Raw genomic sequence first — 71,547 nt, forward strand, 5'->3', positions numbered from 1 at the left:
TGGTGCACACTTCTCAGAGTCCTGCCAGTCCCTGACACTAAGTATGTCAATGCCTTGGTCCATCAACCTCAGTTTTGTCTATCCTGATTGGCAGTAGATCTCCAGTGATTCAAAGAGCATCTCCTTGATCTACTTGGAGGTGCCAGAAGGCGCCAGGGAGTGAACAATCGACCTTCTTCATGTAATACAGGTGCTCTAGCACTGAACTACATTTCTTCTCCTTGGTTGAAATTCAACAGGCTTGTCACCATATCGTGTTCTTGTGACTACTGGATGTGTCTTATGGCTGGAAGCCACACCTGAAGCTTACATTGCATAACCAATGGTCGCTCAAGTTGGGTGCTTCACCAAGGGTTCTGCTGATGAATTGACACCTAAACCATCAGGACTTTTATAAGTAATGTTTGAAGTTGATAGCATCCTGCAGAGGAGTGTGTGGGCATGATAATTGCTTAGGATGTGACTACTCTGTTCGTAATTGGCAGGAGGTGGTGGATTTGAGATAGGAAAATAATCTGGGTGGAATATACAGGTCAACCATGGGATAGCTTCATTCATACGCTGCATTCAGTAGGTCTTCCTCCCTTCCTTAGTGAATCAAACCCATCCAGTGCTTTGATTTGTTTCAGCTCATTTTCCATGGTAATCTACAGGAAAGTGGTGGAAATCATCTCAGAAGCTGGGCTAGGAGAAATCAGGGCATTCCCCTAACCAATTCTCAAATTCCCCATCATATGGAATCAGAACAATCAAAGAGCCGAGCTGGATCAGACCAGTGCCCTGCCTAGTACAGTATCACATTCTGACCCCCATCTGCAATGGAGAGACGATTCCCCCTTTCCAGAATTCGCTCAAGGAAGGCCACCAGGTGGGGATGGGTTAAGCAGCCAAATCCCTTCTATTTCGGTCTTGCTGGTATTCAATAATTTGTCCATCCCATCCCGTTTTGTCCAAAATGTTATGGTGGTCCTCCAGAGGTTCTTCAACCAGCTTTCCCATCAGCCCCCATCCAGTATGGGAAACAGTCAGAAATGATCAGATTTGTAGTCCATCAATATTTTGAAGGTTCCAAGTTTTCTGCCTGTGTCCTAGAAACATGTCTCAACCAATTGGGGATCACATATTAAATGCACACACATGGGTGTGAAGGAATTGGGAGCCCATGGCCATCCAGATGTTGTTAAACTCCAACTGCAATGAGTCCCAGCATAGATTCTCAATGGTCAAGTATGATGGGTACTGTAGTCCAGTAACATCTGGAGGCCATTTGTGCCCTACATCTGCTTAAAAGGTGCATATGTTGGCTGTGACCTGGTGGTTTTGCCTACCTCATAGCAATAATGACAACTGGTTGGATATTGGGGCAATCCTCTGTTTTGTTCTGGTCCTGCACCTGATCTCCTTCGCTGATTTTACTTGACTCTGTTATTATGGCCATCGCATAATCTGCCCCAGGGCAGGTGGTGAAATATAAATACAAGCAAGTCAACAACGAATAAGGAAACATCAGTCAAAGGGTGAGTCATCTGCCTGCTACAACAGATTGTATTGCTGGAACCTCCAGGTAGGGCTTGAAATGACTCCCTGTGTGAAATCTTGGAGAGCCTCTGCCAGAGCTAGATTAGCCAATAGTCACATGTTCCCATAAGGCTTCACATGTTCCCATAAGGACAGAAGAAGATCCCATCTAGTCCAGCACCCTGTCCTCACTGTTGCCATTCAAATGCCTGTGTGAAACCTGCAAGCAGGACCCAAGCACAGCAGCAACCCTCCCACCTGTTTGTTGTTATTTAGTCGTTTAGTTGTGTCCGACTCTTTGTGACCCCCTGGACCAGAGCACACCAGGCACTCTTGTCTTCCACTGCCTCCCGCAGTTTGGTCAAACTCATGCTGGTAGCTTCGAGAACACTGTCCCACCTTCTCGTCTTCTGTTGTCCCCTTCTCCTTGTGCCCTCCATCTTTCCCAACATCAGGGTCTTTTCCAGGGAGTCTTCTCTTCTCATGAGGTGGCCAAAGTATTGGAGCCTCAGCTTCAGGATCTGTCCTTCCAGTGAGCACTCAGGGCTGATTTCCTTCAGAATGGAGAGGTTTGATCTTCATGGACAAAGACCCTTCCACTTAGGATTTCCATTAACTATCCACTTATCCAGTCTTATCTTCCATGAATTTCTTTGATCCTCTTCATCCTAAATCTTTTAAAAAATAATCTCAGCAGGTGCCTTTACATATACCTGAAATACAGAGCTGAAAAGGAGGAATCAGAACATTCGTGAAAGAGTGGAGGTGAAACACGAGTCCCAAGGAAAAGGTGAAGCAGCTCCTCCAAAATGTCCCCATGGAATTGAACATTAAACCTGATATAAGTCCAGCTACCTCACCCTCCAATAAGATCATGCTCACCCTCTTCCAAACTCAGGATGAGATGAGCGACAAAATCTCGAGCAGAATAATCAGGAAACTCAAACATAAAGAGGCTAAGTTTTATAGGATTTGTAGGGAAACTCCCACTAGGGATGGTCTGGGCTAAATTTGCAACCACGTGGAACCAGATTTTTAAAATAATCTCTTCCACTATTTTAAATTTAGTCTACATGCCTCTTTCTTTCTTTTTTTTTAAAGTATGTTCTTCCCATTCACTGAAAGACTGAAAAAAGGGCCCCACCTAGACTGGAGTTGTGCCCTTTTTAAAATAGGTCCATTTTCTGTCGTCCCCCCCCCCCCATTTTTTCATCTTTACGGACACCCAATCTGTTCTCCCTTGGGTATTAATGACAATCATTAAGGACAATTACATGCCCCCTCCCCATTGCTGGGATCCATCTGGCCTGAGAGACAATTTAGTGCACCTCTGACGGTGAAGTTGAACCACTGGAAAATCACGGCACGTGTTGTGGCTGCAGAGACCACTGATTCACAACTGCTGCCTCCCATGTGGTTTTTGCTACTTTAGCAGCACCAAAGAGTCATCTCTGGGGCACAAGCCTGGGCCATATGCATAGAGTTCCTGGGCTGCCAGATTATAAGAATCCACTCTCTGCTTTGCTGGTGTGATACAAAGGGGGGGGGAGGGAAAGAGCATTTCATGTGGCCCCTGTTTGGCTGCAGGAGTTGCTGGAAGGAGGCAAGGAAGACACTGTCTAATCTTCTTAAGGACTCCACTCTGTATTTGTGTAGGGTTTCTTCTCCTGATGGTAACCCACAAGGCAGCAGGAATGGCTTTTTCCTCAGGGTTCACTTCTGAAGCCTTTCTCACGAATGAGTATAACTGCAAGGCAGCAGAGTAATATAAAAATATCTGAGCAGCTAATGGTAAATGATTACAATTGGACAACAGCCCCAAAGACTCAATGCCCATTCAGTGCGTTGAACACTGTGATAGATGTACCATGGTCTGACTCTGTAGCAAACATCCTCCTGTGTAAACCAGATTTTTATTCAAGAACACCAGGACTGAAATCTCACTTGATTTTTAGGCAAAGGACCATAGCATTGTGGCAGAGCAGTAATATAAAGGTGGCTCACTGGCAGAGCATCAAATCTGCATGCACAGGTAAAATCTGCAGCATCTGTCTAAAAAACTGCAGACTGATTGGCATAAGAGAATTCCTTATGTTCTATAATGGGACCAAGGCCCAATTGCAGAGCACCTTCCTTTCCTGCTAAATGTTCTAGGTTCAAACAACAACTCATCCTGACAGAAGGAACCCACAGTCACAGGTGAATAACATACTCAAGAGTAACGGAAGATAGGAATCTGATGTAGGAATGAGTCAAAACTCATTAATGCAAGATGGTGGGGAGTTAAGGAAATCTGAGGTCAAGGGTGCGTCAAAAGCTCTTTCAGAATGCCACTGGTTTCTGAGATGGAATGCCTGGAGATGGTATAAAAAGCTCTTTTGTTCCAAGGGATCCTCATTCGCTCGACAACACTTGACTTGACAACAACGTCTTCTCAGTGATTGATCGGGTAAGTGTGAGGACCTCATTTTTTTCCCGTACTGTCAATGGATCTGCCATTCTTCAAGGGAGCCTTCTGCCAAATCTAATTGAGTAGGACCAATCGCTTTGCAGATTTGCAATCAGAGAGGTCAATGGCTGCTAGTCACGATGGCTATGTTCTACCTCCACTGGTGGAGGCTGTGTGCCTCCAAATACCAGTTACTGGGAAGCAAAAGTGGGGAGACCCACCATTGCACTTGGGCCCTGCTTCCAGCCTTTCCATTAAGGCATCCGGTTGGCCACGATGAGAACAGGATGCTGGACAATATGGGCCACCTTTGGCATGATGCAGCAGGCTCTCCTGACATTTTTATAGGATGAGGCAAATTTACGGAGATTGAGGGTATCAATGGCTGTGGTGGCTATGTCTGGAGCATTGCACCTCTGATCATCAGTTACTGGAAATTACAAGTGAACAGACTGCTGCTGTGCTCAGGAGAAGCTTATGGGCTTCCTACTGAGGCATCTGGCTGGCCACTAGGAGACGAGGATGTTGGCCCAGAGGGGTCTTTGTCAGAATCCAGTAGGCTCTTTTGTCTTGTCTTGTCTTCATGAAAATATTTTACCAAACCAAATTCAAGATGCTTGTGATAACTTAGAAACTCATTAACAACTTGGGACTTAGATACTTGGGCTCCCAACTTTCATAATCCACAGCCAGCCAGACCAAAGGTAAAGGGAGATGGGCATTGTATTCCACCCTGATGGAATGGCTGCTGTAAAGAATAGTGGTGGGACGAGCCTGATGAAACTCGTCCTTTAGCAAGGAAGGGGAAGAGGCCCTGCAGACCCATCTCTCCCCTTTCTAGAACCTGATGGAATTCTTAGTGATGTGCTGAACCTTTGAATGGCCTTTATCTTGATTAGATTGTTAAGTTCAACCCTTCCCAGAGGATCCAGGGATTGAACCTGGGACCTTCTGCATGCAAAGCCAATGCTCTACTTCTGAGCCACAGTCCTCCTCCATAGGAACAAACAAAGTTGCCTTGTATGGAGCCAGACCATTGGCTACAGATTGCTCAATGTTGTCTACCTTGACTGACAGTGGCTCTGCAGACCCAGCCCTATCTGATTGAACCTGTGGCCTTCTTCTGCATGCAAAGCAATTGTGCTACCCACAGAGCTATGGGGCCATTCCCCCTCTTAGTCAAACTGTTGATCCTTCTCACCTACAGTAGCTGTTCCTCCTTTGACCAGTCATGGTTGTCTAGGAGTCCGTGTCAGTGGCAAATCTATGATGGAGATGCTAATTACTGAACTGAACAGGGCTTTGATATACAAAGCCTGTGTTTTACTGCTGCCTATTGGGATTTTTTGTTTGACATAGCATTTTGTGAGAGCTTGAATACTGTCTATAAATGCTGTAAAATCAGGATTTAGGTGGAAATTTCTTTTTGTGCCTGGTTAGATTGGCTGGACTTGAGCAGGGACAAGGAACCAATCTTGAATTCTGAAAACAAAATTTAAAACTGTCAAATGTCCTAAAAGCAATGTTGACTTGGGAACAAAGCATCTCAATTTAGAGGCATCTATATTGTAGAGAAAGATCTCTCTGGGGCTCCCTCTAATCCCGCAGGTGCAAGGATAAATATTGTATGAGCATGGATTGCAAAGGTTGCTGATGTTGCATGTCCACCACTGGTGGGAAATAACTTCCTTGGCAAATATTCTAGTATATTTAAAGAACATGTCTCAACCAATCAGGGATCATATATGAAACATACATACAGAGGTGTAAAATAAAGAAGGGGGACCGTGTAGCCCTCCAGATGTTGTTGGTCCCTGATTCCCATCACTCCTAGCAAGCATGACTGATAGGGAAAGAATGATGGGGGCTGGAGTCCAAAAATAACTGGAGGACCTCAGGTTTCCACTGATGATCAATAGGGTTGCCAGACCCCCAGGTCTAACCTAACACCTACAGGTTTAATTTGGCTCCCTTCAAAACCTGGCGGGGGCTTGAATCTCCAGGTGTGTAAGAATACCAATAATTCATAATAATTCATTAAGAAGACTGTGCATGCAACTTGCAAGCTTCATCCCAACAGAGCGGGCTGGAAATGATAGCCTAGATACTTGGGGATGGTATGCCCTGCTTGCTTCTCTCTTTCAACTAACCTCAGTCTCCAGGACCCATAACATCACAAGGAACCACCCCAGGGTCTCAGGTTTGGGCTCTAAAATATCATGATTTGCGATGTTCCCCATGTGGCAACCCTACTAGTCTAGGAAATGATGTTTATCAAAGGTAGGGAACCTCTGGACCCCCAGATGTTATTGGACTCTTATGTCTATCATCACCAACCAGCATGGCTAATGGAAGAAGAAAAATGAGAGTTCTAGTCCAACAACATCTGGAGGGATCACCTACCTGCTTTACAGAATACCCCAAAAGCTGCTCCCTTGGAGAAACCAGATCAAAAAATGACTTTGCGCTCTCTCTCTCTCTCTCTCTCTCTCTCTCTCTCTCTCTCCAGAAGTCATCAAAGCCATAGAAAAGATGAGCCAACAACGACTACAACAGGGAGGAGGTGGCTGTTGCTGTGGTGGCAACCGTGGAGGCGGTTGCTGTTGTGGTGGCCGTGGAAGAGGAGGAGGAGGAGGAGGAGGCGGCGGCGGCTGTGGCTGCTGTGGTGGCCGTGGAGGTGGTTGCTGTTGTTGTGGGGGCAGAGGTGGTGGTGGATCATCTCAACAAAGCCAGAGGAGTGGAGGATGCTGCCGTAGTGGTGGCAGTGGTGGTGGTGGTGGAGGAGGTGGTGGAGGATGTTGTGGTGGCCGAGGAGGTGGATCTTCTCAAGGTGGAAGCAGCAGTGGCGGAGGATGCTGTGGTGGTGGAAGCAGCGGTGGAAGCAGCAGCGGAAGCAGCGGCGGATGTTGCGGTAGTAGCGGTGGTGGTGGAAGTTCTCAGCAGAAGATGAAGTAGATGCCTCCCAAAAGACCTGAAATCCCACACTGCAATGGCCACCACCTCTTGAAGATATCTTCTTGCAAAGCAAATGGTTGCTGTCTTTTCCAGATGGATGAGCCAGACTTTCCTCTGGCATGGGAGACACCAGTCTTTCATATTCCTTCTATGACTACCTCTTTCAAGGCATTAAAAACTTCTTTCCTGCAAGCCTTTCAGTGTCATGGTGTTCTTTTCCTATCTTCACTTCTCCATACACACATAATGTTCCTACTCTTCACCCACATTGTCCTCTCTGCTCCCAAGCTCTGCAGGTAGTCCTTACACAAAACATATGGGAGATGCTGGGGAATGAACCTGAGACCTTCTTCATAAAGAAGGTTCTCTGCCACTGATTTAGGAGTCCTCCCAAAATAGGAAGCCGCCTAGATAATCTTGCCCACTATGGCCTACTGTGACTGGCTGCATCTCTCTAGGGCCTCAAAATGGGGAAGATATTTCCCATCCTTTCCCATGTGTTCTTTTTTCAATTGGAGATGCTTTTGGCTAAACTTGGGATCCTTCTTCCATTATTGAGCTAGAATGATGGACCTATGGTCTCAGTATAAAGGAGCTTCCAATATTCTTCTTCCACAGTGGAATATGCAGGTGGCTTTTAAGAAAAGCTGATCTAAATTTAATCTCTTCAGTGAAAGGTTCACTGTGTACCTATTATATTACATCTGTTCTTATTTCAGGCAAAGGCAGAGGTGTTCTTTTGAATCTCCTCCCAGCTCCCACCTTTTCCAAAAACACCCAGATGAGTCATATTGTCTAATTCCTTGCCAATCAGACTCAACCTGATTACCACCTGAGAAGAGAAGTTAGTTTGAAAGGCTGATTAGGAAAATATATAGATGAATGTCTAATGCTCTCCTTTGGGTTGTAGATCATAGGAGTCCATGGTGCCCTAGTGGATTTTCCCTCCAATAAAATATATGAGGGGGTTGGGCTTCCAAAAAATGATGGACATTGCCATTCAAATGGTGTGCGCGCACCATGTCTATTTCAGGATAATTACATTAAGACTTGGAAGGAGATAAAAAAAGAATTTGGAGATTCGGAACACATTAAACATCTCCTTTTGGGGAAGAATTTCCACGATAAAGATGAACGTGCTTCCGAGAATGATCTTTTTGTTCCAAGCAATTCCAGTGATCAGGTGTGCAAGCTGTTTCGGAGATTGGCAAAGGGATATCTCAAGATTTATTTGGCTGGGGGGAAAACCCAGGATCAAGCACCAACTATTAAGTGACGTTAAAGATAAGGTGGTCCCCCCCCCCATTGCCAGACCTGAAATTGTATCATGAGGCTGCTTGTTTCTCCTGGATCTGGGAATGGTTGACACTACAAAACACTTGCTGGATCTGGAAGGATTCGATAATCAGTATGGCTGGCATGCTTACCTAGGTTATGAAAAGCTTAAAGTCCACAAAGGCTTTTTGAATCACCTGGTTCGAAAATTGCTATACGTAGTATAAGGACCTGTTAGAGCCAAAAATGCCATGGTGTTTATCCCTGATAGAAGCATTATTGGTAAAGGGGGGGGGGGGACATGAGAGGTAATTGAGCAACTTACAAAGGTTTATTGGGAGACAAGGAAAATAGGCTAATTTAAAAAAAAAAAATTGAAGAAATTTGAACCCACTTAATGGACTGGTTGCAATATTTCCAATTAAATGAGACATTCCAAAAAGATAAACAGAAGGGCTTTTCCACAGAAATATCAAGACTTGAGAAAGATCTAATTCAAACCATAAAAAAATCACTCTCTAAAATGTACAGATTCCTCCTAGACTGGGAGGTCAAGGAGGAGGAAGTTAAATCAGTAAAGGTCTAATGGGCCAAAGATTTTGGTCACAATATTCAAATGGAAGCATGGAAAAGTTATGGAGGGAGGAACTGAAAATCACTGCGTGCTATGACCCGAAAGAGAATTTCATGAAAATGCTTTACCAATGGTACTTAACACTTGTAAAAGTAGCCAAAATGTACAAAACCAGGCCAAGCATTTGTTGGAGATGCAGAGAGGTGGAAGGCACAATGAACCACATGTGGTGGAATTGTAAGAAAAATAAGGGAATTCTGGGATATGATTTATAACGAAATTAAGAAAATGTTTAAATTCTCCTTCACCAAAAAGCCTGAAGCTTTTCTGCTATGTATGATGAGTAACAAAATTCAAAAAAATTAAATAAAAAAAATTAAAGAGAATTTTTATGTATGCAATAGCCACAGCAAGAAGTTTAACTGAAAAAGTCTGGAAAGGAGATTCCATCCCTAACAAACTGGAGTGGCAAATGAAAATGTTAGAATATGCAAAGATGACACAGAACAAACATCCAAAGAGAGTGGGATATTTACAGAGTATATTTAAAAGAACATTGCAAAAATCTAAATTCTCTGGGAGGCCTGAATGGACTTCTGCATGAAATTAGAGAATTGTACAAAATCAATATAACTGAAACAACTTTGGGGAGACAATAGAAAGTGTGTAGCCAAAAATGTAATTTAGAAACCACATTGCAGTGATCGGAAGTCATGATGGAATTTGTTATGTATGAATCTAAATAATTTTTTTCTTTGTAATATGTATGGATTCGGATTTGTTTTGTTTTTGTTGATTCGGATTTGTTTTGTTTTTATTTTTTTAAACCAATAAAGATAGATATCTGAAGAAGTGTGCATGCACACGAAAGCTCATACCAAGAACTAACTTAGTTGGTCTTTAAGGTGCTACTGGAAGGAATTTTTTTATTTTGTATTACAGGGGATTGGATTAGATGACCCTGCTAGTGCCTTCCAGTCCTAGAATTCTATGAAAGTGGTGAGTAATCAAATACACATTTGATGGTTCATTGTAGCAATAACCAAATTTCCATGGAATATGGATTACCTCTGCACACACCAAGTGATCTCATAAGAGAGAGAAACACCCCTGGTTTCCCCACCTTGGGACTCATATGGGGTGTGTCCAGCAATCATTGCCAGGTGACACAAGGACAACACGACTGAGACCCAAATGGATGGAGGCATCGTCCCTTGCTTGGAAATTCTGTGTGCAATGCCATGAGTCAAAGCCAAGGTTGCACAGCTCCAACTAATTAAGAAAGAGATTGGTACAAAATTCAAAGGAAAAGAAAACAAATAGGCATGGCTGGGCCATGGCTCACTTGACAGGAGGGGTTGGCTAAGGAATAGTATAAAAAGGTGTCCTGGATGGGAGGCTGACATTCACAACAGCTGCACTTCCAGAGATCTCTTTGGTGAACTAGGTAAGTCAGTCTCTCTGTCTCTGTCTCTGTCTCTGTCTCTGTCTCTGTCTCTGTCTCTGTCTCTGTCTCTGTCTCTGTCCCTCCCTCCCTCCCTTGTCCTCCTTTCAGGCAGTGGTGACTGGTGCCCATTGGGACTGGCATGGTGGAAGGCCTTAGAAGCAATCTGGTTCCCTCCAATGCTGCTGGACTCCAGCTCTCATCATTCACCTAACAACTCTCAGCACTCTTAACAAACTACAGCTCCAATAATTATTTGGGGGAAGCCAGGACTGTTTAAAGTTGTTTCTTCGGGCCTTATATGTATGGTCTGAATGTGGTCTTGGGAGCAATCTGTTGCCCACCAATGTTCCCATCAGCCCCAAGCATGGCCAGTGTTCAGGGATGCTGGGAGTTGCCATCCAACAACATCTAGGAGACACCACATTGGCTGCTAGTGGCAAGGAGCCCAACATCAGGATTGTTGTGAGAGTGGAAGGGGGCAGGGGAGAATGATTTATAAATGATTTGTGGGGATCCTAGGAGGGAAGGTAGGATGCAAATGCAGTCAGAAATTACCCAATTATACAAGAGTAAGCCCAGATCTGCCTTCTGTTTCCTTCAGGTTTGCTTTGACAGCCAAGAAAGATGTGCTCCCGTCAGGACAAAGACCAATGCTACAAGCAGGAGAAAGAAGAAGGGTCCTGCTGTGGTGGCCGGAGGTCTTCCACCAGTGAGGACCGAGGTTCCTGCTGTCTGGGACGGAGAAACAGCGGAGGGTGTCATGGCAATCGGGGTTCATCCGGCTGTCACGGGAAGCAACAAGAGCAGCAGCAGCAGCAGCAGCAGCAGCAGCAGCAGCAGCAGGTCTTCCAAGTGCCATCTCAGCAGCTGAAGTAACACCAAGGAGAATTCCTAGAAGGGCCTAATTCTGCAGGAATTAGGTGGAGTCATTTCAACTACAGTTCCTGAGCATTTGAGGCACTCTCAGCTTTATCCCTGCAACAAATTCCACCACCCCAATGCTCCAAATTCTCAGCTACCTCTTCTCCCCTTCTAAGGGGGTCATCCCATGTGATATTTGGAGCATGAGAAGAGCAAAGAGAATCATCCAGCTATTTCTATTTGCTGTTAATTTGCACACATGGGTGAATAAATAATAAACAATTAGTAATAATGAACTCCTGAGCTTTGATTTCTTTTAAACTTTTTTATTTTAAGCATCTCTGCATTTCATCCAAAGAATCATCCATTTCAATCCCGTGAATGACCAATGTCAATGTCATGTTGATGTAGGTTCATAGGAAGTTGCATTCTCCTGAAACAGAGCCTTAGTCATCTAGCTCAGTATTGCATACATTGATTATTGTATACATTATTGTGTACATTGGCTCTCCAGGGTTTCAGGTAAGGGAGGCAGTGATGCTTCTGAATTCCAGTTGCTGGGAATCCCAGGAAGGAAGAGTGCTCTTGCATAGCCTCCAACATTTCTCTGATGAAAATAGGGAGGTCCTATGCCATTATTATTATTATTATTATTATTATTATTATTATTATCATCATCATCATCATCAGCATCAGCATCATCAGCATCATCTTCATCATCAATATTCCACCTATCTGACTCACCTGTGAGTCACTCTGGACAGCTTCCAACATAAAAAACCCACAATATACTTCAGTATATGTAGTTTCCTTCAGATGTCTTTTACAGGTTGTATAGTGACTTATCTCTTTGGCTCAGGGGTTGGATAACTCCATACCCTCCAACATTTCTCCAGTGAAAAGAGGGATGTCCTAAGGAAAAGCAGGGCATTGTGGGATCAAATAAAAAACCGGGACAGCTTCTATAAATCCAGAATTGTCCCTGGAAAATAGGGGCACCTGGAGGGTTTACTCTTGGGGTTTTGCACTGTGAAAATAGGATATTGAATGAGATGCATCATTGGCCTGATCTATCATGATTCTTCTTTTGTTCTTATGGGAATGCCCGGTATTGAACCTGGGAGATTGGTTTGTTTGTTTTTATTGAAAGCCGGTTTGGAGGACTTATCCTCAAAGCTCGCTTTTAAACACATTCAATGAACAGACACAAACACGTAAAATACCTTACTCTTAAGCAATGTCTCCTTGTTAAAGTTTGTTGAGTCGTATATCTTTTGACCCACTGAGTCTGCTGCAACGGCCCTGCAATAAATTTGATTTATTGCCACTCCGACAAACTTCCAATGGCACCCACATGCTTCCACTCCATGCACTGCCACTCTCCTCAGTTGCCAGTGTTAACAGAAAAATCTGAGGGCTCCCTTGGACAAAAAACAAAGACACCAACCGGGATTACTTGGAGCAAAACAGCAGCCTGTAGGCTTGGCCTTTATTGATCTGTTGCAACAGGGTGCTCCCCTCACCTGCAGGAGAGAGGAGAGATCTCGGAAAATGGCGTGCAAGGCCTTATAAAGACTTTTGAAATTGCCACCCTGTAGATCAAGACAACCCCCAGAAACATCATACATACATCACAGAAGGGGTGTAACCTAAGACCACCCCTCAGATACATCACACCTGCATCACAGAAAAGGCGGTCTAAAACAGAAATTTGAATGTTGTTTTTCTCCTGTCCTTGTTTATCTCCTGTCTGGCAGGTTACTTGATTGGATTTCCTGGGTAGCCTGGCTAGTCTTTTGTATGAGCTTTCGTGTGCATGCACACTTCTTCAGATAAGAAGAAGAAGGTATCTGAAGAAGTGTGCATGCACACAAAAGCTCATACCAAGAACTAACTTAGTTGGTCTTTAAGGTGCTACTGGAAGGAATTTTTTTATTTTGACTATGGCAGACCAACACGGCTACCTATCTACTACTAGTCTTTTGTAGTGATAAATACTTAGTTCCTGGGCCAGGTCACAGGCTCACACCCTATTCAAACACAGACATACCCTTAAGACAGGATTTGTGAAGGAAAAGACAATGGGGAGGCTTTTCCATTTTGACCCTGCAGAGAAAAGATTTGGTCAGTTTAGGAATCAAAATGGTTCCAGGTTGGCCTTCCTGTGCTGATCTATGTATGTGCTTGGTTGGTACACTTATGAACATTACCATATATTTAAGACCATAAAATTCCTATCACACCAGATAATAGCAGAGTTCACAAGCAGCATAAAATGGCTTGTCTGTGTCTATGTGGTGTCCTCAGTAACTCAGGTTGACACCAGTGCTTCTAATCTAAAACTCTTTATTTAGAAACATTCAAAACAGAAAAGAAAAACCTACAGAATCTAGCTGCATGTTTGCAGCTTTCTGCCTCTTAACAACCTTGCTAACGTTCTCAGACAGACTGCTCTCCAGAGAGAGCTCAGCCCCCACAGAGCACAGATCAAAGGAAAAAAGCACAGATCATGTGGGCAGTGCACCCAGTTGATAAGAACCATGCTCCTGGAGTGTTAACTCCTGACAGTCCAGAACCACAACACACCTGAAGCCCATCTGATGACAACCAGTTGAGTCCATAGGGATACCACAGATCCAGCCCAAAGGAAGGACTGTAACTCACTGGTGAAACTGCTGTTTTGCATGAAAGAGGGGCTAGGTCCAATCGCTAGAAAGCTGCAGCTGCCAATCAGTGTAACTGACCTTGAGCTAGATGGACCAATCATCTGCAACAGGGGTGCCAATTTGAATGAAGTATTGTGGGGGGCCAGTTAAGCCACACCCCACACCATTTGAATGGCAATGCCCATTAACTTCTTGGGGGCCCAGTCCCCTCAAATATTTTATTGGAGGGAGAAGCCACTACGGCCCTTAGGAATTGGCTTCTATGATCTACAACCCTAAGGAGAGCATTAGACATTCTTCTATATATTTTCCTAATCAGACTTTCTGGCTAACTTCTCGTTTCATGTGATAATCAGGTTCTGTTTGTTTGGCAAGGAATTAGACAAGATGACTCACTTGGGTGTTTTTGGAAAAGGTGGAAGCTGGGAGGAGATTCAAAAGAACACCTCTGTCTTTGCCTGAAATAAGAACGGATGTAAAATAATAGGTACAAAGTGAACCGTTCACTAAAGAGGTCAAATTTAAATCAAGTTTTCTTAAAAGCCACCTGCATATTCCACCGTGGAAGAAGAATATAGGAAGCTCTTTTATACTGAGACCGTAGGTCCATCATTCTAGCTCAATAATGGAAGAAGGAGCCCAAGTTTAGCCAACAGCATCTCCCATTGAAAAGAGATCATGTGGGAAAGGATGGGAAATATCTTCCTCATTTTGAGGCCCTAGAGATGCAGCCAGTCACAGTAGACTATACTGGGCAAGATTATCTAGGCAGCTTCCTATTTTGGGAGGACTTCTAAATCAGTGGTAGGGAACCTTCTTTATGAAGAAGGTCTCAGGTTCAATCCCCAGCATCTCCCATACATTTTGTGTAAGGACTACTTGCAGAGCTTGGGAGCAGAGAGGACAATGTGGGTGAAGAGTAGGAACATTATGTGTGTATGGAGAAGTGAAGATAGGAAAAGAACACCATGACACTGAAAGGCTTGCAGGAAAGAAGTTTTTAATGCCTTGAAAGAGGTAGTCATAGCAGGAAAATGAAAGACTGACGTTTCCCATGCCAGAGGAAGGTCTGGCTCATCATCTGGAAAAGACAGCAACCATTTGCTTTTCAAGAAGATATCTTCAAGAGGTCGTGGTCATTGCAGTGTGGGATTTCAGGTCTTTTTGGAGGCATCTACTTCATCTTCTGCTGAGAACTTCCACCACCACCACCACCACCGCAACATCCGCCGCTGCTTCCACCGCTGCTTCCACTGCTACTTTGACCGCTGCTCCTGCCACCGCAGCATCCTCCTCCGCTGCTGCTTCTGCTTTGAGAAGATCCACCTCCACGGCCACCACAACATCCTCCACCACCTCCACCACCACCACCGCCGCCACCACTGCCACCACTACGGCAGCATCCTCCACTCCTCTGGCTTTGTTGAGATGATCCGCCGCCACCTCCACGGCCACCACAACAGCCTCCTCCTCCTCCTTGGCCACCACCACCATGACAGCCTCCTCCTCCTCCTCCTCCACCGCTTCTGCCGCCACAACAGCCACCTCCTCCTTGTTGTTGTTGTTGTTGGCTCATGTTTGATATGGCTTTGATAACTTCTGGAGGGAGAGAAAGAGAGAAAGACCAACATCATTTTTGATCCAGTTTCTCCAAGGGAGCAGCTTTTGGGGTATTCTGTAAAGCAGGTATGTGATCCTCCAGATGTTGTTGGACTAGAACAGGCATAGGCCAACTCTGGCCCTCCAGATGTTTGGTGCTACAATTCCCATCATCCCTGACCACTGGTTCTGTTAGCTAGGGATGATGGGAATTGTAGTCCCAAACTTCTGGAGGGCCAGAGTTGGCCTATGTCTGGACTAGAACTCTCATTTTCCTTCTTCCATTAGCCATGATGGTTGGTGATGATAGACATAAGAGTCCAATAACATCTGGGGGTCCAGAGGTTCCCTACCTTTGATAGACATCTTTTCCTAGTCCAGCAGGGTTGCCACATGAGGAACCTCCCAGACCCTGATATTTTACAGCCCAAACCTGAGACCCTGGGATGGTTCCTTTTGATGTTATGGTGTGGGTACTGGAGATTGAGGTCAATTGAGAGAGAAAAGCAAGCAGGGCAGACCCTCCCCAAGTATCTGGGCTGTCATTTGCAGCCAGCTCCTGTTGAGATGAAGCTTGCAAATCTTCTGAATGAATTATTACTTCTACTTCTACTTCCACTATTATTCTTATTCTTATTGGCATTCTTCCACACCTGGAGATTCAGGCCTCTGCCAGGTATTTGAAAGGAGCAAAATTAAACCAGGAGATGTTAGGTTAGACCTGGAGGTTTGGCAACCCTATTGATCATCAATGGAAACCTGAGGCCCTCCAGTTATTTTTGGACTCCAGCCCCCATCATTCTTTGCCTATCAGTCATGCTGGCTAGGAGTGATGGGAATCAGGAACCAACAACATCTGGAGGGATATAGGTTCCCCTTCCCCTATTTTATACCTCTATATGTATGTTTCATATATGATCCCTGATTGCTTGAGACATGTTCTTTAAATATACTAGAATATTTCCCGAGGAAATTTATTTCCCACGAGTGGTGGACATGCAACATCAGCAACATTCGTAATACATGCTGCTGCTCATACGATATTTATCCTTGCACCTCAGGGTTTAGAGGGTGCCCCAGAGAGACACAGATGCCTCTGAATTGAGATAATAATAATAATAATAATAATAATAATAATTTATTTGTACCCCGCCCATCTGGCTGGGTTTCCCCAGTCACTCTGCTTTGTTCCCAAATCAGCATTGCTTTTAGGACACTTGACAGTATTCAATTGTGTTTTCAGAAATCAATATTTGTTCCTTGTCCCCACTCCTGTCCAGACAATCTAACCAGGCCCAAAAAGAAATGCCATAAAAACCCTCTAAATTTTCAGCTTAATCCTGATTTTACAGCCATTTATAGACAGTAGTCAAGCTCTCACAAAATGCTATGTCAACCGAGAAATCCCATTACTCAGCACTAAAACACATGCTTCGTATATCAAATCCCTGCTCAGTTGGTTTTTTTTTTTAAAAAAGGCATCTCCATCATAGATTTGCCACCGTCAAATACTCATGGACAACCATAGCTGGTCAGAGGAGGAACAGCTAGGTGAGATGGACCAACAGTTTGACTAAGAGAGGGAATGGCCCCATAGCTCTGTGGGTAGCACAATTGCTTTGCATGCAGAAGAAGGCCACAGGTTCACTCAGACAGGGCTGAGTCTGCAGAGCTGCTACCAGTCAAGGTAAACAACACTGAGCAATCTGTAGCCAATGGTCTGACTCCATACAAGGCAACTTCGTTTCTTCCTTTCTATGGAGGAGGACTGTGGCTCAGAAGTAGAGCATTGGCTCTGCATGCAGAAGGTCCCAGGTCCAATCCCTGGATCCTCCAGGATGGATTGGGAGAAGATCCAGTCTGGAACCCTGGAGAGCTGCTGCCCATTAGAATAGGCAGCACTGAGCTATATGAACCCAACAATCTAATCAAGATAAAGGCCATTCAAAGGTTCAGCACATCACTAGGAATTCCATCAGGCTGTAGCAGGGAGAGAGATGGGTCTGCAGGGTCTCTTCCTCTTCCTTGCTAAAGGACGAATTTCATCCCACCACTATCGTTTACAGCAGCCATTCCATCAGGATGGAATACAAATCCCATCATCCTTTACCTTTGGTTCGGCTTCCAGTGGATGATGAAACTTGGGAGCCCAAGTATCTAAGTCCCAAGTTGTTAATGAGTTTATAACATATCACAAGCATCTTGAATTTGGTTTGGTAAAATATTTCTATGAAAACAAAATAAGACAAAAGAGTCTACTGGATTCTGTCTACTGGATGCTTGTCCAGCATTCTGTTCTCATAGTGGCCAACCCGATGCCTCAATGGGAAGCCCACAAACTTTTCCCGAGAATAGCAGTATCCCAGTAACTGGTATTCAGAGCCAAACAGCCTCTGCCAGTGGAGGCAGAACACAGCCATCGTGACTAGCAGCCATTGACCTCTCCGGTTGCAAATCTGGAAAGCTATTGGTCCTACTCAATTAGATGTAGCAGAAGGCTCCCTTGAAGAATGACAGATCCATTGACAATCCAGAGAAGAGCGAGGTCCTCACACTTACCCGGTCAATCACTGAGAAGACGTTGTTGTCAAGTCAAGTGTTGTCGAGCGAATGAGGATCCCTCGGAACAAAAGAGCTTTTTATACCATCTCCAGACATTCCATTTCAGGCACCAGAGACATTCCAGTAGAATTTTTGACGCACCCATGGCCTCACATTTCATTAACTCCCCACCATCTTGCATTAATGAGTTTTGACTCATTCCTACATGAGATTCCTATCTTCCGTTACACTTGAGTATGTTATGCACCTGTGTCTGTGGGTGCCTTCTGTCAGGATGCAACACCTGACTTCACCATCTAGCCCCATCCACATGGACTGGCAACTGCTCTTGAGGGGCTCAGGGAGGGAGGCTTTCCTAGAATTACCTGGAAGTGTTGTTGTTTGAACCTAGGACCTTTTGTACGAAAGGAAGATGCTCTGCTACTGGGCCTTGCTCCCAATATAGAACATAAGGAATTGTCTTACACCAAGTCAATCTGCAGTGTTGCCGAACTAACAGGGAGGATAAGAGGAGATATGGTACAAAAAGTGAATAAGGAGTCGGTTATCTTTAAGGAATGGGGGTGCTGTGGGTTAAACCACAGAGCCTAGGACCTGCTGATCAGAAGATCGGCGGTTCAAATCACTGCGATGGGGTGAGCGCCTGTTGCTCGGTCCCTGCTCCTGCCAACCTAGCAGTTCGAAAGCGCAAAGTGCAAGTAGATAAATAGGTACCGCTCTGGTGTGAAGGTAAACAGCGTTTCCGTGCGCTGCTCTGGTTCTCCAGAAGCAGCTTAGTCATGCTGGCCACATGACCCGGAAGCTGTACGCCGGCTCCCTCAGCTAATAAAGTGAGATGACCGCCGCAACCCCAGAGTTGGCCACGACTGGACCTAATGGTCAGGGGTCCCTTTACCTTTTATCTTTAAGGAATACATCATAATTTATGTGGAAAAAGTAGAATTTCTGGCAGATATTGAGTGAATCCAGAAAATGATTAGAGTGAAAGGAGAGTAAAGTCAAGATAGAAGAAGAGATTAAAGAAATAATGAAATGCATTTAAGCTAGTTGGAAAAATAAAGTAGCGTAACAAGAACGGCTGGAAGTCACTTGGTGGGTGTCTGTGTGGGGTAGGTATGTAGGTATGTTGATATGTACAGTATAGGTAGGTATTATATAGAGTAATGTAGGTATGGTTTATGTTATGAAAATAAGGTAGTGTGTTGTGTATGTGTATTGTGTAAATGTATATGTATGCGTTTTACATGTTAATAAATTTTAAAAAGTCAGTCTGCAGTGTTTCAGACAGGGTGCCTTTCTAAGCTCTAGTTAGGGAGGCTGCTCTGCCACTAAGCTACCTTTATACATAGCTGTCAACTTACAGATTTAAAAATAAGGGACCAGCAGCCTTGAAAATAAGGGATCAGCAGCCAAAATAAGGGATTTTGCTTAGCTTATGCACGTTGGGGATGCCGTCGTCCTGCACAAGGAGTTCCATCAGCCCTTCCCCGCCTGAGAGAGAGGGAGAGAGACTCTCTCCTGTGAGCCCAGCATGAGGCAGTTGCGGCGGCGCTGCGGCCGTTGAAGTGCCGCCCTTCTGCGTCCCTCCGCATCCCCTCCTCTTCCTCCTCCCTCAGGCCGCCTCCTCAGCCTCTGCTGTTGCCGCCTCCGGCTTCCCCTAGCAGCGCGGTGGAAGTCTCACAAGAGAGGGGCTGCCTGCCTGCCCGCCGCCACCCGTCTCCTCATGATGCGCCCCTGAGGGGGAAAAGGGAGAGACGGAGAAGCGGCAGCTCGTGCGCGCTCTCTCTCTCTCGCGGCGGAGGACCCCGAGCTGCTGCTTCCCTCCTGAGCCGGGTGAGCATGAAACCTGGGAAATTTAAGGGACATCATCAATCCAGAACAGCAGCAGGAAACGGCACTGGGATAAGGGAGTTTCCCGCCAAATAAGAGACGGTTGACAGCTATGCCTTTATATTACTGCTCTGCCACAGTGCTATGGTCCTTAGCCTAAAAATCAAGTGAGATTTCAGTCCTGGTGTTCTTGAATAAAAAGCTGGTTTACACAGGAGGCTGTTTTCTACAGAGTCAGACCACTGGTACGTCTATCCCGGTGTTAAACACACTGAAAGGGCATTGAGTCTTTGGGGTTTTAGGCAGGGAGCTTTTCACAGCCCTATCTGGAAATGCCAGGACTGTACCTGGCACTTGCTGTATGCTCTGCCACTAAGCTGTGACCCTTACTGTTGCTTGCTTGTAATCATTTACCATTAGTTGCTCAGATATTTTTATATTACTGTCTTATACAGTGGCATGGGGGCAGACGGGGCTCATCATATTCAGAAGGTAGTTCATCTAGGAGAAGGAAAACTGTGATCCAAATCTCTCTTGCCTTGTGGTTATACTCATTCGTGAGAAAGGCTTTGGAAGTGAACCCTGAGGAGAAAGCCATTCCTGCTGCCTTGCGGGTTATCATCAGGAGAAGAAACCCTACACAAATACAGAGTGGAGTCCTTCAGAAGGTTAGATAGTGTCTTCTATGTCTCTTTTGAGCACTTCTTGCAAGCAAACAATCTCCCAGGTTCAATACCGGGCATTCCCATAAGAACAAAAGAAGAATCATGATAGATCAGGCCAATGAGGCATCTCATTCAGTATACATTTTCCCAGTGCAAAAACCACAGGAGTAGACCCTCCAAGTGTCCCTATTTTCCAGAGACAGTTGTGGATTTACAGATGCTCTCCTGGTTTCTGATTTGATCCCGGAATGTCCCACTTTTCCTTAGGACATCCTTATTTTCATTGTAGAAATGTTTGAAGGTAAGGAATTATCCAACCCCTGAACCAAAGAAATAAGTCACTATGCAACCTTTATAAGACAACTGAAGTAAACCATGTATACTGAAGTTTATTTATTTTTTATGTTGGAAGCTGTCCATAGTGACTCACAACTGAGTCAGATGGGTGGAATATTGATGATGATGATGATGATGATGATGATGATAATGATAATAATAACAATAGAAATAGGACCTTCCCATTTTCATCAGAGAAATGTTGGAGGCTATGCAATTCAGAAGCATCACTGCCTCCTTTACCTGAATCCCTGGAGAGCCACTGTACACAAGAATGTACGCAATAATCAATGTATGCAATACTGAGCTAGATGACTAAGGCTCTGTTTCAGGAGAATGCAACTTCCTATGAACCTACATCAACATGACATTGACATTGGTCATTCACGGGATTGAAATGGATGATTCTTTGGATGAAATGCAGAGTTTCTTAAAATAAAAAAGTTTAAAAGAAATAAAAAATCAAGAGTCCATTATTATTAATTGTTTATTATTTATTCTCTCATGTGTGCAAATGAACAGCAAATAGAAATAGCTGGAGGTCTCTCCTTGCTCTTCTAATGCTTCAAATGTCACAGGAGATGTTCCCCTTTGAAGAGGAGAAGAGGCAGCTGAGAATTTGGAGCATTGGGGTGGTGGAATTTGTTGCAGGGATAAAGCTGACAGAACGTATTGAGAGTGTCTCAAGTGCTCAGCAACCGGTGTTGAAATGATTCCACCTAATTCTTGCAGAATTAGGCCCTTCTAGGAATTTTCCTTGGTGTTACTTCAGCTGCTGAGATGGCACTTCGAAGACCTGCTTCTGCTGCTGCTGCTGCTCTTGTTGCTTCCCATGACAGCCGGATGAACCCCGATTGCCATGACACCCTCCGCTGTTTCTCCGTCCCAGACAGCAGGAACCTCGGTCCTCACTGGTGGAAGACCTCCGGCCACCACAGCAGGACCCTTCCTCTTTCTCCTGCTTGTAGCATTGGTCTTTGTCCTGACGGGAGCACATCTTTCTTGGCTGTCAAAGCAAACCTGAAGGAAACAGAAGGCAGATCTGGGCTTACTCTTGTATAATTGGTTAATTTCCGAAGGCATTTGCATCCCAACTTTCGTCCTGGGAGCCACACAAGGGATGGATATTAATGACACTCCCCTGCTCCATTTTATTCTCACAACAACCCTGCTGTTGGGCTCCTTGCCTCCTGCCCCACCAGTCAGCATGGAAATTATCCAACATCTCTCTCACACTAATCCAGGAGTAGCCAATGTGGTGTCTTCTAGATGTTGTTGGATGGCAACGCCCAGCACCCCTGAACATTGGCCATGCTTGCGGCTCATGGGAACATTGGCGGGCAACAGATTGCTCCCAAGACCACATGCAGACCATACATTTAAGGCCCCAAGAAACAACTTTAAATAGTGATGGCTTCCCCCAAATAATTATTGGAGCTGTAGTTTGTTAAGAGTGCTGAGAGTTGTTAGGAGAAGGATGAGAGCTGGAGTCCAGCAGCATTGGAGGGAACCAGATTGCTTCTAAGGCCTTCCACCATGCCAGTCCCAATGGGCACCAGTCACCACTGCCTGAAAGGAGGACAAGGGAGGGAGGGAGGGAGGGACAGAGACAGAGACAGAGACAGAGACAGAGACAGAGACAGAGACAGAGACAGAGACAGAGACAGAGACAGAGACAGAGAGACTGACTTACCTAGTTCACCAAAGAGATCTCTGGAAGTGCAGCTGTTGTGAATGTCAGCCTCCCATCCAGGACACCTTTTTATACTATTCCTTAGCCAACCCCTCCTGTCGATTGAGCCATGGCCCAGCCATGCCTATTTGTTTTCTTTTCCTTTGAATTTTGTACCAATCTCTTTCTTAATTAGTTGGAGCTGTGCAACCTTGGCTTTGACTCATGGCATTGCAGACAGAATTTCCAACAAGGGATTATGTCTCCATCCATTTGGGTCTCAGTCGTGTTGTGCTTGTGTCACCTGGGCAATGATTGCTGGACACACCCCATATGAGTTCCAAGGTGGGGAAACCAGGGGTGTTTCTCTCTCTTATGAGATCACTTGGTGTGTGCAGAGCTCATGCACATTCCGTGGAAATTCAGTTATGGCTACAATGAACCAAAATGGCATTATGTACACATTCGATTACTCACCTTCGCTATCATAGAATTGTAGGACTGGAAGGCACTAGGTGGGTCATCTAGTCCAATACCCTGTAATACAGGAAATGTTTGCCTAATATGGGGCTTGAACCCATGACCCTTGGATCAGGAGCTTCATGCTCTACCGACTGAGCTATCCTGTAGTCCATGCGTACTGGCCTGACAGGAGTCTGCAGGATTTCCAGAAGTTGTGTCTTTCATCTCTACAGTGATGACCACCAACTTGTATGGCTTTAAAAGGGGATTCAACAAGCTAGTGGAGATCAGACTAGCAGTGGCTCCCAGCCATGAGAGCTATGTTCTCCCACTATTATATGCTGTATGCCTGATCATAATACCAGTCACTGGGAATCATCAGTAGGAAGAATTGATGCTTGTGGGCTTCCCATTGTGATCATTTGATTGGTCACTGTAAGGACAGGATTCTGGACTAGATTGGCCATTGACCCAGCAGCGAAATTGGTTTTATTCTCTCTCTTTTTAAATTTTATTTGTTTATTTTGTTTTTCAAATCAAAATTTCATAGAGATATATCAAACATAAATAATAAAAACAGGATTCCATGGAATCTCCTGGCTTTCCACCCTCCCCTTTGTGGGTCCTGTCATTTATCATTTCCTTCTGCATCTTTTATGATAGTCCAAATCTTTTACATCTCCATTGTATCCGGAAGTCACCCTTAAACTACAAGTGATATTCCAATCCTTACTAACGATTTTAACTGTTTACAATGGTCTTTAAGATGCTATAAATTTTCCCTATTCCTTATTGAAATTTTGGCCATCCTGATTTCTGCATTGTCCATCAACTTCTGCCATTCTTCTCTGGTAAGGACTTGGTCTTCTTTCCATCTCTGGTTGGTTTTATTATCTTATGACTTAACAGTGAGAGAAGGGGCTCTCCCATTCATGCTCTGCCTGTCGCTTTCCTAGTAGAATTTAATAGTTTACTGAGAGACCTGGCTGTTAGGTTAGATGGGCCTAGATGATCCAGCAGGGACGTCCTTATGATCCAATGGGCTTTCTGTTTTATGTCTGGTAGGCACCGATGAACCCCTCGTCCTCCTGGAATTAGTCTAAAAGACCATCCAATTGGCTGTAGTACAGTGGTACCTCGGGTTAAGTCCTTCGTTCCGGAGGTCCGTTCTTAACCTGAAACTGTTCTTAACCTGAAGCACCACTTTAGCTAATGGGGCCTCCTGCTGCAGCCACGCCGCCGGAGCACGATTTCTGTTCTTATCCTGAAGCACAGTTCTTAACCCGAGGTACTATTTCTGGGTTAGCGGAGTCTGTAACCTGAAGTGTATGTAACCTGAAGCGTATGTAACCCGAGGTACCACTGTATGTGTATGATAAGATGTGTAAACCATTTGATCGAAAAGCTCTCCAATCCGTGAACAAATAAAACTAAAATCCACAACCCGGTTAAAAACAAATATACACAAAAGCATTATCATAGAACACAACATATGTGCCCTCCCATAATCCCTAGTCAAAATCTTATTGCTCCTTCATTCAATCATAGATTTGTAGAGCCGGAAGAGGTCACAGGGGTCATCTTTTTGAAACCCCAGCAATGCAGGAATCACAGCTAAAAAATCCCTGATATATGACTTTGCAACCTCTGTTTAGAAACCTCCAGTGAAGGCAAGTCTTACATAGTCCATTCTACTGCTGAACGGCTTGTAATGATTCAGCCATTTATTATATGGTCACAGACCCATTAAAACGAAACACAGAAAGTGTAAAAACATGATCATTTAAACAGTCACTTGTTCTATTATAACTCTGTGGTTTTCAAGCTACTGACACAGGTTTGAGGCTAGTAGTCCCACCAGTGCTTTCCCCCCCTAAAAAAATGTTGAGGGGTACTCTCATTTTGACTCAAGAAAAATCACCATTTTATAGTTCAGATCAGTGGGAAATAAAACCAGTAAATGAACAAAAGTACAAAGATTCACAAAATGTTTAGGGGTGTGTGTACCCCTGCGTACCCCCAGGAAAAAGGCACTGAGTACCACTATACTAGTAACAGAAAAATCACTCCTGATGATTCACAGCAATGATGGCTCATGTGTCGCCTTAGATGATCTACTATTATGACACTGTCACAAGGAAGGAAATGACACCCATAGACTGCTGGAACTGTCCCTTTAACAGGACTACAATGAGATCATTGGAGCTGTGAGGAAGGCATAATGGTGTGTGCAGCTGAAGTTTCCATTTAATGAAATGGAAACAGGAAATGCAGTCTTCTTATGCAACCTATAAAGGTCACAGTGAGGAAGGTAGGAAGATCTGCCTTCCTCTGAGTCAGATCATTGGTTGGCTCTGCATTGTCTACAGCAGTGGTGGCCAAACTTAGCCCTCCAGCTATTTTGGGACTACAACTCCCATCATCCCTAGCTAACAAGACCAGTGGTCAGGGATGATGGGAACTGTAGTCCCAAAACAGCTGGAGGGCCAAGTTTGGCCACCACTGGTCTACAGTGACTGGCAGTAGCTCTCCAGACTTTCCCTGCCTTACCTGAAGATGCCTGCAACTTTCTGTATGCAAAACAGATGCTCTATCACCAAATTATGGTCCTCCCCCTAAAATGGATTCTAGTCCTCATGGTTGTGAATTAAGGGCCAGTTTAAATAGGAAGCTGAATTATACTAATTCAATCCATTGGTCTATCTAGCTCAGGATTGTTTACACTGAGTGGCAATGGCTGTCCAGGATTTCAGGCATGGGACATACCAAATTGTTGTTTGTTGTATGTTTATACTTTTAAATAAATATAAACATACAACAAACAACAATTCAGAATCCAAATATTGAGATGACTCTGAATCATAGCTGTCAATTTTTCCCTTTTCTTGTGAGGAATCCTATTCAGAATAAGGGAATTTCCCTTAAAAAAAGGGAAAGGTTGACAGCTATGCTCTGAATCTCCTGACTTCCCCCCGTCCCTTCCACGGGTCCATATGACAATATTTACAACTGCATATCAATACAATCCAATTTTTTCCCTTCTAATTTATCCATAATTTTCGTTTCTTTGCAAGTGTGATTAGAATCCTGCCAATATTTTGACCTGCTTGTAATGGTCTCGCAAATAAATTATAATTTTTCCCCATTCTTTTTTCTCAAAACAAAAGTTCTTGTCTTCTTGATTTCCGAGCTTCCCAGTTAATTTTGCCATTTCGGCATAGTCCACCATCTTGCTTTGCCATTCTTCTCTGGCCGGGGTTGACTCTTCCTCCCATCTCTGGGCTAGAAGCATCTGTGAAGCTGTTGTCACATACAATAACAATCTGTTCTGGTCCTTTGGACATCCCAAAGTCCTGGAGATTGAAGCTGGCACCTTCTGCATGCAAAGCAGATACTCTACCAGTGAGCTACTGAACTTCTCCTGATATTTCTTCCTGCTTCCATGGTCACCTGTCGCTGATGACAGCAAAGCAAAGAAAAATAGTAGACCTTCGTAAGATACAGCAGAACTGCAAATTTTAATCACTTTAGTCAACACAGATTTAAGAATAAAACAAAGACAATAGAAAACCATCTTAATTATTCAGAAAAAAATATCTGGAAGCTTAAGGGTTTCCTATCTGTTCATCTGTTTGGCCACTGTGAGAACAGGATTCTGGGCTAGAGAGGTCTTTGGTCTGATCCAGGAGCTGTGCTCTTAGGACATGCACAATGCTGAAGATTTTAATCTGGATTCAATCTTCTGTGGGCTCAGGACACTGTCTGTTAAGGGCTTGCTGTCAATCTTAATGAAACATTCTCCACTTCCACAAACATATACAGATCATTCCATGGCGACGGTGCTCTGCAGATGTAATTTACCACCCTCCCTTCCAGCATTAGTGTGTCTGCTCATGTCAATCACACCAAGAGGGAATGAGGGAACCGCCAGAAGGCCCTCGGCGCTGGACCTCAGCGTCCGAGCAGAATGATGGGGGTGGAGACGCTCCTTTAGGTATAACGGCCTTGGTCCAGTATACCTGAAGGAGCGTCTCCACCCCCATCATTCTGCCCGGACGCTGAGGTCCAGCGCCGAGGGCCTTCTGGCGGTTCCCTCATTGCGAGAAGCAAAGCTACAGGGAACCAGGCAGAGGCCCTTCTCGGTAGTGGCGCCCGCCCTATGGAACGCCCTCCCAGCAGATGTCAAAGCGATAAACAACTACCTGACATTCAGAAGACCTCTTAAGGCAGCCCTGTTCAGGGAAGTATTTAACGTGTGATATTTTACTGTATTTTTGGTTTTTATGGAAGCCGCCCAGAGTGGCTGGGGAGGCCCAGCCAGGTAGGCGGGGTATAAATAATAAATTATTATTATTATTATTAGTGTGAGTGCATTTAGGGTTTGCTTTGGAATTCGGGCTGAATACAGTGGTACCTCTGGTTGCGAACGGGATCCGTTCCGGAGCCCTGTTCGCAACCTGAAAGGAACGCAACCCACATCTGTGCATCTGCGCACACGTGGATTGTGATTCGCCACTTCTGCGCATGTGCATCATTATGCGCATCTGCACATGCGCAAGTGGCAAAACCCAGAAGTAACCCTTTCTGGTACTTCCGGGTTGCTGTGGGACGCAAGCTGAAAAAATGTATCATGAAGCAAACGTAACAAGAGGTATGACTGTATATGGGACATGAAATTAAAGAAAAAAATTAAAGTGACTTTTCCCAGGAGGCCAGAATCCTTCTACACCACAAAATCTCAAGAAAGCCTTAACAGTATTTATGTATATATGTGATTACAGTGGTTAGGATTCAGAAATGGGAGGAGGCGAGAACACATTCACAGAAACAATGGTTGATGAAAAAAATAAGAAATTAATAAAATAATAAAGTAATAAAATAATAAAGTAATAAAATAATAAAGTAATAATAATAAATTGATTCCCCAGCCACTCTGGGCGGCTCCCAACAGAATATTAAAAACACGATAAAACATCAAACATTAAAAACTTCCCTAAACAGGACTGCCTTCAGATGTCTTCTAAAAGTCACATCTGACATCTGGTGGGAGGGCGTTACAGGGTGGGTGCCACTACAGAGAAGGCCCTCTGCCTGGTTCCCTGTAACTTAATTTCTAACCCTCGTGAGGGAACTGCCAGAAGGCCCTTGGCGTTGGACCTCAGTGCCCGGGCTGAACGATGAGGGTGGAGACACTCCTTCAGGTATACTAGTTTGAGGCTGTTTAGGGCTTTAAAGGTCAGCACCAACACTTTGAAGCATACTGGAATACGTAGCGATGGTAAAATGGACGGCACCAATAAAAAATACAAATTTAGACTCTTTTAAAGAAGACTGGAAACCATTTCTGGTCCATATAAAAAGTTACTTCTCATATGTGAACACCATAGCGGGGATTGAAGTGCAAGAAAACAGCAGAATATATTAAGAAACATGTTAGAGAGGATGAAATAAGATAAGACAGAACCTTAAAATGCAGTTGTATGCAGTTTGGATTATAAACATCAAAATTGGGTGATGGGGGGAGTAACTAGTTTTTCTGAATTGGAATATAGTTGTTGAGTAACAAATGTAATTTTCTATATGGAAAACAAAGTAAAATATTATTATTTGAAAAAATGGAATTTGGGCTGAATTTAGAATCTGGGTAAAATTAGCAAGAATGAGCATCTTAGGAGCAACTGTTGAGAGATTCCCCCTTTGATGTCCCTCTCTGGACCCAGGAAGAGGTTGGCATTGTTTGGAGGTGTTGAGTAAACATTCCAGGTTGATGAGCAGGATATTATAGTGAGATTAAGCATTTAGGTGTCCACCCAATGGCAAACAGGTATGAGACTCGAGTGACTGGTTTGCTCGAGGGAGGAAGAGTCATGCAATTGTGGGGGAGGCTTATCGGAGAACTTGATTCAGGAGAATGTGGGCCAACTTCATCTCAGCTTGGGGGGGAAGGGAAGTTCAGAGGGATTTAGGATGCAGCCTCCTATCTAAAAATAAAGGAAGATTCCAGTCCTCATCATTGAAAACGCAGGGCTGATTGAAATAGGCAGCTTGTGCCCCCAAACAGAGAGACCAGCCTTAAATGGAGCCAGACCAGAGTCACTGAAGGCAGTGGCTGTCGCCTTGTGCCAGAGAATTTTGTAAGTTGTAATTAACAGCACATGAGGTGAAGAAAGACTTCCTGTTTCCTGTCCTGAACCAGATCTCCCAGTTGACCTTGAACAGTGCTGATTTTTAGGGGAATCCCGGAACACCAATCTCCCAGCTGACCTTGACTTTTCTACCACGCTTCTAAAGAAGGGTTCAGCAAACTTTTTCAGCAGGGGGCCGGTCCACTGTCCCTCAGACCTTCATAGAATCATAGAATCATAGAGTTGGAAGAGACCCCAAGGGCCATCGAGTCCAACCCCCTGCCAAGCAGGAAACACCATCAGAGCACTCCTGACATATGGTTGTCAAGCCTCTGCTTAAAGACCTCCAAAGAAGGAGACTCCACCACACTCCTTGGCAGCAAATTCCACTGTCGAACAGCTCTTACTGTCAGGACGTTCTTCCTAATGTTTAGGTGGAATCTTCTTTCTTGTAGTTTGGATCCATTGCTCCGTGTCCACTTCTCTGGAGCAGCAGAAAACAACCTTTCTCCCTCCTCTATGTGACATCCTTTTATATATTTGAACATGGCTATCATATCACCCCTTAACCTCCTCTTCTCCAGGCTCCTTGTGGGAGGCCGGACTATATTTTGAAGAAGAAAAATGAACGAATTGCTATGCCCCACAAATAACCCAGAGATGCATTTTAAATAAAAGCACACATTCTGCTCATGTAAAAACATCAGACAGGCCCATTTTAAATAAAAGGGCACATTCTACTCATGTAAAAACATGCTGATTCCCGGACCGTCCACGGGCTGGATTTAGAAAGCGGTTGGGCCTTAGTTTGCTGCGCAGTGATCCCTCTTGCAGTTCTGGCTTCTGGGATAGCTGTGCAGCCTGCATTCGCTCCATAAGACGCACACACATTTCCCCTTACTTTTTTATAATATTTTTTATTAATTTTAACATATAAATTATAAAATGTACCACAAAACTTATCACTTATACAATTTTTTTGGACTTCCATCAGCACCTCTGATGACCCACCGTTTTAACCACTTCTTATGCATTTCTTAACTTTATATTGCCTTTACATCTCTTAACAAATCATCCTCCCCCTTGTCCATTTTTATAATATTTCTAATAATACTCCTCACAAAACTTCTTGCAACCCTACAAACGTCGACCTTTGTTCTTCACAATTACCGTATTTTTCACTCTATAACACGCAGTTTTTTCCTCCTAGAAAGTAAGGGGAAATGTCTGTGCGTGTTATGGAGCGAATGCCTACGGATGGCAGGGGAATCCGCTGCAGTTGTGAGCACTCCGTGGCTCTCTTTGAAACTGCAAAGCGGGTGTAAGCGGCTCCTGTCAGCGAGCTGAGCCGGGGAGGAGGGAGAGAAGCAGATCAGGGTTGGCTGCTTTAAAACAACCCCGTGCTCTATGTCCCTCTCTCCTCTCCACTGAGCTGCTAAGCAGCAGCAAAGCTTTTCAGCCAGCCTAGCCGGGAGGAGGGAGAGAAGCAGAGCGGGGTTGGCTGCTTTAAAACAACCCCGTGCTCTCTGTCCCTGCCTGCAGTTTTTTGCTGTCCAATTTTGGATTAGCCACTGTAGGGGCTGTGTGTGTGCTTGAGCTATCGTTCTCCTCCTCCTGCTTCCTGTTCACTCTTACAGCGCCCCTGCGCTCTCCTGCGATTTTAGGATTGATACTCTGTGTGTCTCTGTGTGTGTGGGATCGTTCTCCTTCTCTTGTTTCCCACTCCCAGCCCCTACACTCTCCTGCGACTATAGGATTGATACTGTGTGTGTGTGTGTGTGAGAGAGAGAGGGGGGATCGTTCTCCTTCTCTTGCTTCCCACTCCCAGCCCCTACACTCTCCTGCGACTATAGGATTGATACTGTGTGTGTGTGTGAGAGAGAGAGAGAGGGGGGGATCGTTCTCCTTCTCTTGCTTCCCACTCCCAGCCCCTACACTCTCCTGCGACTATAGGATTGATACTGTGTGTGTGTGTGTGGGAGGGATTGTTCTCTTTCTCTTGCTTCCCGTTCACTCCCCCAGCGCCCCTGCGACTTTAGGATTGATACTCTGTGTGTCTCTCTGTGTGTGAGAGGCATTGTTCTCCTTCTCCTGCTTCTCGTTCACTCCCCCAGTGCCCCTGCGACTTTAGGGCGACTTTAGCATGGATCCACATGGATCCTCAGGATTTTTGCATTGGGCTACCCCAAACTCACCGTCAGATCACATGTCTGTGGCCACAGCATGAACCACAAAAATCATACATCCACTGTTTTGTTTAGAATATTTTTTTCTTGTTTTCCTCCTCTAAAAACTACGTGCGTGTTATGGTCTGGTGCGTGTTATAGAGCGAAAAATACGGTACTTTTCAAATAGTCCGTAAATTTACTCCAGTCTTCCGTGAATTTCTGGTCTCGCCGGTTTCAAATCCTTCCTGTTAGTTTATCTAATTCTGCATAGTCCATTAACCTCCTCCTCCATTCTTCAATCGACGGTAGCTCTTCTTGCTTCCATTTTTGGGCCAATAATATTATTGCTGCTGTTATTGCATATAAACATTTCCCCTTACTTTTTAGGGGGGGGGCTCTTATAGAGTGAAAAATACGGTACGTCTAAGAATATAAGAAGGGACATGGAACATTCATTCTCCACTACAACCTTGGTTGGGCAGAGAGACAGTGAGTGGTCCAAGTTCACCCAGGGAGCTTCTTGGCCAAGCAGGGATTTGAAGCCATCTTTCTCCCAGGTCCTAGTCCAACACCCTCGCCACTGTACCACGCTGCTTCCCAAAGGTTAAGCCTGCCCACAGGAGCTCATTGCAAAAACAATGCTCTCCTCGCCTGTGTTTTTAGACACGCCCATCCATATACAGATATAACAAAACATCTAATGAATGCAGGAAATGCAGAAAGTTGGGAACAGGTTGCACCACTGTGAAACCCTGTTTGGTGTCTTGGGTTATCTGAGGTGTGTTTCTGAAATGAGAAGGTAAGACTCACGTGGAGGAACTGTTAAGTGATGTGTGAGCCATAATTATGAGGCAAGGCAGTGATGGATAACTCTGTCATTTCCCCAGACACGTGAATTACAATCAACAGGCTTATACTCAAGAGATGGATGAAGGAAACCTCATTTTATTGTCAAGGAGGAGTAAGCAAAAATATTGGGTCATCTCCAATGACGTGCTTTGCAGAGTGGAAGAATTAAATTAAGGAACCCAAGTTAATCAAGCAGAATACAGTGGCACCTTGATTCTCAAACGCCTTGGTACTCAAACAACTTGGAACCCAAACATTGCAAACCTGGAAGTAAGTGTTCTCGTTTGGGAACTTTTTTTGGAAGCTGAACGTCCTCTGTTTTGAGTGCCGCACTTCCATTTTGAGTGTTACACTGAGGTCCATCTGTTTTTGCTATTTATTTTGTGTTTTTGCGGCTCTTTTTTGTTCTGTTTTTGTGGCTGTGTGGAACCCAGTTCAGCTACCAACTGATTGATTGTGTGACTGCAGTACATTGTTTATTGCTTTCATTTTATGGATCAATGCTCTCATTAGATAGTAAAATTCATGTTAAATTGCTGTTTTGGGGGTTGTTTTTAAAAGTCTGGAACGGATTAATCCATTTTGCATTACTTTCCATGGGAAAGCGCACCTTGGTTTTGGAACGCTTTGATTTTGGAACGGACTTCCGGAACAGATTAAGTTTGAGAACCAAGGTGCTAATATGGCCCAGGGCATCATAATCCGGAGAATGCACGTAGAATCTCACTTGATGGGTGCTCCCTTCTATGAGTGCACAAAATAGCAAATTACATAATATTTCAAAAAAAGAGCCATTTGTGTTCCTATATCCAAGACCCTTTGCTTAAAGTCATTTCTATCCTTTGCCCGTTGGCCCAGTGCCTGTACAGAGAATCCTATTTTATTTTATTTTTTGGTAACCAAATATTTCCGTAGAGCAAGTGCCCTCGGTTCCTCTGGATGGATCATAGAATGCCTATCTTCCTTCACCTGCCCATTCATTTCAATGGGCCTTCTCTGAGTAGGGCTGGCGTTGGATTCAATTCATTATTGCTGAGATGCAACAGGAAGGGGTTACAGTGGTGCCCCGCAAGACGAATGCCTCGCAAGACGAAAAACTCGCTAGACGAAAGGGTTTTTTGGTTTTGCGTTGCTTCGCTAGACGAATTTCCCTATGGGCTTGCTTCGCAAGACGAAAACGTCTTGCGCTTTTTTTTTTAAAGCCGCTTGAAGAGGCGCAGTTGCGACGGACCGTGCTTCGCAAGACGAAAAACATCGCAAGACGAAAAGACTCGCGGAACGAATTCTTTTCGTCTTGCGAGGCACCACTGTATTTTGCTCCCCACACAGCTGTAGGAAAGGGAAAACATAGCTCTTGATTTATGGAAGTGAAATGTTATATTATGAGGTATTCTGATAATTTAGAGCAGACTTCCTCAACCTCAGCCCTCCAGATGTTTTGAGACTACAATTCCCATCATCCCTGACCACTGGTCCTGCTAGCTAGGGATCATGGGAGTTGTAGGCCAAAAACAGCTGGAGGGCTGAGGTTGAAGAAGCCTGATTCAGAGCCTGAAATAGGAATAAAATGTGGTCTAAAAAGAACCAACTAATTCAGTAAAGGAGGAAATAGGAGGTTCCTTGGATTTTGATGTTTCAATTTGTATATTAAGGAGTTACTATAGCTATGTGAAGATTAGGTCACATTTTGACAATATAAATGTTTTAAGTTTTTGTATCAAACTAGTATATATTTTATTGAATGACATGGTATACATTGCAGCAGCCTTTGGCTATAAGCAATAAACTTGACTGACTATTTAAAGAGGTATCATGGTGCTTTGAATGTATGGTGTGATTGTGGCCTCTGTGAAGCTCCAGTCCATGCTTACAGATAAAGTAAAGGTAAAGGACCTCTGACAGTTAAGTCCAGTTGCAGATGACTCTGGGGTTGCGGCGCTCATCTCGCTTTACAGGCCAAGGTTGTGTCGAAAATATTAATCTCACCAGTTAAGAATGTCAACACCTATTCCTGACAAAGGAAAGAAACTGTGCCAAAAGCATGGTGGCCAGAAGGTGGTGCTCATCTCCCACTAATATGCTGCAGTTATTTGTCCTGGTGGCATTCCATGATCTCATAGAGTTGGAGTAGGGAACTTGTGACATTTCAGACATTGCTGGACCCAAACTCCCATCAGCACCAGCTAGTGGTCAGGGCTGATGGGAGATGTAGTCCAGCGACAGTTGGAAGCCATCAAGCTGGAAAAGGATGGGCCAGACACATCCCTCTGGAAAGCTCATAAACATCTGTTGTTTTTCTTCCAACATCTGGTACCCAAAGGTGTACTGCATCTGAACCTGGAAGTTCCATTTTGTCATATTAGCTAACAGCCATTCTGACTTGTCCCCCCCTCCCGACGAGAATTGTAGAGTTAGAACGGACCACAAGGTTCATCTAGTACAGTGGTTCTCAACCTGTGGGTCCCCAGATGTTGTTGGACTACAACTCCCATCATCCCTGAGCTCTGGCCTTGCTAGCTAGGAGTGATGGGAGTTGTAGTCCAACAACATCTGGGGACCCACAGGTGGGCAAAGGCTGATCTAGCACAACTCCCTGCAATGCAGATTTTTTCTTCTTTGACCAGTGTGGGGCTTGAACCCATGAGCCCAAGATTAAGAGTCTCATAATCTATCAAGTGAGCTACCCAGGTCCTTATCTCCTTTTCCCATCCCCTCTTTTGCACCCTTCAGAGATAGCATTCATGGGAACAGCAGGACCAGAAAGGAGTCCGAGAATTAACTGACCCAACCCTCTTTGCCAAGGCAGATTCTGCTCCACCCAAATAGCTGGAGACATCTTGCTCCTACTCAACGCACACCTCAACCCTTACAATTAGCACTGACCTCTAGCCCTTCCTTGAATTCCTGCCCAGGCATGCACACGGAAGCTTATACCCAGAACAAACTTAGTTGGTCTCTAAGATAGATGGACGCGGGTGGCGCTGTGGGTGGAACCACAGAGCCTAGGACTTGCCGATCAGAAGGTCGGCGGTTCGAATCCCGGCGACGGGGTGAGCTCCTGTTGCTCGGTCCCTGCTCCTGTCAACCTAGCAGTTCAAAAGCACGTCAAAGTGCAAGTAGATAAATTCCTCTGGTGGGAAGGTAAACGCCATTTCCGTGCACTGCTCTGGTTCACCAGAAGCGGCTCAGTCATGCTGGCCACATAACCCGGAAGCTGTACGCCGGCTCCCTCAGCCAATAAAGCGAGATGGGCGCCGCAACCCCAGAGTCGGCCACGACTGGACCTAATGGTCAGGAGTCCCTTTACCTTTAAGGTGCTACTGGACAATTTTTTAATTTTTTATGGAAGGATTCTTTTAAAGTCTTAGAATTTTTTTTTTTTTAAGGACTTGATTCTTTTAAAGGAATTTTTTTTGGAAGAATTTTTAAAATAATCTTTTTCAATATATTTATTTATTTATTTTTTTATTTAGATTACGGCAGACCAACACGGCTACCTACTTGAATCTCTTTTCCTTTATGCATTGCTCAAGGAATGCCTTTTAGTGCAATAGCTAGTGATATCACATGTCTCTCTAAAGTGTGTGTGTGTGTGGGGGGGTTGTCACTGATGTTAGTCCTACTCAGAGTAAACCCATCAAAGCAAATGACTCTAAAGTGTTCTGTTCTATTAATTTAAATTAATCTGCCCTGAGCAGGTCTAACAGTGGATGCTATCCCATATAGCTCCCATGTACGGTTCCTTGGGGGAAGGAAAAGGAGGAATGGGACCACCTCTTCACCCTGTAGATTGAAAAGTTGCAAGATTCCTCATCTGTCGTCTAATGGTTCCTTTCCACCTGTATCAGCAAAGGGGTTCAGGAAATATGAAAAGGACCTGTAGATGCCCTGGGAAGATATACAGGACAAGGATAGGGAGTCTTAGGCTTGGAACAAAATGTGGACCTCCTTTCCTCTCTGTATGCCTTCTGAGACACGCCCCAGGCTACATCAATGCCTAGCCACACCCCTCTTCCCAGGTCACAAAGAAGGAACCAGCAGGGCAGCCACCGACTGCACCCAATCATCAGAATAACACAACTTTAGCCAATCAACAGAATTTTATTTATGCCAAGGGAAAGAAAACAACAGGAAAAGCACAGAACTTCATTGCAGGCAGATAACGTTCAGGCACCAATGGTCCAGATACGGTCCACACTTCTCTGCAGTGGGCACAGTCTTTAGGTTTTTCAGGATCACACAGGGGTTGATGGAATGAAAAATGGTACATCATTTTCAGGATGTTTTCAATTTTAGAAGAAGACATTGACGGAAAAGGCTATTTAAGTGGTTCGGTATCGGGACCATCAGTCAGTCGAGGACGGCACCTGCAGCTTTCTTCCCTCTCACCATCTGGAAGGAAGAACCTTCTATGTAGATGATGAGCTCATCAATAGACATGGCCCAGAAGAGGCTATTACCACTCTCATGCTTTCCTGATGTATTGTAGTTTGGGGGGGGGGTTGAATTTCTAGAGTAAGCTGCTTTGAGAGCCCAGCTTGGCTACTAATTAATGCATAAATAAATAAATAAATAAATAAATAAATAAATAAATAAGATCAAGCTTCCTTTGCTGTGGTTGCTCTTGCCAGCCACTCGGCCCAACAGCATCTCTCCCTGTAACATTATTGTGGTTGCAGCGACAGGATGATTTGGAGCCCATCTGATGGCTTGGAACAGGCAGGCCTTCTTCAGCATCTTTCCAATGGCGTAGAAGACTTCCTCCTCCATCCACCTGAAGATGAACCCCTTGGCTCAGCACATAATTTCCTATGAGCGGCATCCCGGCTCAGAACATACTCCTCTTCCTCCTCCGCATCCCGGCTCAAAACATACTCCTCGTCCTCTTCCACATCCTGGCTCAGAACACACTCCTCGTCCTCCTCCACATCCTCCTGAAGACCCAGAACACCCTGCTCCCCCAGAGGTTTGCAGCCCTCTTGAAGACCTTCTGCATCCCGGTTCTGAGCATACTGCTCGTCCTCTTCCACATCCAGGCTCAGAACACACTCCTCGTCCTCCTCCACATCTTCCTGAAGACCCAGCACACCCTGCTCCCCCAGAGGTTTGCAGCCCTCTTGAAGATCTGCCACATCCAGGTTCTGCGCATACTGCTCGTCCTCTTCCACATCCAGGCTCAGAACACACTCCTCGTCCTCCTCCACATCCTCCTGATGAAGCAACTGGCTGGGCACAAGCCCCTCCTTGTCCACCTCTGCATCCACCAGCAGATCCACCTCCGCATCCACCACCAGATCCACAGCAGAACGACTCTTCATTAGAATAGTGCCCCCCTGTATTTCCATCACACGAATCGCCTATTGGACGCCCCCAGTAATCACGGGGTCCTCCCGAAGGATTGTGGACGCAGCAGGTCACTCTTGGGTTTCCCCCTTGTCTACAGGTGGAGCGCCGATAGCCGTAGCATCGGTAATTGTGGCCTCCTCTTCTCGGTACATCATCCCTGCGGTTGCAACCGGTGACACAGGCTGTGTTTACAACATAGCGAAATGGTTTGCGGCGGTTGTCCAACCAGGATCCAGCTGGGTCATACCATGTTGAATTCAGATTGAACCAGGGTTCTCTCCCAGAAGAGTAGATAACTCTATCGTTACACCTTTCTTCACACATCTGAAAACATGGGGGGGGGGGAACACCTCATTAGATCAGAAGCAAAGATTTCTTCTCTTTCTCTGAACCACCAAAATTATGTATCTGCCATTGTCTTCTATGTCCATCTATTCTTGAATTACAAGTATATGATGGAAGTGCATGGATGATGTTTCAAGTATAAAATAGCTAACTTCACTCTTAAACATGGAGAGAAGGTTAATCAGTCTTCCCCAATGGGAAGGGGGAGCTCTTTAGATCAGGCTGGGAGGACTTGGTGTTCTTCAGATGTTTTGAGTACTCTGACACCCACCAACCCCAAACAACATGGTCAGTGATCAAAGATGGTGGAGATTGTAGTCATAAGACCACAGGCTAGTGGCCCTTGTAGTTCTATATCCAGTTCTAACAGTGGCCAACCAATGCTTATGGAAAGCCCAGAAGCCGGAACTGAGAGCAACCCCACTTCCTGTAGTTTGTCGTCTAACAACATCATGAGGTCCTCCAGGTTCTCCACACCTCATCTAACCAAACAGTTGAGGGCTGATGTGGTCCTGTTCTGCTTGTGCCCTTCATGGAGGCACCTGACTTTTCACCTTTTGGAAACAGATTTGGGCAGCGGACCCTGGTATGTCAGGCAATCCCTAAACTGGTTGCAGAAGGGGAAGCAGGTGTATAATGAAGGTGCCAGGTGAACTTCCTGGGGGAAGGCATTCCACCAATGGGGAGTCAATACAGGAAAGGTCCGTTCTCATTTTGCCACCCTCTGGACCTGTCATGGAGGAGGCACACCAAGAAGGGCCTCAGAAGATAATCTCAGGGTCTAGGCAGGTTCATATGGAAAGAGGCGGTCCTTGAGATATTGTGGTCCTGAATCATTTAAGTTCCACTTTAACTTGTGGAAATGTACAGCTTCTTTCTCTGTCTCGGGGACTGAGCATTCCTGTCATCCACTCCCCTCCAATCTTGTCCAGAGTACAGAGAATAAACAAATCCACAACAGGAATCCCTGAATGACTTCCTTCCTCATTTATCTGGGATCCTGATTCCCAACCCACAGAAACATAGTGTAGGACCTAAAAGGTAACTAGCACTGATACAGAAAACCCATTGCTTCAGGGCATCCATCCATTCATTGTTTCAAAACCTCACACACCACCATCTGAGTCCACTGTTTTTTCCTGATATCCTGATGGTGTAGTCCCAATCTGAACCACAATATTCTAGTTAACACTGATAGCAGAAGTCTAGAAACTCACTCAGGGCAAAGTGAAGACACAAGCATCAGCAGAATCTGACTTACCTTAACAAGTGGGGAGAAGACAGCTGGTGAAGAGGCAAAGGCCAGTGAGTGAATGAGGACTCCTGGATAGAGAGGCCCTTTTATATGGTTCTAAACAGTCCTCCTCCCTATAGATGATACAGGAGCCTGGGAATGGTGGGTCAGTCCAAAACCATGGACCCAAGAAGACCATGTCTGCATACTACAGCAGCCTCATTTGCACCTGATCCTTGACATGTTATGTAACCATAATTCGATGGATCAAGATACATCTAATTAGTAGTCACACCAGTTCCATGATACAAATGATAAAGCATGTGGCTTCTATAAAGATCAAAGAGCTCTTTGGGAAATGCTGGTGACAGTGGATGCTGGTGACAGTGGTTGGATGGTAGCCCTAATGACTCAGAGATGAAGCTGTAGGTGATCAATGTCTCCACATCAGCACCAGGCAGAACCATGCTGAGCTTCTTGCCACACAGATTTGTAGTACCCCGTGCCAGCTGATAAATGGATTATTCATCACTGCTCATGTGGATTGAGATTTGAAGAATGGGAGTTCTCCAGGGTGGCTCATTTATATGGATTTTCAGAAGGTCACTCTGATCTCCAGATTTGCCTTTCCCAATCTGCTGCCCACCCTGACAATGTTGGATTCCCATCATCCACAACCATCATAGAAATAGGTGAAGGATCGTGGGATATTGAAATCCAATAACATTTGGAAGACCACAGGGTCCTAATTCCTAAATCAGACAGCGCATATCTAGCTAGTGATATTTTTAGGTAATTTCAGACTTTGAGCTTAATAGTGTTATGGTGGGTGAGGGGAGATCTTTAGATCAGGAGTGGTGAATCTTTTGCCTTGTGGATGTTGTTAGACTTCAACTCCCTTCAGCCCCAAACAGTATGGTCAATGGCCAAGGGTGATGGAAGTTGTGGTTCAAACAATCTGGTGGGCATCACATTGGCTTTCACTGGGCTAAACCAGTGGAGGGCTTTGGTATCTGTGGTCCTCTTTATATGACTCCAACTCCTTTGACCCCTGGCCATTGGCTGTCTTGCTCAGGGCTGATAAGAGTTGGAATCCTACAGCTGTAGGAGGGACATAATCCCTATGTTCCTGGGATAAACAGTACAAATGTATGCAATGATGTATTGCGATAATTTTAGACTCCAAACTTCATGGTTTTACGGGGTCTTTTAGTTTAGAGCCTTAGTCATCATGGACATAGATTAGGGTATCTGTGTCTCTTTGTGTGTGTATGTACACACTCTGCTTAGAAAGATATGGGCACTTTATGAGTGTAAAATGATAATAACAATCAAAAGCACATAATAGTTCAGCTGGTTACAACATGGGTAGGCAAACTAAGGCCCAGGGGCCAGATCTGGCCCAATTACCTTCTAAATCCTGGAATCAGCGTGTTTTTACATGAGTAGAATGTGTGCTTTTATTTAAAATGTATCTCTGGGTTATTAGTGGGGCATTGGAATTTTTTTTTTTTCAAAACACAGTGGTACCTCGGGTTAAGTACTTAATTCGTTCTCGAGGTCCGTTCTTAACCTGAAGCACCACTTTAGCTAATGGGGCCTCCTGCTGCCACCACGCCACCGGAGCACGATTTCTGTTCTCATCCTGAAGCAAAGTTCTTAACCCGAGGTACTATTTCTGGGTTAGTGGAGTCTGTAACCTGAAGCATATGTAACCAGAGGTACTACTGTATAATCCGGCCCCCAAAAGGTCTGATGGAGAGTGGACTGGCCCCCTGCTGAAAAAGTTTGCTGACCCCTGGGTTAGAGCATGGTTCAATCCCTCTATGGGTCAGCTGCATATTCCTACATTGACATGGATTGGACTAAATGGTCTTCAAGGTCCCTTCCAACTCTACAGTTCTATTATTATAAATAAGAATGGGTTAACGTGCTATTGATTATATGATATATTCAGGGGTGTTTTTTCCATAGTCATAATTATTCTTATAATTACTCCACCACATTTCAAATTGGTAAAGGTCTTTGGGGTCGGGTAAAGGTAAAGGTAAAGGGACCCCTGACTGTTAGGTCTAGTCGTGGCTGATTCTGGGGCTGCGGCGCTCATCTCGCTTTATTGGCCGAGGGAGCCGGCGTACAGCTTCTGAGTCATGAGGCCAGCATGACTAAGCCGCTTTTGGCGAACCAGAGCAGCGCACAGAAATGCCGTTTACCTTCCCACTGGAGCGGTACCTATTTATCTACTTGCACTTTGATGTGCTTTTGAACTGCTAGGTTGGCAGGAGCAGGGAATGAGCAAAGGGAGCTCACCCCGTCACGGGGATTCAAACCACCACTCTTCTGATTGGCAAGTCCTAGGCTCTGTGGTTTAACCCACAGCGCCACCCGCGTCCCTTTGTGGTGGGTAGAACCACCAAAAACAATTAAATGCATGATAATATAAGAACAGAAGACGAGTCTGTTTGATCAGGCCAATAGCTCATTTAGTTCAGCATCTTCAGCTCACAGCAGCCACTCCAGGTGCCTGTCAGAAACCCACAAGCCGGACCTGAAAGCAAACCCCTTCTCCTGTCCTGTAGTTTCCAGCAACTGCCATTCAGAAGCATCTCTTCCTCTCCCCATGGAGGCACCCCATACCCACTGTGGCTTGTAGCTATGCTAGTCTTTGCTCCATTCATTTGCCACTGTATTCTGCTCTGGTCAGACCTCAACTGGAGTACTGTGTCCAGTTCTGGGCACCACAATTCAAGAAGGACACTGACAAACTGGAATGTGTCCAGAGGAGGGCAACCAAAATGGTCAAAGGCCTGGAAACGATGCCTTATGAGGAACGGCTAAGGGAGCTGGGCATGTTTAGCCTGGAGAAGAGGAGGTTAAGGGGTGCTATGATAGCCATGTTCAAATATATAAAAGGATGTCACATAGAGGAGGGAGAAAGGTTGTTTTCTGCTGCTCCAGAGAAGCGGACACGGAGCAATGGATCCAAACTACAAGAAAGAAGATTCCACCTAACATTAGGAAGAACTTCCTGACAGTAAGAGCTGTTCGACAGTGGAATTTGCTGCCAAGGAGTGTGGTGGAGTCTCCTACTTTGGAGGTCTTTAAGCAGAGGCTTGACAACCATATGTCAGGAGTGCTCTGATGGTGTTTCCTGCTTGGCAGGGGGTTGGACTCAATGGCCCTTGTGGTCTCTTCCAACTCTATGATTCTATGATTCTATGATTTATTTGGTAAGCCTGAGAAAAATAAAGGACACACCGGAGATTAATTTTGTTTATGGAAGCGTTGTACAGAGGCTGTCCCTGACCGATATGATTTTTGGAAGAGTACAAAACCCACACAGAATGCCAGTTTTCAACCTGCTTGTGAAAATCATCAGAGATCGCAAAGAAAGGAATATACGATAACAACAAGAAGAGAAAGGAAGTAATAAAGGACTGTCCGGATCAAAATGGATAGAACTGTCTAATTAAAGCAGTAAGATAAGTGATGCCTGTTTTGGACTCGTGTGGAGCTTGATATATGGGTACCCCCAACAAAATTTAAAATTTGGCTGTATAATTTGGAACTAATGTGATATAGATAATGTGATGTGATTGGCCTGTTAATAAAATTATTTTTTTTAAAAAAATAGTCTTTGCTCCATTCATTTGTTCAGTCCCCTTTTAAAGCCATTCAAGTTGATGGCCATCGCTGCCTCTTGTGGAAGGGAGTTCCATAGACTAACTATCTGTTGCATGAAGAAGAATCTTCCACATTCAGCTTTGCTGAATGTTCATGAGTTCTAGTGTTACGAAACAGGAAGAAACACCTTTCTCACTCTACTTTCTTCAAGCCATGCATAATTATATAAGCTTCTATCATTTCATCATTTAGTCTTTCTCTCCCCCCCCACTAAACTAGGAAGTCCCAGATGCTGCAACCTAAATTTCTAAATTTGCATTTCTATATATAAATTGGAAGATTTAAGTTTATGGAGGTCTATGGCCTTCCAGATGTTGCCAGATTTCAACTTCCATCACTCCCTTTTTAAAAAGTCTTTATTTATACTTTTGAAGTTTATACATTTCATTAGTTTTACAATCAATTTAACATTTCAAAGTTTGGCTTCCTCCCCCTTCTTTCTGCGGTTCCTTAAATTCGTTTTTCAATATCTTCTGCATATCCAAATTTATTTAATTTGCTCATTTAATTATCTACTTCACATATATACTCTTATGAAATTGCAGGTTATTACAGTAATCCTGCTAATGTTTTTATCTGTTTGCAGTTTATCTGTAAATATTCAATAAACCAGGCATAGCCAAACTTGGCCCTCCAGATGTTTGGGGACTACAACTCCCATCATCCCTAGCTTACAGGACCAGTGGTCAGGGATGATGGGAATTGTAGTCCCAAAACAGCAGGAGGGCTGACTTTGCCTATGCCTGCAATAAACCATTTCCACTCTTTTATAAAAAGTTTGTTATCTTGATTTCTTATTCTTCCGGTAAGTTTCACTATTTCTGAATATGCCATGATTTTTTATATCAATTTTCCTTTAATGGGATTTCTGCTTCTTTCCATTTTTGGACAAGTAACATTCTTGCTGCTGTGGTAGCATAGATAAATTAATTTCAATACAATTTTGGTGGTTCTGCCCCTGTAGTTAACGAAAGAACAGCTTCTGGGTTTTTTTTATAAAAAAAACAAACGTTATTTTCAACTTCCCTCACTCCTGACCATTGGGCCATGCTGAATGCTGGCACTGATGGGAGCTGGAGTGCAGAAACATCTGGAGCACTGCAAGTTTTCCATCCACATGGATAGCAAATCTAGGAAGTTGATCAAAGTCCTGGTGGGCCAGCATAGATGGCCAGGGAAGTGTACTCAGCTGGAAAGATCTAAGGTGAGACAAATTTGCTGTTGTTTTTCCATGTGACTCATCTGTGGAAGCGCACATAGTAAGTATGAGTCACTCCTTAGCAACATGACAATTATCAGTTGCACAAGATGTCGCCATTGTAACATATAAATTGGGCAATGAGTTGTTGGGATGCTTCAAAAGCAATTAGTGGTGGCAAGCAAGAGACATTCGACTTAGCTACATTATTCAGAAAGCAGCGTTTTCAATGCATTATGAACATGACACACCAGAGGGCACTGTAGAGTAAAAAATAATTCTATGTGATTTTACATAGCAGTTGTTCCCTTTTGATATTCTGATTTACATGAATCCCTAGCCACACCCATCTTCCCAGGTCACAAAGAAGGAACCAGCAGGGCAGCCACTGACTGCACAAATCATCAGAATAACACAACTTTAGCCAATCAACAGAATTTTATTGATGCCAAGGAAAAGAAAAACAGGAAAAGCACAGAACTTCATTGCAGGCAGATAATGTTCAGGCACCAATGGTTCAGATATGGTCCACTAAGAAATGTTCACACTTCTCTGCAGTGGGCACAGTCTTTAGGTTTTCAGGATCACTCAGGGGTTGATGGAGTGAGAAATGGTACATCATTTTCTGGATGTTTTCAAATTTAGAAGAAGACCTTGATGGAAAAGGCTATTTATGTGGTTTGGTATCGGGACCATCAGTCAGTCGAGGACGGCACCTGCAGCTTTCTTCCCTCTCACCATCTGGAAGGAAGAACCTTCTATGTAGATGATGAGCTCATCATTGGAACACTTCCTCCTCCATTCACCTGAAGATGAACCCCTTGGCTCAGCACATACTCTCCTATGAGCGGCATCCCGGCTCAGAACATACTCCTCTTCCTCCTCCACATCCTGGCTCAAAACATACTCCTCTTCCTCTTCCACATCTTCCTGAAGATCTAACGCTGGACTCGGAACACACTGATCCCCCAGAGGTTTGTGGCCGTCTTGAAGACCTTCCACATCCAGGCTCAGAACACACTCCTCGTCCTCCTCCACATCCTCCTGAAGACCCAGCACACCCTGCTCCCCCAGAGGTTTGTAGCCCTCTTGAAGACCTTCCGCATCCAGGCTCAGAACACACTCCTCGTCCTCCTCCACATCCTCCTGAAGACCCAGCACACCCTGCTCCCCCAGAGGTTTGCAGCCCTCTTGAAGATCTGCCGCATCCAGGTTCTGCGCATACTGCTCGTCCTCTTCCACATCCAGGCTCAGAGCACACTCCTCGTCCTCCTCCACATCCTCCTGATGAAGCAACTGGCTGGGCACAAGCCCCTCCTTGTCCACCTCCGCATCCACCAGCAGATCCACCTCCGCATCCACCACCAGATCCACAGCAGAACGACTCTTCATTAGAATAGTGCCCCCCTGTATTTCCATCACACGAATCGCCTATTGGACGCCCCCAGTAATCACGGGGTCCTCCCGAAGGATTGTGGACGCAGCAGGTCACTCTTGGGTTTCCCCCTTGTCTACAGGTGGAGCGCCGATAGCCGTAGCATCGGTAATTGTGGCCTCCTCTTCTCGGTACATCATCCCTGCGGTTGCAACCGGTGACACAGGCTGTGTTTACAACATAGCGAAATGGTTTGCGGCGGTTGTCCAACCAGGATCCAGCTGGGCCATACCATGTTGAGTTCAGATTGAACCAGGGTTCTCTCCCAGAAGAGTAGATAACTCTATCGTTACACCCTTCTTCACACATCTGAAAGACACGGGGGGGAAACAACACCTCATTAGATCAGAAACACAGGTTTTTTTCTTTCTCCAAACCACGAAAATTATGTATCTGTCGTTGTCTTCTATGTTCATCCATTCTTGAATTACAAGTAGATGATGGAAGTGCATAGGTGATATTTCAAGTATAAGAGAGCTAACTTTGCTCTTAAACATCGAACAGGAGGTGAATACGCCAGTCTTCCCCAATGGGAAGGGGGAGCTCTTTAGATCAGGCTGGGAGGACTTGGTGTTCCTCATATGTTGTGGGGACCACCCACCACTCCCAACCAACATGGTCAATGATCAAAGATAGTGAGAGTTGTAGTCATAAGACCACAGGCTAGTGGTCCTTGTACTTCTGAATCTGGTTCTCACTGTGGCCAACCAATGCTTCTGGAAAGCCCACAAGCCGGAACTGAGAGCAACCCCACTTCCTGTAGTTCGTCATCTAACAACATCTTGAGGTCCTCCAGGTTCTCCACACCTCATCTACCCACACAGTTGAGGGCTGATGTGGTCCTGTTCTGCTTGTGCCCTTCATGGAGGCACCTGGCTTTTCACCTTCTGGAAACAGATTTGGGCAGAGGAGCCTGGTATGTCAGGCAATCCCTAAACTGGTTGCAGAAGGGGAAGCAGGTCTGAGTTCTCTGAGAGCAGACTCAGGTTTCTGGGACTCTGCCCTATTAGCTCCAATGACCCAACCTCCACCGCTTTGATAATTCTTTATATAAAATGGCACTTATTTCATTTTATTTATTATTACATTTGTATACTGCCCTATGCCCCCAGGCATAAACATAAAAACAAAAAAATATACATAATAAAAGCATATACATAGCAATAAATCGCCCCTCCCCATTTCAAAAGGGCACTGGGTGTCAAACAGCCAAAGATCTGTTTTTTGCCTGGCACCTGGCACCTAAAGGTGTATAATGAAGGTGCCAGGCCAATTTCCCTGGAGAGAGCATTCCACCAACGGGGAGTCAATGCAGGAAAGGCCCGTTCTCATGTTGCCACCCTCTGGACCTGTCATGGAGGAGGCACAGCAAGAAGGGCCCCAGAAGATAATCTCAGGGTCTAGGCAGGTTCATATGGAAAGAGGCGGTCCTTGAGATATTGTGGTCCTGAGCCATTTAAGTTCCACTTGAATTTGTGGAAATGTACAGCTTCTTTTTCTGCCTCGAGGACTGAGCATTCCTGTCACCCATCCCCCTCCAATCTTGTCCAGAGTGTAGAGAATAAACAAATCCACAACAGGAATCCCTGAATGGCTCCCTTCCTCATTTCTCCAGAATCCTGATTCCCAACCCATAGAAACATAATGTAGGACCTAAAAAGTAATTAGCACTGATACAGAAAACCCATTGCCTCAGGGCATCCATTCATTCATTCATTCTTTCAAAACCTCTCACACTGCCTTCTGAGTCCACCGTCAGACAGCTTGTAGCACCAGAGTGTTCTTTCAAATATATAGTCAAAATCCTATTTCTTATAACTTGGACCTATTCTTTCAAGTTGCTTTGAGCAACAGAAAGCATCCTCTGGAGTCCCAGCACTGACACTATAGCTCTTCGAATATTTGGAGATGGTGATCATATTGCTCTCCTTGTTGCCATCTGTTCTTTCCTGATATGATGATGGTGTAGTCCCAATCTGAACAGCAGGAACCTAGTTAAGACTGATAGCAGAAATCTAGAAACTCACTCAGGGCAATGTGAAGACACAAGCATCAGCAGAATCTGACTTACCTTAACAAGTGGAGAGAAGACAGCTGGTGAAGAGGCAAAGGCCAGTGAGTGAATGAGGACTCCTGGATAGAGAAGCCCTTTTATTTGGTTCTAAACAGTCCTCATCCCTTTAGATGATACAGGAGCCGGGGAATGGTGGGTCAGTCCAAAACCATGGACCCAAGGAGACCATGGACTCATGACACCTGATCCTTGACACGTTATGTTACCATAATTTGATGGATCAAGATACATCTAATTAGTAGTCACACCAGTTCCACAATACAGATGATAAAGGATGTGGCTTCTATAAAGATCAAAGAGCTCTATGGGAAATGCACGGGATGCTGGTTACAGTGGTTGGATGGTAGCCCTAGTGACTCAGAGATGAAGCTGTAGGAGATCAATGTCTCCACATCAGCACCAGGCAGAACCATGCTGAGCTCCTTGCCACACAGATTTGTAGTACCCCGTGCCTGCTGATAAATGGATTATTCATCACTGCTCATGTGGATTGAGATTTGAAGAATGGGAGTTCTCCAGGGTGGCTCATTTATATGGCTTTTCAGTGGGTCACTCTGATCTCCAGATTTGCCTTCCCCAATCTGCTGCCCACCCTGATACTGTTGGACTCCCATCATCCACAGCCACCATGCTATTAGGTGAAGGATCGTGGGATATTGAAATCCAATAACATTTGGAAGACCACAGGGTCCTAATTCCAAAATCAGACAGCACACATATAGGTAGTGATATGTTTAGGTAATTTCAGACTTTGGGCTTAATGGTGTTGTGGTGGGTGAGGGGAGATCTTTAGATCAGGAGTGGTGAATCTTGTGTCATGTGGATGTTGTTAGACTCCAACTCCCTTCAGCCCCAAACAGCATGGTCAATAGCCAAGGATGATGGAAGTTGTGGTTCAAACAATCTGGTGGGCATCACATTGGCTTCCACTGAGCTAAACCAGTGGTGGGATTTGGTATGTGTGGTCCTCTGTATATGACTCCAACTCCTTTGACCACTGGCCATTCGCTGTCCTGCTTGGGGCTGATAATAGTTGGAATCTAACAGCTCTAGGAAGGCGAGAATTCCTCTATTCCTGGGATAGACAGTACAGATGTAGGCAATGGTGCATTGAGATAATTTTAGACTCCAAACTTCATGGTTTCACAGGAAGGGGCAGCTCTTTAGTTTAGAGTCCCAGTCATCATGGATATAGGTTAGGGTGTCTGTGTCTCTTTGTGTGTGTATGTACACACTCTAGTTAGAAGGATATGGGCATTTAAATGATAATAACCATCCAAAGCACATAATAGTTCAGCTTGTTAGAGCATGGGACAGCTGCATATTCCTGCATTGATGTTGGACTAAATGATTCTTAAGGTCCCTTCCAACTCTACAGTTCTATTATTATAAATAACAATGGGTTAACATGCTATTGATTATATGATATATTCAGGGTTGTTTTTTCCATAGTCATAATTATTTTTATAATTACTTTTCAAATTGGAAAAGGTCTTTCGGGTGGGTTAGAACCTGTGGAAAGGAGTTGCAGAGTTTAACTATCTGCTGCATGAATCTTCCAAGCTTCATTGAATGTTCATGAGTTCTAGTGTTATGAAACAGGAAGAAAAAACCGTTTCTTTTTACTTTCTTCATGCCATGCATAATTATATAAGTTACTATCATTCCATCATTTAGTCTTTCCCTACTAAACTAGGAAGTCCCAGATGCTGCAACCTAAATTTCCAAATTTGCATTTCTATATATAAATCGGCAGGTGCAAGTTTATGGAGGTCTATGGCCTTCTAGATGTTGCCAGCTTTAAACTTCCATCACTCCTTTTTAAAAAACTTCTTATTTATACCTTTCAAGTTTATACATTTCATTAGTTTTACAATCAATTTAACATTTCAAAGTTTGGCTTCCTTCCCCCTCTTTCCGCGGTTCCTTAAATTTATTTTTTAAATTTCTTCTGCAAATCCAAATTCATTTAATTTGCTCATTTAATTAGGTAAAGGGACCCCTGACATTGAAGTCCAGTCGCGAATGACTATGGGGTTGCAGTGCTCATCTCACTCTACAGGCTGAGGGAGCCAGTGTTTTTCCACAGACAGTTTTTCTGGGTCATGTGGCCAGCATGACTAAGCTGCTTCTGGCGAAGCCAGAGCGGCGCATGGAAACGCCGTTTATCTTCCTTTCTACTTCAAATATATACTCTTATGAAACTGCAGGTTATCACAATAATCCTGCTAATGTTTTTATCTGTTTGCAATTTATCTGTAAATATTCAATAAACCAGGTAGAGCCAAACTCGGCCCTCCAGATGTTTGGGGACTACAACTCCCATCATCCCTAGCTAACAGGGATGCTGGTAGCTTCAAGAACACACACATAAATAAATTTCTATACAATTAAGGTAGTTCTGTCCCTATAGCTCCCAAAAGAAAAGCTTCTGGGTTTTTTTTCCATCACTCCAGACCATTGGGCCAGGCTGAATGCTGGGGCTGATGAGAGCTGGAGCACTGCAAGTTTTCCATTCACATGGATAGCAAATCTAGGAAGTTGATCAAAGTCCTGGTGGGCCAGCATAGATTGGCCATGGAAATGTACTCAGGTGGAAAGATCTAAGGTCAGACAAATCTGCCGTCGTTTTTCCATGTGACTCATCTGTGGAAGCGCACATAGTAAGTATGAGTTACTCCTTAGAAACATGACAATTATCAGTTGCACAAGATGTCGCCATTGTAACATATGAATTGGGCAATGAATTGTTGGGATGCATTAAGAGCAATTAGTGGTGGAGATAGAACTAATTGGAGGCCCTCGCGTGAGCGAAACATGTCCAGTACATTTTGAGATGATCATCCACGCTGCGGACGCTATTAGCCACACTCAGAAAGCAGAAATTCTCCCGTGCTTCGGGATGAGGTCAGCTGAGCAATGTCGTCACCATCAATTCACATGAAACATTGCTCACTCATTCTCTCTCTAGTTTTCTGGTGACTCCACCCCAATTTTGAAATATAATTAATAATAATAATAATAATAATAATAATAATAATAATAATAATAATAATTTATTTATTGCCCACCCACCTGGCTGGGTTTCCCCAGCCACTCTCCAGCCATCAAACATTAAAAGCTTCCTTAAATAGGGCTGCTTCTAAAAGTTGGATAGTTGTTTATTTCCTTGACATCTGATGGGAGGGCGTTCCCCAGGGCAGGCACCACTACCGAGAAGGCCCTCTGCCTGGTTCCTTGTAACCTCATATCACGCAGTGAGGGAACCACCAGAAGGCCCTCAGAGCTGGACCTCCATGTCTGGGCTGAGTGAAGGCGGTGGAGACGCTCCTTTAGGTATACTAGGTTGAGGCCTTTTAGGGCTTTAAAGGTCAGCACCAACACTCTGAATTGTGCTCAAAAATGTAGGTCTTTCAGGACCAGCGTTATGTGGTCTTGGCAGCCACTCCCAGTCACCAGTCTAGCTGCCGCATTCTGGATTAGTTGCAGTTTCTGGGTCACCTTCAAAGGTAGCCCCATGGAGAGCGCATTGCAGTAGTCCAGGTGGGAGATAACCAGAGCATGCACCACTCTGGCAAGACAGTCCGTGGGCAGGGAGGGGCTCAGTCTATATACTAGATGGAGCTGGTAGACAGCTGCCCTGGACACAGAATTAACCTGCGCCTCCATGGATAGCTGTGAATCCAAAATGGCTTTATCATCCTTCTAGTCTGAGTCTTCCAGGGCTCTTTTTTAATTCATTCATTGCCTTCCCCCATATGTCCAAATAAAATGAACAATAAGATGCACAATAAAAAACAAACAAGTGAGACACAGTGGAAAACAATACATATAACAAGAAGAGGGGTGTGTGTAGGGGTGAGAGCCAGTGCGGTGTAGTGGTTCAGAGCGGTGGACTTGTAACCTGGTGAACCGGGTTTGATTCCCCGCTCCTCCACATGCAGCTGCTGGGTGACCTTGGGCCAGTCACACTTCTCTGAAGTCTCTCAGCCCCACTCACCTCACAGAGTGTTTGTCGTGGGGGAGGAAGGGAAAGGAGATTGCTTCTTCTTCTTCTTCTTCTTCTTCTTCTTCTTCTTCTTCTTCTTCTTCTTCTTCTTCTTCTTCTTCTTCTTCTTCTTCTTCTTCTTCTGTGTGTGTAACACCAAATGGAGCCCCATGACCTGATGAAAACAAGATATTTCTACCTAATATTATTATTATTATCATCATCGTTGATTTATTAATCACTTTCTAAACGAGCAATTTAGGGACGCAGGTGGTGCTGTGGGTTAAACCACAGAGCCTAGGACTTGCTGACCAGAAGGTCGGCAGTTCGAATCCCTGTGACGGGGGTGAGCTCCCATTGCTCGGTCCCTGCTCCTGCCAACCTAGCAGTTCGAAAGCACGTCAAAGTGCAAGTAGATAAATAGGTACCACTCCGGTGGGAAGGTAAACGCCGTTTTTGTGCGCTGCTCTGGTTCGCCAGAAGCGGCTTAGTCCACATGACCCGGAAGCTGTAAGCCGGCTCCCTCGGCCAATAAAGCGAGATGAGCGCCGCAACCCCAGAGTCGGTCACGACTGGACCTAATGGTCAGGGGTCCCTTTACCTTTACCTTTAAACGAGCAATTTACACTAAAGAGAATTAAGGGAAGTTTAAACACAGAAACAACAAATATATTTAAAACAAGACTAAAACCATAACAAGTGTGGTAAAGACTGAACGCATTCCCCAGTCCTCTGATTCAGACCATTCCCTGGCACTTGGAGTGTCTGAAGTAGTCATAACATACAGCAGACAACAAAGGAATATCATGGCTGAGATACTCCCATGCTACTCTGCACAACCCTTGAAGTGCTGAATCAATGTCCTATGACTCATGTGGGGACCCAGGTGGCCCTATCTCTGAAGGACACATGGCCCTACATCTCCCATTCCTTCATTCAGGTTGGCCTTTCTGGTGCTCATTCTAGCAAGCTGTGCTGAACTCTCACAGATCTCTACTCTACAAAACTGCAGCAAAGGGGGAAACTTTCAGGGCATTACATCTATTATTATTATATTATATTATATTATATTATATTATATTATATTATATTATATTATATTATATTATATTATATTATATTATATTATATTATATTATATTATATTATATTATATTATATTATATTATATTATATTATATATTATTATTATATTATATTATATTATATTATATTATATTATATTATATTATATTATAAATTTTCACACAGGAAAAAACCATTATAAATAAGTCAGAAATTTAATCGTTATAACAAATGAAAAAAATCGCTATGTAAAATCCTATAGAATTTTTTTTTTTGCTCTTCAGCGCCATCTGGTGTTGCATGTTTAATAACGCATTCAAAATACTGTTGTTGTTTTTTTACTATTGTAACTGAGTCCCAAGAAGCAATTTTTAAATATCTTCAGGAATGGAAGGGAGAGCTACCCATAAATAAATTAAAAAATCAGTGGGAAAGTCCAATATGTTAATGTAGCCAGAATTGGACGCAGTGTGTCCAGCCCCTGGAAAAAAAATACCCCAAAGGCAGCTGCAAAGAGAAGATCTTCCGCTTTTTCTAGCTCAGTTCTTAATGTAAAACAGTGGCAGAAAACCATATTTCTCTTCTTGGAAACTTTCTGTTGACCACATGCCAGTGGTGGGCAGGGCAAAAGTGGGCAGAGCTGTGAATGTAGACTGTACCTTTGAACAGTAATAGTAATAGTAATAGTTGTTGTTGTTGTTGTTGTTGTTGTTGTTGTTGTTGTTGTTGTTGTTGTTGTTGTTGTTATTATTATTTATACCCCACCCTTCCTGGTTCAATAATTAGACTAGTTTCTATCCACACACCCATCCACCATCCTGGCAAGCAAGAGACACTGGACTCAGCTACATTAGTCAAAAAGCAGCATTTTGAATGCATTAAAAGCATGAAACACCAGATGGTGCTGTAGAGCAAAAAACTTTTCTATGCGATTTTACATAGTGGTTTTTTCCCCTTTTGATACAATGATTTAATTTATGACTTTTTTATAGTGTGGTTACACACACACACACACACACACACACACACCCCATGTGTAGACACATTCCAGCGAGGCAAATACATTCAAGGCAGATGTGAAGTTTTGCTGGTGGGGGAGGTAGTGGTGGGTGGTTTTAGGAGAGCGAGTATGGCTGGGGAGAGGGTGTGGCCTTAAGAGAGTCCTGAAACTTGTTAGGTTTAAAAGGCAAAAGATTTATACGATCTGAGGAGAAGCCAGAGTAGGTTAAAGAATATTAGGAAATAATTTATAATGAGTTGAAAAGATTCCCAGCAACATTCCCAAAAAACCAGAGGTCTTTCTGTTAGGGATAGTTCAGAACAAAGTTCCCAGGGGTCAGAAAATATTTATATATATATTTATGTATGCAACAACAGTGACTTGAATTTTGTTAGCCCAAAGATGGAAAGTAAGGGAAGTCACAAGTAACGAAAACTGGCAACTCAAGTTGATAGAATTTACAGAACTAGCAGGTTTGACATATAGAATAAGAGAGTGTATTTATTTAAAGAGGAATGGAAAATCTTTGCTGAGCATTTGGAAAATAACTGTGTACAGCTGAAGACACTGGCAGCATTAAGATAAACTCAACAGTGTGATTAATATTTGAATGATGTAAATTGGAGAACTGACTAGAATGGTTACAGTAAAATATGCAGGAATGATAAGCAGGTTAAATGAACCATGGGGGGAGAAGGGGGAAGTCATTGGATATACGGTATTATGTAAAATGTTTGAGATGTATAATTTAAAAACTTAATAAAAACTATTTTTTTAAAAAGGGGGGGGGAATTGTTAGAAGTTTCCTCTTATTTTCCTTGCAGAGTTGCACCTCACAGAGTGGTTTAACATTCAATTCTAATAAAATAACTTTGTAAGAAATTTTATTAGAATGGGGGGGGGATACAGAGAGTACTATCGGATACCTTTTTAATCAAAACTGAAACATTAAGCTAAATAAAAACATAAACAAAAATTGGAGAGAACTGAAGGAGCCAGGAGAAATGTTTTTTTTTAAAATGCTTTTATTTTGTTGCATGCATACTTGTTCAAAGGATGAGGATAGTAACAGTAAATTAAATGTGTCCGCACAAAAGATCTCCAATAAATATCAGCATCAATAATACATCTCCAATAAATATCAGCTTTCAACAAAGCACAACAAATGCTAACATTTCCCATGAGCAAGAATACTTTGTTTCGTAAGGACTACGAAACCCATGCTTCAGTGTGTGGAGTAGCTTATGCACTATGAGTCCCAGTGGCATGCGGTGAAATTTTTCATGGGAGAGCAAGGCCAGCTTGCAAGTGTGATGGTGTGTGTGTGTGTGTGTGTGTGTGTGTGTGTGTGATGTCACATGTGTGACCATTGCGCCTCCCTCCCTAAGCCAGGCAGAAGCTTCCTGGGTTCTGTCTGGGAAGGAAGCGGCAGGCCTCTGACAAGATGCTGGCTGGAACCCTGCTGCCTTCTTCCCAAAGTCGGGTGGATTTTGGGAAGGTGGTGGGAGGGCTCTTGGACCCTTTAGGGGAGTAGCCTAGTCTCCCTAGTCCACTGACCGCATGCCACGGATGAGTCCCATACTTCAGTGTGGCCTTCAGCAAATGCCACTACACTGGTTCAATCTCAGCAGGTAAAAGCCAAATCAAAAGGTCTTTCCACATTTCTGATAGACCGCTGGGCTTGAAAGCAGCCGAATTCTCCAGGAAGGTGGAGCAAAATGATCAATTTCTTAAGATGCAGCTATGTAGGTGCACATGAATTTGGCCTTATACATTGGGAGCAAATGACTAATCATTACTAAGGAAGCACACAGAATATTGTGTGCTGAATTTATACCACCGGGAATTAACCACAAAGGTCTTCCTGCCTTAGAGGGCACAGGGGTCGTGGGGACCACAAGAAGGAAGGAAAGGAACAACATTTCTAGACAGATGAAAAATGTCCTCGTGAGCCCCTTTGCCTTTATCTATAGTAGCTACTTCTTCAGAAGATGTGGTGGCGCTTGGCAGACTTGTTGTATCTGGCAGATCTCGGGCTCTCCAACCGATGTGTAGGTCTGCTGAGGCGGCGGGCAGCATGTCTGGGCTGGAGGGCAGTACTGTTGGACGGGAGGGCAATACCGTTGGACGGGAGGGCAATATTTTTGCTGAGGTGGGCAGTACTTTTGTACAGGAGGGCAGTACTTTTGGGTGGGAGGGCAGTACTTTTGGGCCGGAGGGCAATATTTCTGCTGAGGTGGGCAGTACTTTTGTACAGGAGGGCAGTACTTTTGGGCGGGAGGGCAGTACTTTTGGGCGGGAGGGCAATATTTCTGCTGAGGCGGGCAGTACTTTTGTACAGGAGGGCAGTATTTCTGGGCAGGAGGGCAATATTTCTGCTGAGGTGGGCAGTACTTTTGAGCAGGAGGGCAGTACTTTTGGGCTGGAGGGCAATATTTCTGCTGTGGCGGGCAGTACTTTTGTACAGGAGGGCAGTACTTTTGGGTGGGAGGGCAGTACTTTTGAGCAGAAGGGCAATACTGTTGTGCAGGGGGACAGTACTGCTGCGATGATGTACCACAGCAGTCCACCGCAGAGCTGGAGCTCACAGAGTGACAGGGGTCATATGATGCTCCCGATGGAGCACATGATGGCTCGGAACACACTGATGCGCCATAGTCGTCACAGGAATCTTGATCATCTCTATTCTGTGGAGGATACATCTCACTGGGAGTATGGACTAGACCTGGGAAAATGTGCAAGAATTATTGTTATTATCATTACAACTACTGCCACCGTTCTGTTGTTGTTGGTCTTGGAAATATACCTTCACTGTAAGTTTCAGAGCTGATTACAAAAACAAATGAAACATTTAATACACAAGCTTTAAAGCACAGATTAAAATGGGAGTAGGCAACCTAAGGCCCGTGGGCTGGATGAGGTCCAATCGCCTTCTGAATCCGGCCCGTGGAGGGTCCGGGAATCAGCATGTTTTTACATGAGTAGAATGTGTGCTTTTATTTAAAATGCATCTCTGGGTTATTTGTGGGGCATAGGAATTCGTTCTCTCCCCCCCCCCACTCAAAATATAGTCTGGCCCCCCACATGGTCTGAGGGACGGTGGACCAGCCCAAGGCTGCAAAAGGTTGCTGCCCCCTGGATTAAAACATCAAAACATAGAACACAAGAACAGCATTCACACACCCTCCAAGTGCCCCTATTTTCCAGGGACAGTCCTGGATTTAGAGAAGCCCCCCCCCCTGTTTTTTATTTTATCCCAGAATGTCCTGCTTTCCCAGCTTAGGACATCCATATTTTCATCAGAGAAATGTTGGAGAGTATAGAGTTATGCTACCCCTGAGTCATCTGAAGACAGCCATGCATTGGGAAGGTTTTCAATGTTTAATGCTTTATTATGTTTTTATATAGCTTGAAAGCTGCCCAGAGTGGCTGGGGCCACCCAGTCAGATAAAAAGGTAAAGGTAAAGGACCCCTGACAGTTAAGTCCAGTCGTGAATGACTCTGGGGTTGTGGTGCTCATCTCGCTTTACAGGCCAAGGGAGCCGGTGTTTGTCCGCAGACAGTTTTTCCGAGTCATGTGGCCAGCATGACTAAGCCGCTTCTGGCAAAACCAGAGCAGCATACGGAAACACTGTTTACCTTCCCGCTGCAGTGGTACCTATTTATCTACTTGCACTGGCATGCTTTTGAACTGCTAGGTTGGCAGGAACTGGGACAGAGCAATGGGAGCTCATCCTGTCATGAGGATTCAAACCACCGACCTTCCGATCGGCAAGCCCAAGAGGCCCAGTGGTTTAGACCACATCACCACCCGTGGAGTATAAATAGTAAAATCATTGTTGTTATTATTATGGAACAGGATGTCCCTATTTTCATCAGAGAAATGTTGGAGGGTATGCATTCATGGTACAAAGAAATAAAACTATTTTAATCTGCCATCTGAAGCTGAGCAAAGGATGGTTCCTGCCTGGTTTCTGACAGGGGTTTTTGGACCCGCAGCACTGAAGGCACAACTCCTCACTGATGTAAGACATGCTTCTGATTTAAGTTGTTTGTATACGGCTTAATTAAGCGGTGTACATCAAACTGAAAAAGCATGCAATGGATAAGATCAATCAATTATTAATAAAAGCAGAAAATGTCCTTAGAATGCTTGCTGAAATTGGAAAGTCTTTAAAGAAATTGTTGTGCTCTTGGAAAATGACTTTCCAACACTTATTGGGAAAAAAGGGTTCTGTACCCTTTTTCATCTGCTCCATCTGTTAATACATTGTTCCACCCAGTGCTTTTTTTCCTAAAAAAAGGAAACGTATAGGGGTACTCTCATTTTGACTCAAGAAAACCACCATTTTACAGTTAAAATCGGGAAAAGGAAATACAGCAAATGGACAAAAGTACAAAGTATCACAAAATGTTTAGGGGTATGCGTCCCCCTGCGTCCCCCCAGAACAGAGTGAAGGATTCGGGAGCAAAGTTCTTGCTTTACATCAAGAGTGGGGTACCTCAGGCCCGGAGTGGAGGGAATGGAGCCCTCCAAAGTCAGAGGTTTCTACACAGAAACACACATACCCATGTCTCCATCCTTCTCCTAAGCTTGAACTTGCCCGAAGGCAAGTTCAAGCTTAGGAACACTACTTAATGAAGGCATACTGGAGAGCTGTTGAGTTGGGGGTGGGTGTGTGGGTGGTCCAGAGAGGGTTTCGAGGGCCACACAGAGAAACCTGGAAGGCCGCTTCTTCCCCCTCTGGGCCTGACGTTCCCCATTCTTAATGCAAAGGAAGATCTTTTCCCCTGGATCCTTCATCTTTTCAGTGGAACAGTGTAAAATCAACCATCTGGAGTGGTTGGAACAGGCTGGGGTACAGAGTTTCCCATTAAGCATCTGAACAAATTGCTCCCACAGTAATAAACTGGTCCATTATTATATCGTTGCACAAGCTATTAGCAGGAAGGAGTGGAAGATGCACCATGCTCAGCAAATTCCTTCAGAGATTACAGTATTGGCTCGAATATAAGCCGCCGCAGTTCAACTTTTCACGGTCGGAACTTGGAAAAAAAGGTGTGGCTTATATTTGGGCCAATACGGTATATTCAGCCAAAAATGTATCCCTCTGGCTCAAGCAATGGAGTCAAAACTAGTGCTGAGTGAAGCTCTGAGTTTATTCTGGGTTTCTCATGTTCCCCAATTTATGTTCAGTTCTGCAATTTGCACATCAGTTTGCAAGTATGATTATGATTGCTAGGCCTCATGAAAATTCATCTGAATTTTATTACAAATACAAGGTGCTTTTTCGCCAGGGCATTCCCTGCAAGGAACATGCTGACAAAGCAGAGCCTTGCAGCCAGCAGGATTTAATCTTGCGGTCACCAGCCAGATTCCTTTCATACTTTGGCCATATTGTTGTTATTGCTATTATTATTATTTTATTTGTTTAAGGCATTTGTACCCTGTTCTTCAGCCAAAAACATACAATCAGCATACATACAATCAAAACAAGAGAGTCCCTACCATCTAAACAAAAAATAAAAATAAAACACAGCACACAAGGGAAAGGGGACTGGGAGGGAAGAGGAAAACAAAACTCAGAAACCAGTTTCTAAACAGTTGCTCCTATAATGACCAAATGCCAGCACAGTTCAGGGGCAGGAGCTGGGCCTCCAGCAAAGCTGATGAAATCAGCCCCGCTTCCTATCTCTCCCGCAGAGGCAGCCTAATGGAATGTCTGTCCCCAGGTGATAGCTGAGATGAGAGGAGAAGGCCTGTTGGATCCAGCCTGTCATAGCAGAACTGATGGAGTGAGCTCTGCTTCCCAGCTCCCCCACAGCACAGCCCTACCAATTCCATTTCCTAAGATTCAGAACACCAACACTCTTCACTCCATGCCACCCAACGAATGGCACATTGGAAAAAAGGAATTTCAACCCAGGTCTCTCCTTGGCTGGAACCCCCCAACCATCTCAGGGATCCTGCTCCCTTAAACCATGTAGTCCTTATCTAGCAAGATGCCTTATACAGTGGTACCTCGGGTTCAGAACTTAATTCGTTCTGGAGGTCCGTTCTTAACCTGTAACTTTAGCTAATGGGGCCTCCCGCTGTTGGCGCACTGCTGCCGTGTGATTTCTGTTCTCATCCTGCAGCAAAGTTCCGAGGTACCACTGTACTTACTCAGTGCTATTTTTCTAGAAAAAAAGGTGACAGAGCTCTCAATGAATGAAGATCTCTTAAACAGTGGTACCTCGGGTTACAGACACTTCAGGTTACAGACTCCACTAACCCAGAAATAGTACCTCAGGTTAAGAACTTTGCTTCAGGTTGAGAACAGAAATCACACAACGGCGGTGCAGCGGCAGTGGGAGGCCTCATTAGCTAAAGTGGTACCTCTGGTTAAGAACAGTTTCAGGTTAAGAATGGACCTCCAGAATGAATTAAGTTCTTAGCCCAAGGTAAGGCACTGGCACCCACCTGAGAGTGGCAGGAACTGAGTCCTGGTGAATTCCTTCTGAAAAAAGTTCTGCTTATACTGAGTCAAACCTTTGGTCTACCTATCTAGTTAAGGATTGCCCACACTGACTGGCAGAGGCTCTCTAGAATTTATAAATCATTCTTAGATGCTTTTAACTGAACATGTCAAGGGACCGGACCTGGGACCTTCCACATGAAAATCTCTAAAGCTGAGTCCTAAAATAAGATTCCAGTCCTCATGCATTCTAAGGAAAGGTCTGATTTAAATAGGAACACAGGAAGTTGCCTTATACCAGATAGCTAAAGTGAGTGGCTGTGGGTCATCAGGCTTCTGGAACAGAAGTTTTCCACAGACTTTCCTGAAAGCACTGGGCATTCAACCTAGGATCTTCTGAGGGAGAAGCTGATGCTCTGTCACTGAATTGTGGCTTTTTCTCATTGGGAGTCCTCGGTAACAAATTCAAATTAATTCCCCATTTGTCAAAGGGAGCAGAAGGTTAAGCTGTGCTCAACCACAAGTAGGTGACATCATGGCTTCGCTCACCTGAAGCCACAAATCTCTTAAACCACAACTTAAACCAAATCCCTTAAACCACAAAGCCGTTACGGCTTGCCAGGGATTGGTTGGATGACAAAGAGTGGCGGGAGGCCCAGCTGAGGAACTCCTTAGGGAAGCCGAAGAAGAAGAAGAAGAAGAAGAAGAAGAAGAAGAAGAAGAAGAAGAAGAAGAAGAAGAAAAGGAAGAAGGAGGAGAAGGAGAAGGAGAAGGAGAAGGAGAAGGAGGAGAGGAGGAGGAGGAGGAGGAGGAGGAGGAGGAGGAAGAAGAAGAAGAAGAAGAAGAAGAAGAAGAAGAAGAAGAAGAAGAAGAAGAAGAAGAAGAAGACAGCTCAGACCCAGGGGAGTGGTGGTGGGACCCAGAAGACAGATCAGAGGAGGGATGAACCTAGGAGGTGGAAGACACAGAAGGCTTGAGTGAAGTGAAGAGTGAAGAAAGCAGGGAGTTCTCCAAGGACAGGGCTGGGTGCAGAAGGACCCACTCTGAGTGCAGGGTCTGAAGGAGAGGACAGGGAGAGGTCAGACGCTGCCTGGTCCCTCTGTCTTGAACTCCCCTTCCCCTTTGACTCTGAGGTCATGTAGAGCATTACATGTAGCTAAACAGAAAGTTAGAAAAGTCCAAGGAAGGGGCCCTTCCTTCCTCAGAGTTTCTGTCTGCATGGAAGACGTCTGGAAGAGGAGGGGTAGCAGGAGGGGAGATGCCATGAGCCAGTCTCGGCAACATCTTCACGGAGGCAGCCATGCCAGAGCAATACTAATTTCCTAAATAAAACAGCTGACTTTACTTCGAAGCTCTGACACTCCCTTCTGACCCGTTGATGAAGCTGCTCCCTTGACAGCCCCCTGACAAGGGTTGGCACCAGCCAATGGCATCTCTGGGCATCTGCTAGAGCCCTATCTCCTCATCTGTCCTGCATGCTGAGGCTCCCAGGTTCAGTCCCTGGCATCTCCAGATAGAACTGGGTGAGAGCTGTGCCTCATGAAGAGCCACTGCCAGTCTGTGTAGGCAATACTGAGATAGATGGAGGCAATGATCCAACTTGCTACAAAGTAGCAAACTTCTTATGGTCCTGTGCTGGAGAATGGCTGATGCTGCCCACCACCTCTTGTGAAGACTTCCAGGCAGCACTGCTGCCTTCAGCTGTGGAAACAGAGTGTGGTGATCATGGCTGATAGCCATCAATAGCCCTTCCTCCATCAGTTTGTCTAATCCTCTTCCAAAGTCATCTCAGTTTGGGGCTATCACTGCCTCCTGTGGGAGCAAGTTCCATAGTTCAACCACGCACTCCATCGTTCCTTGAATCTAACACGTCTGCTCTGAACAAAGCAATTGGTTGACTACATCCCAGGTGTCTTTTAAAAAAGTATTCCACCCATGGATGTCAATGACATAGCCTTGAATCTGACTTACCCAATAGCCTGGTAATCGTCTGTGGAGAAGACCTGAAGTTATGATAGTGAACAGTGCCAAGACGATGGCCTTTTATCTGGTTCTGGAATCACCCTCTTATGATTGGGCTCTTCATTTCCTGCATCACTTCTAAAGAAGAGAAGATGAAATCAATTCAGAATCGCCTGGTCACCCTTCTGGACACATGGCTTTTGACTTCGTCACCTTCATTTTTCTCTTATGCCTTGCTAGCTTGCTCGTTTGCATGTTGATCAGCTGGAGGCTATTAGGACATCTTCCCACCTGCCTTGGGTGAAGCTACCAATAAGAGATGAGAAGGCATGCTGTAAGAAGCACGCCTAAGGGTGTGGCAGAGATGTGATTAGGCGAAAAAGACTTCTGGTTCTCAGTCTTGTGACAGGGCAGCAGAACAATAGGAAATCATGGATAATGCTGATCGGAACGCATTGTGAATGCAGCTACGATGGACTTATTGCTGGGCATGGTCATGCTCACAAGGCTGGCACATGCCATATTGCAGATCACATGCCATGTGGATGTTCTACAAGAGCAGAAGACATCTCCTAGTATATTGAGAACCACTCCATGTTCCAGAAAATAGTCTATGGGTTCCAGAATTGTGACACCCATCCTGAGACCCTCTAGTGCCGTGATTCCCAATGTGGGACACATGCCCCCCCACATGATTTTTAAGGGGGGGCAATTTGAGAATGAGTTATCAGTTAATGGCCTTTTAGGCTTCCTCCACATGAATAGGAGTTCACTTTTTGAATAATAAGAATTATATGTCATGGGGGGCATCAGGATTTTAGAGATACTTAGGTAGGGCATTGTGCTGGGCCGGGGGGGGGGTGTAACCCATGAAACATGGTCCAGGACCGGTCCAGAATTTGAAGGTTCCACTGGGAGTCAGTCTGACAGGGCCAAGGCAGGAAACCAGGCAGGAAACCAGGCAAGGGCAGGTACAGGATCTCAGGCAGGATCTAGCATACAGCAATGTTGCTCCTGCAACCTGGGGCGGGGTCCGACAGCCTTTTATATTTGTCGGGGTAACGGCTGGTCCTGATCCCCCAGCGACTCACCTCTCTGTTTCGTCCGAAGGTGAGCACTCCTTCTGCGAGTACTCAGGTCTCTCCTTCTCTCAGACCTCAGTCTCTGCAGCTTGGGAGACGTCGGTGGGTTACTAGACCCAGGGGCCGCCTCAGCCTCTCCTGACTGAACCAGTAGTGGAGCAGCTGTAAGTGATGGCCCAGCTGGAGGCAACGAGGTCATCCCCGCATCTGGAGCCAGGCTCAGGCCCCTGACTCAGCCCAGATGGTATTTGTTGCAGGGAAACCTGTGCAGACTGGGACTCTTCAGGATCAGGCCCCAGACTTGGTTCAGATGATGCCTGAGGGAAAGGGTCCAGTGCAGACTGAGATTCCTCTGGTTCCGAGTCCGATCCCAAGTCCCAGGCCATCACAGGCATGGCCCCAAAAAAGGCTGGGAACCAGTGCTCTAGTGGGTGCCACTCACATTCCACAGGGATGGACAATTCAGGACAAATTGGTTAAATCATGGAGTTCTCTCCAATGAGATGTTGGATGACCACCAACTTGGATGACTTTAAAAGAGGATTAGACAAAGTCATGGAGGATAAAGTGATTGACAGTCGATAGCTATGTTGCTTCAAATACCAGTTTTGAGGAATGAGAAGTGGGGAGCGTGCTTTTGAGCTCAGGTCATTCTTGTGAGCTTCTCCTAGACATCTGGTTACCCACTGTGGGGAAGAGAATGCTGGGCCATTAGCCTGTTCCAGTAGGCAACCTCTTGTATTCTTTTGTTACACTCACAAACGTGAACCCACTTTGTCTACCAACTCCTTCTCCTTTCTGTTTTCCTCACCATCAACAACCCCATCTTCCCCAGGCCTTGTGTGCTGAGCAGTTGTGTGTGTTCATGAACCAACAGCATGTAAGCCAATTGCTCTGGAAAGCTCATTTCAGCCAGTGGAGCTGCAGAGCTCTCACTGCCAACAGCTATGGTGGTTTCAAACACCTGTTTCCTCCAAGCATGCCTTCCTTTTTTCATCTTCGTCAAGATTATTAGATTTGGGGGTGGAAAACTGAGAAGCTTCTAGTTCTTCTTTTGCAAAATTTTCACCTCTGTTCTCTGAACCATTTATATAATGTTTGAAAAGATGCAGTTGTCATGCCATTCTTGTGTTATCCACAATGAGGCTGTGGTATTTTTCCGAATGCAATTCAGAGTGTTGGTGCTGACCTTTAAAGCCCTAACCGGCTTCAGCCCTGTATACCTGAAGAAGCGTCTCCACCCATATTGTTCAGCCCAGACACCGAGGTCCACTTCTGAAGGTCTTCTAGAGCATGGGTAGGCAAACTAAGGCCCAGGGGCTGGATCCGGCCCAATCGCCTTCTAAAGAGAGAGCCAGTGTGGTGTAGTGGTTAAGAGCGGTAGTCTCGTAATCTGGGGAACCGGGTTCGCTTCCCCACTCCTCCACATGCAGCTGCTGGGTGACCTTGGGCCAGTCAGACTTCTTTGAAGTCTCTCAGCCCCACTCACCTCACAGAGTGTTTGTTGTGGGGGAGGAAGGGAAAGGAGAATGTTAGCCGCTTTGAGACTCCTTAAAGGGAGTGAAAGGCGGGATATCAAATCCAAACTCTTCCTCTTCTTCTAAATCTGGCCCGTGGATGGTCTGGGAACTGGCATGTTTTTACATGAGTAGAATGTGTCCTTTCATTTTAAATGCATCCTTGGATAATTTGTGGAGCACAGGAATTTGTTCATTATTTTTTTCCAAAATACAGTCCGGCCCCCCACAAGGTCTGAGGGACAGTGTACCGGCCCCCTGCTGAAAAAGTTTGCTGACCCCTGTTCTAGAGGTTCCCTCACAGCGAGGTGAGGTTACAGGGAACCAGGCAGAGGGCCTTCTCAGCAGTGGTGCCCTCCCTGTGGAATGCCCTCCCATCAGATGTCAAGGAGATAAATAACTATACAACTTTTAGAAGACATCTGAAGGCAGCCCTGTTTAGGGAAGTTTTTTAGAAGAAGAAGAAGAAGAGTTTGGATTTGATATCCCGCCTTTCACTCCCCTTCAGGAGTCTCAAAGCGGCTAACATTCTCCTTTCCCTTCCTCCCCCACAACAAACACTCTGTGAGGTGAGTGGGGCTGAGAGACTTCAAAGAAGTGTGACTGGCCCAAGGTCACCCAGCAGCTGCATGTGGAGGAGCGGAGACACGAACCCGGTTCACCAGATTATGAGACTACCGCTCTTAACCACTACACCACACTGGCTCTTTTAATGACTGATGTATTAATGTACTTTTAATCTCCTGTTGGAAACCGCCCAGAGTGTCTGGGGCAACCCAGTCATATGGACAGGGTATAAATAATAAAATCACCGCACTGGACTACGAGTCCCATCATCCCTGCCCATTGGCTATACTTCTCACCACTTGTGCTAAGGGTTGAAAGACTGGAAGAGTGTAATGTTTATGTTTTGTTTGCCAAACAGGAGGCGTATATGACACCGAGAGGAGGAGAACAGGGGGAAAAAATGAAGAAGAATTAGCTGAGACCGCAGAAGAGAAGGTGAGAGCTCAGAGGCGTGATTTCAAGGATTGTGGCTTAACGCCTGACATCGCAGCAAGCTGACTCATGTGAATTAGGGTTAATTATAGAGCACTTTGTTGTATAAGCTCTGGAATCCTCCTTTGCATAAAGAGAAAGGTGATCCTCAGGATTTTGAACACGATGCCTGCTTAAATCGCTTAGCAAGAAGATGCTCTGCGTAGTCTGTCATTACTGGGTAGCACTGCAGGAATGCAGAATGTGATAAGACAAATAAGCATAAGAAGTGCCTTCCTGGGTCCAGATCTCCCAGTATCCTGCTTCCAACAGGGGACTGACAGAGAGCTTCAGGAAGCACACACCCAAGGCATGGAGACTAACACCCTTCCTTGTTGTTTTGCCCCAGGCACCCCGCCCTGTGTGTTCGTGTCTGGCAACTGCATTCCTTGAATAAACCACTGCTCATGATACTGCCTGTGATTAGTTTGCAGTACAAACCACATAATGGTTCTGTGGTTTCAAAGTCTGTTCTTCTCTGTAAAAAAATTCCTTCCAGTAGCACCTTAAAGACCAACTAAGTTAGTTCTTGGTATGAGCTTTCGTGTGCATGCACACTTCTTCAGATACACTGAAACAGAAGTTGCCAGATCCTTCTATATAGTGAGAAGGTGGGGAGGGGTATTACTCAGAAGGGTGGTGGGAATGGGAGATTGGCAGATAGCTGAGATGAGCCTGTTGACGACTCTTAACGACTGTAATAGGTCTTACAGGAAAAGGCAAGGGGTGAGAAGGTGAGAAATGGCTTAGTCATGTATAATGAGATAAGAATCCAATGTCTCTGTTCAGACCAGAGGTTTTTAATTTTAATTAAAATTAAAATTAAAACTAAAACTTAGTTGGTCTTTAAGGTGCTACTGGAAGGAATTTTTTTATTTTGACTATGGCAGACCAACACGGCTACCTATCTGTAACTGTTCTTCTCTGGTTCATCTCATTTTCTTTTATTGTCCTTTGCTTTGATAGAATGTGACGACGGAGTGATAGTTAGACCACTCTGAGAACTGCAGCTCTTTGAGCAGAATTGGGGTCTCTGAGTAACTCATGCCACCCTTAACACTTCTCAGTAGAATTCTCCTTCGCCTGCCCCTGTTTAATGCGACAACATTTCTCCTCTTCATGTATTGCCTTATACCTCTCTCCCAATCTGCTTTATACTTACTCAAGTTTTCCATAAAAACATCCAGGTGATTGTTTCCTCACTCTTTCCTTCAGAATGTTTACTGTAACTGTAATACGATATATTAGCATTGTTGTCCTTCAAAAGTTTTAAGTACTTAAATGTATGGTGTATATGGTTGCAAGACCTCCAGTTTGGATCTCCAGGCAGCAGTTCGAGGGCTTGAAACTCCAGGTGAGTGAGAGTGTCTTTGATAATAATAAATGGATAAAACAAAATAAAACAATAAAACAATGAGTAAGAAGACTGTGTATGCAGCTTGCAAGATTCAGCCCAGAAGAAGCTGGCTGCAAGTTATAGCAGGGTGGGTGGGTGTCTGCCTTCTTCTGTTCCCCTCTTCCAATTAACCTCCGTCTCCAAGGCCTGCCCCTGTGACATCACCAGAGGGAGTCCCTGGGTCTTAGTTTGGGGCCCTGAAATCTCAGAGTCTGGCGTGCTCCTCAAATGGCACCCCTAATGGTTTACCAACCCTAATGTACCGTTAAATGTACCATAATTAGGGTCGCCACATTCCCAAAGGTAAAAATCTGGACAAAGCTGTTGGATTTTTACAGCATTTTTCTTTTAAAAAATCGGCCTCATTGCCATAAGTCCAGGTTTTCCATAATATGGTTGCTTTCTAGTGGTTTGAGAGAGGGAAGAATAGGAAACTGCCCAGAAAGGTCTGCGCAGACCTATTCAATTCAAGGTTGAGATCAGGATGAAAATGCAAGCAAAGGATGGAGGAGGGTGACCTTTTTATACAGCTCAGAGATTAAATTTCCCGGAAACAAGAAAGAACATCCATGCTTTTCAGGACTGACTACTTCACTGCCTTTGTGGGTGTTCCATCGTGACACTCCAGTGACAGATTTTTGGCCTGCAGGGAAACAGTTTTGCAACCCAATCCCCATTCCTCACAAACAACTCAAAGAGGTGGAAAATAAAACATCAAATAGGTATGCTTTATTATGTTCATTAAACCGTGGAAAATTATGTGCAGAGCATTTAGCATGCTGGAGTTTCCCACACTTCTTCCTGCCAATGAATTTCAGTGGGTTCATTCTGAACAGGAGTAACATTGAATACAAACCAAATGTTTCATCTGGAAGAACCTTTTTTAAAAAATTACAGGCCAAAGGAAGTTTTGTTTTAATATTCATTGGTAGCGATGGGAGAGAAATTCATTCTACTTCACACTTAAAGGCTAATCTCTCACATTTGCAGTTTCCTAAACAATATGAGAACAAAAATATAGCCATTCTTCAAAATTTGCACTTATCTGAATTTTGCAAAGTGGTACGCCAACCAGCCAATATTATCAAAAATGCACCATATTAAGAACAGCTGCTTGAAAAATGTGCACATTAGTCAAAACTGTGTTTATCAGGAGAAATTCACATCCAGATGTTGATAAATTTTCATGAGGCCTGAGCTTAGGGCCTTCTGCATGCTAAACAGATGCTTTGCTACTGAGCTATGGCACTCTCCCTTCTATTAAACCAGGATTCCAGTTCTCATGGTTACAAAGAAAGGAAAATAGGAAGCTGCCTTATACTGAGGCCATTGTCCATCTTGATCAGAACTGCCCACTCTGACCACCAGCAGGTCTCTGGGAATTCAGGCATGGTCAAAGCTGAGACCTTTTATGTACAAGGCAGATGATCAGCTACTGAGCCCTTCCTTTGTAAAGCTGTAGTGTTATTTCTCATTTTTTGTAATATTATGTGTCATAGGTCAGTTGGTAAGAGCATGAGACTCTTAATCTCAAGATTTGGGCTTCAAGCCCAACATGAGGCTGAAAGATTACTGCATTGTATGGTGTTGACGTAGATAATCCTCGGGTCCATTCCACAATTCTATGTGCTTTTTTCGGGGGGGAAGGTGGGAGAACTCACTATGAAGTTTGCTTGTTTGTTGCTGGCCCAATCGCAGTGCCCCCCCCCTCCTCCTGGCAGTGGCTAAAAATAAGATGTGATTAAAAAACTCAAGCAATGATCTGGATTAGAAATGGTCACAACTTTATTGTAAATATAGGTGGGTTAATGTCTCAGGCATTGGGTATATATCCATTCCAGCCCCCCACCCACCCACCCACAAAAAATATTTACCGTACTTTTCTGTATATAAGACTAGGGTTTTTTTAACTTTAAAATTATGTGAGAAACCGTGGTTCGTCTTGTACACGGGGCAATCTCCCCCCCTATTTTCTTAAATCGGAGTCCCTAAAAATAGGGGGCGTCTTATACATGGGGGCGTCTTATACACACAAACATATGGTAATTTAAAAAGGTAAGGGAACTCAGTTTTCTTGAGTTCCTGCTAAAAACAAACAAACCCTTGTCTATGATTCTATGAAAAAAGTGAGTTGGATATATAACGGGTTGCATGCAATGTCAGCCCTACTCAGAGTAGGCCCATTGGAATCAATGGACAGGTGTAGATCCTTTTCTTTCAGTGGGTCTACTCTGAGTTGAACTTAGCTGGATGCAGCCCAAAGTTTTCATGTTTTAGCAGCAGGGACATATGAAGACCTGGAGAGGATGTGTGTCATTCCTTCCTTTATCATATTTCTCCATCATCGAAACATAGTAAGATCCATTATGCCAAGTCAGCTGATTGATCCACCGAGGACCAAATCTGGGATCTTCTGCATGCAAAACAGATGCTCTTTCACTGAGCTACATTGCTTTGTGTCTTTAAGCAAACCCAGCCAGCAATAGCTCTTGCCATGATGACCTGCCTATATGGGCTTGATCTTCAAATAGTTTATTTTTTACAATTGCTGTTTATGACATTGCTTTTATGGGGAGAAATTAGTTTAGAGGCAGTGACGGGCCAACCATCTGATGGGACAATTAGGTGTCATTGAACCAAGATCCTAATAATTAGCCTTAAGCTGCGTGCTTAATGAGTAATAACGTCTTTTGAATGCCACCGTCCTCGTGCATGCATTCTGATATCCTCAAAAAATTGCCTCCTGGGTTCTGCCTTCTGGCCCTGATACAGGCTTTCCCAGATCGTTATTTACCAAATAGCTCTCAAATAGCTCTCATCAACTCAGGGCTGGGCTGCGCATCCATCCAAAAAATGTGGACCTCGGGACCGAATCGAGGAGGACCGGCAGGAAGAACGCAAACAACTTGATTGGCAAATCAAGAATTCTCCATTCTCCATCTGTGTCTCATTTCCTGGGCTCAGTTTGTTCGGAGCTGTATAAAAAGTCCAACCCCGGCCCAGAGTTCTTCACACATTTGACTTCGCTGCTCTTCGCTTGCTTTTTGATTTGTGAACAGGGTAAGTCATTCTCTTCTGATCCTCATCATTTGGATGCTGAAGCAATGGATGCTGAAGCAAGGGGTTGTAGCTCAGGGGTAGAACATCTGCTCTGCATGCAGAAGGTCATAGGTTCAATCCCAAGTAACTCTGGGAAGGGCTGAGAAACCCTCCCTGTCTATTTATCCCTGGGGAGCTGCCAGTGTAGACAGTATTGAGCTAGGAGGGTTACGGGGCAGCTTCCATTCTTCTTAGGATTTTCTTTTCTTTTATGTGAATCTGTAGGCAATGATTCAGCAAAGTAAAATATGATATCTTATATAAGGTCTACATAGAAGATAAAGGGGATTAAGGAGGCTTGTCCTCTGTGACTTTGAACCAATGGGTGGATATTACAGGAAAGCAAGTATTGACTTTGAAAAAAATGGAAAAAATTCCTAGTTGTATGACATTCATAAGGATGTGGGCTCTCTCCCCCCCCTGAAAGTATTTGAGCAGAAGCAATGTGGACTTCTACAGCAGAGGCAGTAGATCAAGGCATTCTGCACCATAGCTTCCTGCAAGAAACTGAGCGTTGGATTAGATCAGCCTCTCCTAACCCAGTGCCCTCCAGGTGTTTTTGGACTCCAACCCCCAACATCCCTGGCAAACATGGTCAGTGGCAAAGGAGGATGGGAGTTGTATTTCAACAGCATCTGGAGATCCCCTTCCATGACACATTGAGGCCATTGTACTTAAATGAATTATGTGCCTCCGTTGATTTCAGTTAAATATGGTCTGGGTATGACTTAGTCAGATACCACGGTTTGAATCCAACTACAGTAGACACACTGAAAATGAGGGACGTTAAGTTAGCCATCTCTATTAATGTCTGCGGTTTTACTCTGAGTAGAGGACTAGCACTGGGGATGTGGTCCTATCTGATGGACTTAATCGAGACATGTCCACTATAATTCAGTGGGCCTGCCCTGATTATGGCTAACATTGGATAGAATTTACTATTTATTTATTTAAAAATTATACATTACTTGATTGTAAGAAAACAAAAAACAAAATAAAAGCAAAACCCCTCAAAGTGGTTTACAAAATTAATTCCATTGGGTCTGCGAGGATGATAATTTGGATATCGCCTGTTGAATTTCTCACTGTAAAATGCTTAACAACGTGCCTGTGTGTGATCTCATGTAGAGTTATTACCCAGTTTGTGTGTGTGTGATTTGCATTATACTAAACAGATTTCAAAATACAAGTTTCTGGAAGACTTTATAAGTACCCTGGCTTTTGACACTTGTGTATATTTTTAGGATGTGCCTTATTTTAAATAAGTTGCTTTAAACTCTCTTTTTTTAATGTTGCAAACTTCTCCGGGACCTTAGGATGAAGGGCAGGCAATAAATATATAAAGCCTATTAAAAAATATGTATGCAATGGCATAAATCTGCCATTCAAAATAACCCTTTGATGTGACCCTTTGGGGAAGGACCATAGCTCAATGGCAAACAAGATGCTTTGCGTGAAGAAGGTTTCAGGTTCAATCCCTGGTATAGGCATGTAGGGCTGGGCGTATCCTCCACCTGAAACCCTGGAGAGCTTCTGCCAGTCAGTGTGGACAGTACGGAGCAAGAAGGACCCATGGTCTGATTAAGTCTAAGGCAACTTCCTATGATCCTATG

The 71,547-nt window shown here is 44.5% G+C and overlaps 2 protein-coding genes and 4 long non-coding RNA genes across 8 annotated transcripts in view; 3 read left to right on the forward strand and 3 right to left on the reverse strand.

The window, feature by feature from the left end:
- The first annotated feature begins 9,709 nt into the window (after positions 1-9,709).
- LOC310693901 lies at positions 9,710-11,375 on the forward strand. Its single transcript, XR_014519411.1, has 2 exons — positions 9,710-10,218; positions 10,820-11,375. It is a non-coding gene; the product is annotated as an uncharacterized lncRNA (long non-coding RNA).
- A 3,353-nt stretch (positions 11,376-14,728) lies between these two features.
- On the reverse strand, positions 14,729-18,046 carry LOC310694325 (uncharacterized protein). Its single transcript, XM_083477462.1, has 2 exons — positions 17,904-18,046; positions 14,729-15,344 (listed from the first exon to the last, which is right to left on the reverse strand). The coding sequence occupies exon 2, from the start codon at positions 15,237-15,239 to the stop codon at positions 14,925-14,927; it is 315 nt and encodes a 104-aa protein (XP_083333588.1). The 5' UTR covers positions 15,240-15,344; positions 17,904-18,046; the 3' UTR covers positions 14,729-14,924.
- Positions 18,047-21,208: 3,162 nt separating this feature from the next.
- Positions 21,209-23,359, reverse strand: LOC310694094. The gene is made up of 2 exons (XR_014519533.1): positions 22,431-23,359; positions 21,209-21,757 (listed from the first exon to the last, which is right to left on the reverse strand). It is a non-coding gene; the product is annotated as an uncharacterized lncRNA (long non-coding RNA).
- Positions 23,360-36,094: 12,735 nt separating this feature from the next.
- LOC310695057 (uncharacterized protein) lies at positions 36,095-47,482 on the reverse strand. 3 transcript variants are annotated; one of them, XM_083478974.1, is made up of 3 exons: positions 47,327-47,482; positions 44,918-45,564; positions 36,095-37,174 (listed from the first exon to the last, which is right to left on the reverse strand). In XM_083478974.1, the coding sequence occupies exons 2-3, from the start codon at positions 45,562-45,564 to the stop codon at positions 36,823-36,825; spliced, it is 999 nt and encodes a 332-aa protein (XP_083335100.1). In that variant the 5' UTR covers positions 47,327-47,482; the 3' UTR covers positions 36,095-36,822. The 3 variants fall into 3 exon arrangements, with proteins under 3 accessions (XP_083335100.1, XP_083335099.1, XP_083335101.1); XM_083478973.1 differs by having other exon boundaries at positions 44,816-45,564; XM_083478975.1 differs by lacking the exon at positions 47,327-47,482 and having other exon boundaries at positions 44,816-45,383.
- Positions 47,483-55,434: 7,952 nt separating this feature from the next.
- Positions 55,435-56,013, forward strand: LOC310694415. Its single transcript, XR_014519678.1, has 3 exons — positions 55,435-55,534; positions 55,640-55,765; positions 55,913-56,013. It is a non-coding gene; the product is annotated as an uncharacterized lncRNA (long non-coding RNA).
- Positions 56,014-69,677: 13,664 nt separating this feature from the next.
- LOC310694106 overlaps positions 69,678-71,547 on the forward strand; it is a 2,653-nt gene continuing 783 nt past the window's right edge. Inside the window, exon 1 of the long non-coding RNA XR_014519541.1 lies at positions 69,678-69,895. This is a non-coding gene — a long non-coding RNA (uncharacterized lncRNA). The remainder of the gene's footprint in view (positions 69,896-71,547) is intronic.

This window comes from Podarcis liolepis, assembly GCF_965112155.1.
Source record: "Podarcis liolepis genome assembly, chromosome: 15".
Lineage (NCBI taxonomy): Eukaryota > Metazoa > Chordata > Lepidosauria > Squamata > Lacertidae > Podarcis > Podarcis liolepis.

Coding starts and splice junctions, on each gene's coding strand:
- LOC310694325 (XM_083477462.1), bottom strand. CDS start 15,239: ATGGTGGTGGTGGCCAAGGAGGAGGAGGAGGCTGTTGTGGTGGCCGTG.
- LOC310695057 (XM_083478973.1), bottom strand. CDS start 45,564: ATGTGTGAAGAAGGGTGTAACGATAGAGTTATCTACTCTTCTGGGAGA. Junction 37,175..44,815: donor TCTGAGCCTGGATGTGGAAG/GTCTTCAAGACG, acceptor TGGATGTGGAAG/AGGACGAGCAGTATGCGCAG.